General features: G+C 42.6%; 1 protein-coding gene across 2 annotated transcripts; it reads right to left on the reverse strand.

The window, feature by feature from the left end:
• Positions 1–18,294: 18,294 nt before the first annotated feature.
• LOC109868386 (hamartin) lies at positions 18,295–53,753 on the reverse strand. Of its 2 annotated transcripts, none has more exons than XM_020457907.2 (22): positions 53,526–53,753; positions 38,241–38,487; positions 37,980–38,083; positions 37,656–37,808; positions 37,322–37,466; positions 35,808–35,962; positions 35,584–35,657; positions 35,260–35,438; positions 34,835–34,953; positions 33,612–33,759; positions 32,102–32,217; positions 31,896–31,989; positions 31,638–31,745; positions 30,839–31,466; positions 30,151–30,194; positions 26,505–26,671; positions 25,972–26,154; positions 25,727–25,837; positions 25,402–25,524; positions 24,224–24,411; positions 23,828–24,001; positions 18,295–23,463 (listed from the first exon to the last, which is right to left on the reverse strand). In XM_020457907.2, the coding sequence occupies exons 2-22, from the start codon at positions 38,347–38,349 to the stop codon at positions 22,779–22,781; spliced, it is 3,807 nt and encodes a 1,268-aa protein (XP_020313496.1). In that variant the 5' UTR covers positions 38,350–38,487; positions 53,526–53,753; the 3' UTR covers positions 18,295–22,778. The 2 variants fall into 2 exon arrangements, with proteins under 2 accessions (XP_020313496.1, XP_031658126.1); XM_031802266.1 differs by lacking the exon at positions 53,526–53,753 and adding an exon at positions 52,516–52,808.
• Positions 53,754–59,241: the final 5,488 nt, after the last annotated feature.

Here is a 59,241-nt window from a genome sequence, read left to right on the forward strand (position 1 = left end):
GCCTTAGACTGCTGTGCCACTTGGGAGCTCATGATTTCCTAGAAAAAAAAATATGGTTCCCTAGAAACAAGGGGTGGCTCAACTAACCCTTCGGCACGACTTTCCCCACTCTCACCTAAGTAAAACATTTTTCTCAATAAAGCCGCTGTCGGACGTTAGGGGGAAACTTGTTTCACCATTTGGGGGCCAGGACAGAGAAAAGCTCTTACTGGGATGAGCAGGAGACGACCCCTCGTAGGGGGGTATTATTCTCAACAGCAGGGTTGGGAGTAACTGATAATCAATTATGTTATCAGCAAAAATATTGTAGTCAGATTACAGATACTTTTGAAAAACTAGATGATCACTTATTGGATTACTTTTAAATTCAGAAAGGATGTTTACAGTAAAAAATACATTATGACACACATACAGTATACAGTCTAAGTTTACTCTACCAGAGCGAGTCTGACCATGAGTCAGAGACCACTATGATAAAAAAACAAATGAGATTGATGGATCCTTTTTGTTGTCTTCTTAAGGGGAAAGTAATCCAAAACTAACGGAAAGTAATCAAATTACATTCATGAGTTTGGGATACCAAAAATTACGTTACCGATTACAATTGTGGACAGGTAACTAGTAACTGTAACCAATCACATTTAGAAAGTAACCTACCCAACGCTGCTCAAAAATAACCACAAGACTGGTCTGGAGTTCCCAACATGTACACCACTTTTGTAGCCTAAATCCAAACTAAATCATGCTACGTGATTCATTTAATATTTTGTGGCTACCATTTCTGGACTCATGATGGGAGTGCTTAGGCTCTGAACTCACTTGTTTACAGAGGAAAGTAGGCTACTGTATCTAATCCTGAAAGTTTGGGAAGGCCTGGTCAGGCTGCTCAATGGGCATGAAGGGCAAACCTGCTTGACTGACCTTTCCCCAAAGGTCCGAGCCAGAGAGACCAGCCAAATATCCCCCCTTCCCTTCTCTTCCCTCCACCCCTCCATCGCTCCTCCACAGACTCCTACTGCAGCAGAGAGCTGGATGAAATTACATAGCACATTCAGCTATGCCACAACACCGTCCTTCATCCTCCTTGCCTGTTTCCGTACGTTTTGTTTTCGGTACTTGTCTGGTGGAGTTGTGGCCCTCCGCGGTGCACGCAGAGACAGCCGTTGTGTTGTCCTCATTACCATTTATTTTGCCACACAATGGAGCCCTGACTCCGAACAGCTGTTTTCCATGACAGAATAAATAAGGGCTTGTTCTTCTGACACAGAGGAGAGGGATAGGAGGAGGACAGAGGTCTAGCATTTGCACAGATGAGGTAACATACCAACAAGAGGACAGAGCACAATGCTCATTAGTAAAGTCATGGTGGAAAGCATGGTGGTTGTCTGTCAAAAAACATTGTTTCAGAGGTGGTATAATTAGGAAAGCTTGACATACAGTAGGAGGCTATATGCGTACACATTTGTATATATATTACATTTCACCATGAACCATGAATAAAACATTCATACTTCATATGCAGTGATTCTTAACTATCAAGACAAGCATCAAACCCCAGAGAGAGAGAGAGAATTAGTCCCTTACTTTCTTTCTCCTCAATAACAAACCAGCACAAATGGTGCACAAGTGCCAGTGTATGTGTATTGTGGGCAGCAACCTTTATTAGATACAGCAACATACAGTATACAGTAGCTGGGGAAGGGGCTACAGCACATTATCACAGTGTGGGTAATGAGAGATAACTTTCGCACCACGGAGGTAGCAAGCGCAAAGCAAGTCAATCCATCACCCCATGCATTTTTTATCAGTCACAATTAGTCAGAGGCTGTTTCTATTTCCCATTCACTTCATTTGGAAAAATGGACATGAAATAACCAGAGGCCAGCTGTAGGGGCTAGCGGCAAGCAGCGCCACAATAAATAGCAGGTTTCTGACAACATCTTGGGGATTAACTAATGACTAGGCTGCTTGTCAGAAAGGAGGGCTAGTCAGTTACATTTAACGCAATGTAGGCTATTGTAAATTCTCCTCACTACTCATGTCTGTCTGAAGTTTCATGCCTTTACTCAATCAGTCAATTCTCTGAGCTGAACATCTCTTAGATTCCATAAGTACTGTAAGGTTGATTTAATGTGATAATGACAAAAAGCTAAACAATCAATGGTGTGTCCATCTCTCCTTCAATGTGTCTCTCCCTCCGTGTGTGATAAGAAAGGGAGGAGAGGTGGGGTCTGACAGACTGACCTCTGCTCTGATAGGGTGAGAACAGGGAAGATGTAGCCATTGCGCTGAGAGTTGCCTGTTGTGATTGCCAGGTACAAAGAGACATCAGAGAATCATTCTGTGGGAGCTCCATGTCGTTATGTAGATAAACATAAAGGATACCTCCTATCAAGTTCATATCCTGAGGCGATCATTACCAGACTAAACAAAATAAGTAAAAACAAAGCAATCTTCTTCAAAATTAGAAAAAGTCAAAAGACGCCAAGCTTAGGGGTCTTTGTCTTAATTATTTAACTCTGTGAGAACGATGCCCTGATTTCATTATGTAACCACAAAAATAAACATGGGTAAAATGAAATGACAGCTAATTCTCTAAACAGAGAGAGTTAAGACACCAGACGGATGATGATTATTCTTGACGACAGACGAGTGCTACTGACAGACCTTATATCCATCACATCTTTACTGTGGTTTCAGGTACAACATTGGGGGGGTGGACTACAAAACCTTCCTTACTCCCTGAGCAGTCTGCCATTGAAGAGACCAGAGGTAGTAGTCTGGAGGGAATACTTAAGGTCAGTCCACCGAAGAATGCAACAAAAAACTGACCATGAATAAATGGGCCCCATACAGTGTTTGCCAAATCAAATGTTATTTTGTCATATGCGCTGAATACAACAGTGAAATGCTTACTTACTAGCCCTTAACCAACAATGCAGTTTTAAGAAAAATAAACTAAAGTAAAACAAATTTAAGAGCAACAATAAAATAACAATAATGAGGTTATTGTCACAACTTGATCTGTCACCTGTCTTGTGCTTGTCTCCACCCACCACCAGGTGTCTCCTATTTCCCCATTATACCTGTGTATTTATATCTGTCTGTTGCCAGTTTGTCTTGTCAAGTCGTCCCACCGTGTTTTTCCTTCTCTCTAGTTTGTGTTCTAGTCTTTCCGGTTCCGACCTGTTTTTGCCTGCCCTGACCCCGAGTCTGCCTGCCTGACTTTTTTAAAGATCACTGTTCTTTCCCTGTCCTGGACCTGCCATTTGCCTGCCCCTTGTATATAATACATCTCTGAGACTCAAACCATCTGCATCTGGGTCTCATCATGTGTCTTTATAGTACCAACTGGCCCATCAGACTAGGACCATCTCCGCAATGCAGTCTGCCTGCAAGGAGCCACCATTGGAAGACACAAAGCGCTACTTCAGAACCTGATGGAAGGACTCTACACCTGGTGGAATGCCATGACCAGGGTGTCAACTTATTACTGGAGCAGTTCCACGGACTATCTATCGGGCAGCAAGCCACAACGGAAACCTCCCGGATGCTCAGTAACCCCGCAATCAGCGGTGCTTTTCCCCAGCTTCGCAAGAACCCAGCTTACCTTCTCCAAAGCGCTACGTTGGGGATCCTGGAACCTGCCTTGGCGTTTCTCTCCCAGTTCTCCCTCATCTTTGAGCTGCAGCCCTCTCCGTTTCCTTCAGATCGTTCGTAGACAGCTTATCTCATAACGATGATGTTCTGTTGGGCCCTGTCCGGGGGTGTCATTGGATGGGGCCACAGTGTCTCCTGACCCCTCTTGTCTCAGCCTCCAGTATTTATGCTGCAGTAGTTTGTGTCGGGGGGCAAGGGTCAGTTTGTTATATCTGGAGTACTTGTCCTGTCCTATCCGGTGTCCTGTGTGAATTTAAGTATGCTCTCTCTAATTCTCTCTTTCTTTCTCTCTCTCGGAGGACCTGAGCCCTAGGACCATGCCTCAGGACTACCTGACATGATGACTCCTTGCTGTCCCCAGTCCACCTGGCCGTGCTGCTGCTCCAGTTTCAACTGTTCTGCCTGTGATTATTATTATTTGACCATGCTGGTCATTTATGAACATTTGAACATCTTGGCCATGTTCTGTTATAATCTCCACCCGGCACAGCCAGAAGAGGACTGGCCACCCCACATAGCCTGGTTCCTCTCCAGGTTTCTTCCTAGGTTTTGGCCTTTCTAGGGAGTTTTTCCTAGCCACCGTGCTTCTACACCTGCATTGCTTGCTGTTTGGGGTTTTAGGCTGGGTTTCTGTACAGCACTTTGAGATATCAGCTGATGTACGAAGGGCTATATAAATAAATTTGATTTGATGTCTGGAAGGGCTCTCGCTTGGGCTACGGTGAAGTGGGAGCAACAATCCACCATTTGCCTTCGTCTGGAGGATTTCGTAGCGGAGGTGAGAAAGGTGTTCGATTCTCCGGTGTCCGGGAGAGGCGTGGCTCGGAAGCTACTTCAACTATGTCAATAATTCCATAGTGTGGCAGTCCACTAAACTTACCTGTCATCCCAGCTCCCATGCTACCCTGACTTTCATCCGACAACGCTTTTGGTGGCCCACCATGGTTCCTGATGTCTCTGAATTTGTCGCCACCTGCAGTGTGTGCACACAGAATAAGACTCAGCGGCAAGCTCCAGCTGGCCTCAACCACTCCCTGCTTCTCACCGCCCCAGTCCAATATATCCCTGGACTTTGTCACTGTCTCCCCACGTCAGACGGCAACACCACCATCCTTACGGTTAAGGATAGGTTTTCCAAAGCCTCACATTTCATTCCCCTTCCCAAGTTGCCGTCAGCCAAGGAGATGGCCCAGTTTATGGTGCAGCATGTCTTCCGGATCCATGATATTCCGATTGACATGGTCTCCGTTCGTGGTCCTCAGTTCTCGTTCAGGTTCTGGAAGGCATTCTGCACCCTGATTAGGTCATCGTCCAGTCTGTCCTCTGGGTTTGATCCCCAATCTAACGTCTAGTCGGAGTGAGCCAATCAAAACCTGGAGACGACTCGTCATTGCCTCGTCTCTGCCAACCCCACCACCTGGAGCCAGCAACTCGTGTAGGTGAAGTATGCCCGCAACACCCTTCCCTGCTCGGCCACTGGTCTCTAGCCCTTCAAGTGTTCCTTGAGTTACCAGCCTCCGCTCTTCCCAGAGCAAGATGAATAAGTCAGCACACCCTCGTCCCAGAAGTTTGTCCGCTGCTGTCGGTGTAGGTGGAAGAGAGCCCGGTCCGCTCTTCTTAAGACCACCTACAGGTATCGGTGACAGGCGGACCGCCACCGGACCCTGGCTCCCCGCGATTTTCTCGGGCAGAGGATATGGCTCTCCACTCGGGATCTGCCCATCAGGGTGGAGCCCTATAAACTGTCCCCCCGCTTTATCAGCCCTGTTCCCTATCTCTAAATCCTTAGCCACACTGCGATTTGCCTTTTGTTTCCCTGCACCCTGCATATACATCCCACTTTTCATGTGTGTCAAATTAAACCTCTCTCACGGCCCTTTGTCTCTTGTCTTGTCAAGTAGTCCCAGCGTGGTTTTCCTTCTCTCTAGTTTGTGTTCTAGTCTTCCCGGTTCTGACCTGTTTTTGCCTGCCCTGACCCCGAGCCTGCCTGCCATTCTATGCCTGCCTGACTCTTGTTAGGATTACTGATCTCTACCTGTCCTGGACCTGCCATTTGTCTACCCCTTGTATATAATTCATCTCTGAGACTCGAACCATCTGCCTCGTGTCTGCATCTGGGTCTCATCCTGTGTCGTTATAGCTACAGTACCAGTCAAAAGTTTGGACACACCTACTCATTCAAGGGTTTTTCTATATTTGTACTATTTACTACATTGTAGAATAATAGTGAAGACATCAAACTATGAAATATCACATATGGAATCATGTAGTAACCTAAAAAATGTTAAACAAATCAAAATACATTTGAGATTCTTCAAAGTAGCCACCTCGTGCCTTGATGACAGCTTTGCACACTCATGGAATTCTCTCAACCAGCTTCATGAGGTAGTCACCTGGAATGCCTTTCACTTAACAGGCGTGCCTTAAGTTAATTTGTGGAATTTCTTTCCTTCTTATTGCATTTGAGCCAATCAGTTGTGTTGTGACCAGGTAGGGGTGGTATACAAAATATAGCCCTACTTGGTGAAAGACCAAGTCCATATTATGGCAAGAAAAGCTCAAAAAGGCAAAGACAAATGACAGTCCATCATTACTTTAAGACATGGTCAGTCAATACGGAAAATTTCAAGAACTTTATGTTCAAGTGCAGTCGCAAAAACCACCAAGCGATATGATGACACTGGCTCTCATGAGGACCGCCACAGGAAAGGAAGACCCAGAGTTACCTCTGATGCAGAGGATAAGTTTGTTAGAGTTAGCCTCAGAAATTGCTGTCCAAATGCTTCAGAGTTCAAGTAACAGACACATCTCAACATTAACTGTTCAGAGGAGACTGCATGAATCAGGCCTTTGTGGTCGAATTGCTGCAAAGAAGCAACTACTAAAGGACACCAATAAGAAGAGGTTTGCTTGGGCCAAGAAACCGGACCAATGGACATTAGACCGGTGGAAATCTGTCCTTTGGTCTGATGAGTCCAAATGTTTGATTTTTGGTTCCAACCGACATGTCTTTGTGAGACACAGAGTAAGTGAATGGATTATCTCTGCATGTGTGGTTCCCATTGTGAAGCATGGAGGAGGAGGTGTGAGGGTGTGGGGGTGCTTTGCTGGTGACATTGTCTGTGATTTATTTATAATTCAAGGCAGACTTAACCAGCATGGCTACCACAGCATTCTGCAGCAATACGTCATCATATCTGGTTTGCACTTAGTGGGACTATCATTTGTTTTTCAACAGTACAATGGCCCAAAACACACCTTCAGGCTGTGAAAGGGCTATTTTACCAAGAAGGAGAGTGATGAAGTGCTGCATTAGATCACCTGGCCTCCACCATCACCTGACCTCAACCCAGTTTAGATGGTTTGGGATGAGCTGGACCGCAGAGTGGAGGAAAATCAGCCAGCAAGTGCTCAGCACGTGGGAATTCCTTCAAGACTGTTGGAAAAGCATTCCAGGTGAAGCTGGTTGAGAGAATGCCAAGAGTGTGCAAAGCTGTCATCAAGACAAAGGGTGGCTACTTTGAAAAATCATTTAGATTTTGTTTAACACTTATGGTTACTACATCATTCCATATGTGTTATTTCATAGTTTTGATGTCTTCACTATTATTCTACAATGTAGAAAATAATAAATAGAAAAACCCTTGAATGAGTGGGTTTGTCCAAACCTTTGACTGGTACTGTATATATTTTTTCTCAATGAACTTACCAATAAAGCTCCAACTCTTCCATAAGTTGAAGCTTCCCTTAAATTGGCCGTCAACTTACCCTGGGTCTCCAGCCCTCGCCACATGCCTCCGCCGTCCTCCCCCTTTGACCTTCACCCGTGCTGCGGCCCCAAACGTCATGTATTGATTCTGTTTACTCCTCGTCTGCCTCCACTCCATCCCAGTGCAGGAGAGGAGCATCATTTGCCCCGAGGCAATCAGCAGGGCCAGGCTTGTTCCAGCCTTTGATCAACGTTCAGCCAGAGGATTAACATATGCATGCTCTCTTCCTCCCTTTGTCACCACACTTGATCATAAGTCTATGGCCTCCCCTCATTCCCTCGGATATGGGCTGAGCCCAATGAATCAATGGCTGTGCTTTAGGTCTCTTGTTCAACATGGGTGCCAATGATGGATGGATGTCTGTGGGTAAAGCTCTGTTTATTAAAAAGCCATGGCTGATTTGTTAGGCCGCCTAACGTGAGATAATGACAGAGAACATGTGTTAAATGATACTGTAAATACTGTATACTATTTCTTATAACACAGCATACATTCCAAACAGACCATGCCAAAAGCTAATTAAGTCAATAGTTTCCTTAGTGTTCATGCTGGCTAAAATGGACCTAGTATAAAAGACACTGCAGCGCAGGGGTGCATCTGTCTCTGTCATGCCAGCCCTAGCTGTGCAGTAAGTGTACTAATTGCAATGATTTGGGCCTACTACAGTCTCCCCAGTTTGTTTGCAGTGCACTAGCTAGTGGACGAGCCGAGAATGCAGCCTGATAGGCTGAATGGCTGTGGAATTGGGACATCGAGTCCTTATCAGGTGGAGGTTCTCCATTAGCTGAGCTGATATTGCCACACGTATTACAACCCAATTAAACATAAGGTGTCTAAATGTCCAACATCCCTAACTACCGTACATGTTCTCATGGCCAACCTCGACTATTGATTCACATGAGCGCCATTTCCATTCAGCCTTTCAATGGAGCCTAAAAAAAGGTAAAATGAAATAAGAATTTCTAGGTAGCTGCGCCACATGCAGTGAATGAAAATACAGATTCCAGGCAACGAGGAGGGAGGCAGCCAAAACTGTACGAGCTCCCCCTCATCAACCCGCAGGTCTGAGCAAGAACCAAGGTGCTGGAGCCCAGGCCCTATTAAAACTGGAGCCCAGCTTGCCGTAAGGATGCATGTCTTCTCGTCGTGGAAAAACCAATCCACACGCCCCAACAGTGAGACAATCAGCCGTGCACTGCGCGGGGTGAGACAGGAGTGACCTGCTGTTTCCTTCACAGCAGAGGTGAGGCCCACTCTACACACTGATGAGCACTTCCACAAACATCAAACAGGCCGCGGCAGACCTCCCCGCGACCTCCCTCCACTGCCTTGTCTCCTGCTCTCTCCTTTTATTTGGGGTTGATGTGGGAGGACGGATCGTCAAATATCGATCATGGTGTGCTCCATAAAATTCTCCCTCCAGGTTTGAGAGGTGATTATAGGCCCAAGCCCAGCTGATGCAGAAAGTGGTGAGTGAGAGTGTGTGTGTGTGTGCGTGCAATGACAATCTGAAGTTCCTTGTGTCAGACAGAGAAGCCTAGGAGGGCAGTCCTTATTCTTTTATTCAATCTTAGATGCTGCTACCCAATATGTTCCAATCATCCAGAGGACACCCCAAAGAGAACAACTAAAGGCACAGTCATGTAAAATACTGTAGGCCATGGAAACACTGAGAATAATGCATACTCTATAGAATCCAATCATCAAAATTCTTATGGTTTGTATCCATCCCACAAACCATCCCCCATAAAATGCAGCTAGATTCCAAGTGTTTGCAATAGGAATGGACTGTTATTAATTAAGGTTGTGGGTAGTTTTTGACAGCGGCTCCCGAGTGGCAATCGGTGTGGATCTTGGCGCTGACCTGGCCCAGCGGGGGTACGCGCTGCGTCTTTGAGGAGAGGAGGGGATAGAGGGGGGCAGGAGGGAGTAAGGCGAAGGGTGGGGGCTGGCTCCATGCCGGCAGCAAGGCCTGCCACGTCTGTGTGCCTGCTTTGAAGTGTCACCTTGAGGGAAGAGCCGATGGCCGGGAAGCAGGAGCCGTGGAAAGGAGTGGCACTGTTGGCATTGCCAGACACGGCGTTTTAATATTACATGGGCTCCCATCCATCTCTCTACACACACACAGGACATTCCTTATGCTTGATTTAGTTTGAAAGTAGATCTTTGGGTTTTTTTCCTCTCCGTGCTGTGGCTCAACACCTGTGCTGGTTTTGTGTTCACTCTGGCAATAACAAATGTCAAGCTCTCAAAACAGAATATCTTTAGTAAGACCTAATATTATGCAGCATAACAGCAAATAGTTCATTTGACTAGATGTTTATGTTCTAATTACTAGATGAACAGTATGTCTACAAAACTTGGTTGTGGGCTTGAACCAAACATGTAACTTGGCTGCAGAGGCAACATTACAGCCTGGAAAACTTACTCATTAGTTTGGAGAGAACTTGAATGAAGGGGTGTACCCTCCATTTGATAATGCTGCTGTCATAAACGTAATATATTTCAGTGATGCTAATTGCTAAGCTAATATTACTCACTTGCCCATATAATTGCTTTTTTAAAATGAAAACTCAGTATCATTATGGGAAAAACTCAATCTTTCAGCAATCTTCCCATGTCCCTCCTGCCAAGACTCAGTGTTCTAGAGCACACCAGAATATCAAGCACTGTGTCAGTCAATACACTGGCAGTGTGCTGTGGGGAGAGTGAAGAGAGCTTCTCTGTTTGACTGAAGTTTTAACAGAGAATGAGGAAATAGGTGTTTTGAAGTGAAGGAAAAAAAACACTTTCTACCCACTTTAACAACCGTCCCAGTTCACAAATAGCAGTTTTAACTCCCCTGATTAGCTCTGACATCTGCAGCCTTTCATCTTCCCCTCCATCTTGTTTTTTTAATCACATTAACCCAAACGGGCATCCTTTAATGGCCTCTTTTTTTTTTTAGGAAAGCTGAAAGAAGAAAGATAATTAAAATAATTAAACCATAGGGATTGGCCTGTGCATGCTCCTCTTCTCTGTTCTTCTCTCCTTTTTTAAGTTTTGAATCTGCTTTGCTTACTGATTCGAGAGAGAGAGAGAGAAAGTGGGAGAGCCTCACCACCCTCATTTAATTGCATTAACTCTCCTCTCAGAGGTCCAATTTTTTCCACCAAAAACAGCAACCAATGTAGAGTCTGATGCAAAGGTGCATGTCAGCTGTCTAAATGTGATAGTGGAGGAAAGGCATGTGTAATAAAAAAAAGACTTTATAGTGCATATTTATTTAGTCTATTGTAGTGTGTTTTGCATAAGGCCTCGCTTAAAAAAAAATATATACAAAAAAGTATCCTCTTTAATGATGATTTATTCATGGCCTTTTAAGCTTTTAATGAGGACAAATGAAGCCGTTTTCCACAGTGTCAGAATGTAGTATGCTTACCAAAAATGGTCTTGTTTAGCATTTTTCATCCTGTGTGTGTCCATGTGGAATAAACACAAACATTTAAATATAACTACACTTTTGGAGGGAGACTTAAAACATTCATGATTTTAACTTGATCCTGCATAAATTCCTTATCTTCAAAATGTCCCTAGAAATTCTGATCCGGCTCTAATCATGATACTCACTGTATGTTCTGTCTTTCAATGACATTCTATGAATGTAGATTATTTCAATCATTTAAGAAAAAAGCTCAAATTAGTACAACGGAGTTTTGATGTCCAGTGCAATTGAGGGAATGAACCATCTCAAACTCATTACTATAATAAGATAGGACTTTGTCAAGTGCCTGTAGACTTTTCAAACAGTCTTACTTAAGGAAACCCTTCTCCTGGACTGCTTCAAATCATCTTTCCTGGTCATTAAATATGCCATTATGATATCATTAGGAAAAGGAGGAATTTAAGTATTGCTAAGTTGTAAACTTCACTGGCCACATGAATCTAACAGACTCACCAGTTCATTTGAAAATGTGAATATAATGCATGAGATAGTTGCTGTAAAAAGAGAGATGTCGTCCCGTATTTAAAGATTCATTGTCTGCCTGCAATTTTATACATCAATGTTTTCTGTTGCTCAAGCACCTGTGTTTGAACCTTTTAAGAAAGACCTGCAATTTTGTGTAAAATTGAGGTTTGAAAATCAACTGTGTGTTATAGGAAATGTAGCAAAGTCACAGAAATACAGTACACTGCATCACAGGTGTATATTTCTGAAAATTATGAAATCATTTCCAAATAATTATCTTAAAAGGAATGAAACCACAGGACTTTACTGTTGCCAAGAGATAGACATTCTCCTTGGAGCCCAATCTTTACTTTGCATAGCCTGCTGTTTATTTCTCTGCAACCCTTTTCCTCATTCAGATCATTTGTACAGGGCTCATTTCAAGTTGGCAAAAAGAGAAAAATCCCTTTGCTGGAAATACTTAAGATTTATATTTAAATTTTCATGAAATCTTTGAGAACATTGAGGAGCAATTTCACATTTGCACTGACATCTAATTTCTTGAGTACAGTCTGAAATCACAAATTGCCAAGGATTCCCTCTGTGCCCAATTATCCTGCATCAATTTGCCTGACCCCGCCGAGTACTGGTAAATTAATCATACCATTTTTTTTTATATTCACTCATGAAATACATAGGCACACGTTTGATAAACGAATTGTACTTGCTCAGTTATACCCACAATGATTCCTTTCCTTTCCCGAAATGATATACACATAGGACCGTAGCATTAACCCATAAAACTGAGCTTTGTCGACAACACACACACAGCTGAATATCTGCATACAACAACTGTCACCATTCAGTTAATCTCTTTGCCCAATATGTTAAAATATGGACTAGAAATGTACAAAATAAAAAACAAGTTTTGGGTAATAGGAAGGAGAGAAATGTAGAAATAGATAATAGGTTGAAAATAGGCAGCCATTAAACTATTTAGGCTGAAGTGTTATACAATTGAGCTAGTTTGATACATGGCTATTACGTTCTTTGCTGTCTTTTTGTACCACTAAACATCACCATAGATTAGACCAGGAATAATGCAACAGCTAAATAACAGAATCGAACATTTTAAATATATCCTGTAGCTACCACTGACAGTATTTTGAACTTGGCAATAATTGTCTAAGGACTTGTTAGCTCCAATCATCAACTATACATCACATCTACCAGCCTGGCTTACCTGTTGATTGAACCACTGCAGGAAAAGGCTAAGTGTTTGGAACAACAGTGCTCTCTAGTGGGGAATAAGATAGAGAATGATGTTTAGTGGTCACTTTTACCCTTGGTTGAAGTTAGGGACATATCTATATTTACTGGGGGTGGGGGGCTGGTCCAACATAAATATTTTCACATAACCCTCCCCTTGTACTGTAAAATAAATTGAACACTCTCCCCACTCATAGACTTAACTCCAAATAATGTTTACAACCACAAATAACAACTATAGCGACCCTGTGTTTATAAACATGGATATCCACTTTGCTTTGGTGGAACAGTTGATGCCACGTAGGGGTACGGGCCAGACGGTTGCCAGCCACCACAGAGGAGCTCACTCTCCCTGCCTGTTTCATTAATTGATGATTAGAGCCGGATGCCAACAATGGTTAGCAGGGGAAATCTGATTTTCAACATTTTGATGCTATATTTATAATTATATAAAATATATACAACACATTTTCCACCAACAGGTTTCTGTGCCAATGCATCACACCACCAATAAACAAAACATACCGACATGGTTTGCGTTTTCAACACCAAAATAAGTTCATCTTGACAAACAGAAAACACATCCCTCCCTACCTTGTAGGCTAACTCAGTATTGAAGGCTTGTCTTGAAATCTCAGAATGTCATTGAACTTTTGTAACAGATGTCTCTTTCCATTCATCAAAATGCCTCTGCAAAGTCTGGAATTATTCATTGTATTTGTCAGTAAAATTAAATACATACAGAAATAACTGGGATTGCACAATAAAGTCGGAGGCTTACACCACATGACCAAAAGTATGTGGACACGCGCTGGTCGAACATCTCATTCCAAAATCATGGTTATTAATATGGTGTTGGTCCCACTTTTACTGCTATAACATCCTCCAGCCTTCTGGGAAGGCTTTCCATTAGATGCTGGAACATTGCTGCTATAACAGCCTCCACTCTTCTGGGAAGGCTTTCCATTAGATGCTGGAACATTGCTGCTATAACAGCCTCCACTCTTCTGGGAAGGCTTTCCATTAGATGTTGGAACATTGCTGCTATAACAGCCTCCACTCTTCTGGGAAGGCTTTCCATTAGATGTTGGAACATTGCTGCGGGGACTTGCTTCCATTTAGCCACAAGAGCATTAGTGAGGTCGGCCACTGATGTTGGACGACTAGGTCCGACTCAATGTCGGCATTCCAATTCATCCCAAAGACGTTCGATGAGGTTGAGGTCAGGGCTCTGTGCAGGCCAGTCAGTCACATTCTTCCACACTGATCTAAAAAAAAACATTTCTGTATGGACCTCACTTTGTGCACAGGGGAATTGTCATGCTGAAACAGGAAAGGGCCTTCCCCAAACTGTTGCAACAAAGTTGGAAGCACAGAATAGTCTAGAATGTCATTGTATGCTGTAGTGTTAGTTCACTGGAACTAAGGGCCCTAGCCCAAACCATGAAAAACAGCCCCAGACCATTATTCCTCCTCCAGCAAAATTTACAGTTGGCACTATGCATCTGGGCAGGCATTCTCCTGGCATCCGCCAACCCAGATTCGTCCATCGGACTGCCAGATGGTGAAGTGTGATTTATCACTCCAGAAAATGCATTTCCACTGTTCCAGAGTCCAATGGTGGCAAGCTTTACACCACTCCAGCTGACGCTTCGCATTGTGCATGGAGATCTTAGGCTTGTGTGCGGCTACTCGGCCATGGAAACACATTTCATGAAGCTACCGATGAACAGTTCTTGTGCTGACATTGGGAACTAGGTAGTGAGTCTTGCAACCAAGGCCAGACCATTTTTATGCGCATCAGCACTCGGTGGTCCCATTCTGTGAGCTTATGTGGCCTACCGCTTTGCAGCTGAGCCGTTGTTGCTCCTAGATGTTTCCACTTGGCAATAACAGAACATACAGTTGACTGGGGGCAGCTCTTGCAGGGCAGAAATGTGACTTACTAGCTTGTTGGAAAGGTAGCATTCTATTACGGTGCCACATCAAAAGTCACTCTACTCTTCAGTAAGGCAATTCTACTGCCAATGTTTGTCTATGGGGATTGTATGGCTGTGTGCTCGATTTTATACACCAGTCAGCAATGGGTGTGGCTGAAATATCCGAATCCATTAATTTGAAGGGGTGTCCACATACAGTAAATACACAAAAGTATTTCCATTTCCAGTACTGAATGCATCTAATTTACACATCTCCATCTGGCTTTCACCTTCTTTATCAGATCTAAATCTATGGGCTATTATGTTTTTCTGTCATGAATAATGTGCGGTAGCCCAACCTGGTCTCAGAGCATTTCGTAAATCCGAGACACTCCATTTAGTATGATATGTTACGTTTGGTAAAGTTACATAAAACAGATGGTTACTTAAGGCAAAAACAAAAGTAGGTTTGTTGGTCGGGTAGGAAATACCGGGATACCCGGGAGAAAAGTGATTATTCTCGGGATGGAACATTTGTAAAATACCAGGAAAATATTCAACCCTAGTCTGTAGCTTATTCTTTAGATGTTTGGGGCTGCTGGTGAACAATGATGTGCAGGCATAATCAAGGTGACACTGGACTAGCACACTTGCCAGAATCTTTAGGGTGTCAATAGGTTTCCAACCAATGGGCAAAAGACTTGAATGCGAATATTCTAAAATCTGCATTAAAACAATATGCACATTTCAGGGTTTCCTTTAGGAACATTTAGTGCCGGACAACATGTCTGGGAAGATTTAAAATTGACCAGACATTTTTTAAATTGTTTTTAGGCTACGTTCCTAAAACAGTAGTTGTCCGGTTCAGCTGTCAGATATTTGAGCTCTAATGTATCAGGGCATTGCATGCATAGGCCTATAGGCTTAGCTGTCCACTGTATGATAAATATTTTTTTAAAGATAGTGCCTTCAGAAAGTATTCAAACCCCTTGACTTTCTCCACTTTATTACGTTACAGCCTTATTCTAAAATGATACGTTTTTTAAATCATCCTTAGCAAACACACCATACCCCATAATGACAAAGCAAAAACAGGCGAGATGCTTCTAAAACTTGTGGTAAATTAAATTTATTGGACATGATTTCAAAAGGCACACATCTGTCTATATAAAGGTCCCACAGTTGACAGTGCATGTCAGAGCAAAAATCAAGCCAAGAAATTGGCCGTAGAGGTCCGAGACAGGATTGTGTCAAGACACAGATCTGGGGAAGGGTACCAAAAATGTCTGCAGCATTGAAGGTCCCCAAGAACACAGTGGCCAATATCATTCTTAAATGGAAGAAGTGTGGAACCACCAGGCTCTTCCTAGAGCTGGCCGCCTGCCCAAACAGAGCAGTCGGGGGAGAGGGGCCTTGGTCAGGGAGGTGACCAAGAACCGGATGGTCACTCTGAAAGAGCTCTAGAGTTCCTCTGTGGAGATGGAAGAACCTTCAAGACGGACAACCATCTCTGCAGCACTTCATCAATCAGGCCTTTATGGTAGTGGCCAGACGTTAGCCACTCCTCAGTAAAAGGCACATGACATGGAGTTTGCCAAAAGGCACCTAAAGACTCTCAGACCATGAGAAACAAGATTCTCTGGTCTGATTAAATAAAGATCGAACTCTTTGGCCTGAATGCCAAGCATCACTTCTGGAGGAAATCTGGCACCATCCCTATGGTGAAGCATGGTGGTGGCAGCATCATGCTGTGGGGATGTTTTTTCAGCAGCAGGGACTGGGAGACTAGTCAGGATTGAGGCAGAGATGGACGGAGTACAGGAGATATTCTTGATGAAAACCTGCTCCAGAGCGCTCAGGACCTCAGACTGGGGTGAAGGTTCACCTTCCAACAGGACAAAGACCCTAAACACACAACCAAGACAATGCAGAAGTGGCTTCGGGACAAGTCTTTGAATGTCCTTGAAACGGCCCAGCCAGAGCCCGGACTTGAATCCGATCGAACATCTCTGGAGAGACCTGAAAATAGCTGTGCAGCGACGCTCCCCATCCAACCTTACAGAGCTTAAGAGGATCTGCGGAGAATGGGAGAAACTCCCCAAATACAGGTGTGCCATGCTTGTAGCGTTATCCCCAAGACGTGAGGCTGTAATTGCCAAAAGGTGCTTCAACAAAGCACTGAGTAAAGGGTCTGAATACTTATGTAAATGTAATTTTTACAAAATTATACATTTGCCAAAATGTCTACAACTTTTTTGCTTTGTCATTATGGGGTAGTGTGTGTAGATTGAGAAATACTATTTAATACATTTTAGAATAAGTATGTAACGTATGCTATAAATTCAAAGGGTCTGAATACTTTCCGAATGCACTGTAGTACATGTATAGCCTACTACATTCAATTATTTACAAAATAAGACAAAAGTGAGAGACTATGTCAATTGGCAGCCAAGCATTGATCATCATGTCACCAGAATAAGACCGTTGATATTTATTGAAAGGAGAATCAACATTATCACTGTGCACTTTCGCCACCCTGTGACGTTCATAACTTATTTCATCTGTAGCCTAATAAACTGCACGCTTTCCCAAGATGTGACATTTATCAGACATGTAGGTTACATAAAGGTTTGATTGAAACCTGGTTAATGTCAAGCCATTTTGAGGACGCCGGAATTACATTTTGGATGAACAGGTTCATGGCTACAGGAGACTTTTGAAGTAGCCTTATCAGATTCAAACATTGTGACTGGTTGAGTTTTTGCCACATATAAAAAAGGTAATGCATTAAAGTGAAATGTTAAATATGTAGGCTATGATGAAGCGTTACGAATAGCCGCTTTGATTGGAGAGGAGGCAGAGCAGGTGTTAAGCTTTCCTGATTAACTGGGCCTGCCGGGAGCATATGTGGCCACATTATTTTTGGACGACTTGGGAGAGTGATCTGCAAGACAGAACATTCGGTATCAGATGTAAAAATAGTCACTGGTCTGCTACTGTGCCTTTCTAGTCCTTATAAACATGTTGTGGAGTAGACCAACGAATGAATAAGGCAAATTGAATGAAATATTCAAATCACAGGGCCTTTGCGCCGTTATTCAAATGACATTTTCACTGGAGCCTAGAGTAGGATAGAATGTTGTACTCACTTGAAAGCAATAATGCAATTCTTCATTGCATTGTGGTATTGTAGGCTAGTCTAGATGTTTGAGCTGTGCGTCTCATGTCTTCACTGTTCTTTCATGCACAATGGTGAACCTGGCCTCTCCGCTGCCTAGCAGTTATTCCTATTGGTTCTTGTCGATTAATATAAAAAGAATTATGCAGTTTTGAATGTTGTGTAGTATGACTGCTAGGCAGCCTATTGCAGATATGGACAAACAATCCACCAACCACAATTGCCACTATGAATGGTGTAAAGAGGGCAGGATGGACTATTAGACTATATTGACCTTTACTGTGGTAAAAAAAAGTTAGCACATGGTAAAGCATAAGGGAAGTACCAAAACACCTTGATATAGGGGAGGCGCATGTAAGCAGATTAACAAATGTGGCTAGGATGGGAGAAATATGGTAAACCCTGCAAGAGCAAATGTAAACAATGGAAGAGAAAAAAAAAAGAAAAAAAACTCCTGTGCCCAATACATAAATAACAATAAAAACTACCCTCCCCCCAGTAAATTGCAATCTGTCCCTTAGTTTTATGATTATAGAACATTTAATGAAAAAGAAAAACATTAAGAGGATCTGTAGTGCAAAACATTGAAGATGATTTTATTTTATTATTCACAGTTAAAACACAAGCAACTGCTTTAAATAACTTTGTTTTTTGCCTTTTTTCAAAATCTCCAACTCCAAAAGGAGTCCCAACTCAAGCTTTCCATTCAGTTCACGCTTGATTGTACCATCCATCTTGGTTCGTTGTAGTTCCTACTACTATACTGTACTGTTGGCATTAAAGTGGATTGTTGAACATGCTTTAGATAGCAAGGCAGAGGGAATGACAGCTGAAGTTCAGTGGACAACAGGATTTATGACCATTTCAACACATGGAAGGACCCAACTTTCAATGTCCACATCAAAGTAAAATTCTTCCAATTTTTACTGAAAAAAATTATATATTATGATAGAGGCAAATCTGACTGCCAAAGGTCAGTAGGACCAATAAGAATCAATTGGCAGAGACTTCTGTTTTTGTTCTGTTCTCAGAAAACAGATGACACATGTAAACCTTTTATGCAGCATTCGAGGGATACCGAGACACAGGGTTGGGGAGTGACTTTTTAAAACTAACTGTAATCAGTTACGTTACCGGCAAAAATGTTGTAATCAGATTACAGATACTTAAAAAAAAAAACTTGATTACTTTGTGGATTACCTTAAAAAGGATGTTGTGTAAAACAAACATCTTTCTGTTTCTCAACGACATTCAATTCAGCATTGAAAAATGGCGCAATTTAAAGTTTGTTCTTCTGGAGCAAATCTGACCACAAGTCAGAGACCACTATGACACAAATGTGTTCAATGGATCCTTTTTGTCTTCTTCTTATGGGGAAAGTAATCAGATTACGGAGTTATCCAAAAATAACATTACTGATTACAAGTAATCAGAGTAGCGGCTTACATTTAGAAAGGAACCTACCCAGCCCTGCCCAGATACATGTATCAACTAGAATAGAAACACTTGAGGTGAACGTGTCATTCTGAAATGGTTGTATTTAGTATCTGATTAAAATGTTTGGCACGTTCAAAGTGTCTTTCTGGAAGTGAACTTGAACAGAATACACTTCTTTATACAGTGAGATGTTTTGCAAATAATTTGTTGAAACGAACATAGCATGAGTGTGACCTAAATTCAAGATGTGGATATCGTGAGCAACATAAGTTGCAGAACCTTGCAGGTATTTTTGAACTCTGTTAACAAAATGCTGTTGTAAATATCAATATTCCAGTTTGATAATAAATGTTTGAAAGTTTCAGTGACGTTCATCAACACTAACAGGAATATATCCCCCAAATCCTTCTCCTTACAGGGTGCAAAGCCCCTTGCAAGGCTAGGACAACTTGGGGATGGGAGTGATCATGAAATAATAAACCGTAAAAAAAAAACTACTTATAAATAAGCCTTTCTAAATGTTGCACATTTTTCTTATTGCAACTGGACTTAAACAGCATATACTTGCATACATACAAACTCAGTCTGTCTGTCTTCAACACATGGGTTGTTCTGCAAAGGGTGCCCTTTGATATTTTAAGTAGACATTCTTTTGCACCGATATTGAATTTCAAAAGCCTGTTATATTAAATGAAGTGCCCTTTATTATAGACCAAATGGAGAATTCAATAAATCCCATTTTTTATATGAATAAAGTCTTTTCAGCATTTTGACATGTCCCTCCGTGCACCTTGTGACTTCTAGGAAGATTTTAATCCACTAAATCCCAACATTTCTCAAAATGTTCACCATTGTAAAGCCCTAGTTATTTTGTTGCTTTGACAAAGTCATTTCTGAAGATCATTATTTACACTGCTCAAAAAAATAAAGGGAACACTTAAACAACACAATGTAACTCAAAGTCAATCACACTTCTGTGAAATCAAACTGTCCACTTAGGAAGCAACACTGATTGAAAATAAATTTCACATGCTGTTGTGCAAATGGAATAGACAACAGGTGGAAATTATAGGCAATTAGCAAGACACCCCCAATAAAGGAGTGGTTCTGCAGGTGGGGACCACAGACCACTTCTCAGTTCCTATGCTTCCTGGCTGATGTTTTGGTCACTTTTAAATGCTGGCGGTGCTTTTACTCTAGTGGTAGCATGAGACGGAGTCTACAACCCACACAAGTGGCTCAGGTAGCGCAGCTCATCCAGGATGGAACATCAATGCGAGCTGTGGCAATAAGGTTTGCTGTGTCTGTCAGCGTAGTGTCCAGAGCATGGAGGCGCTACCAGGAGACAGGCCAGTACATCAGGAGACGTGGAGGAGGCCAACAACCCAGCAGCAGGACCGCTACCTCCGCCTTTGTGCAAGGAGGAGCACTGCCAGAGCCCTGCAAAATGACCTCCAGCAGGCCACAAATGTGCATGTGTCTGCTCAAACGGTCAGAAACAGACTCCATGAGGGTGGTATGAGGGCCCGACGTCCACAGGTGGGGGTTGTGCTTACAGACCAACACCGTGCAGGACGTTTTTCATTTGCCAGAGAACACAAAGATTGGCAAATTCGCCACTGGCGCCCTGTGCTCTTCACAGATGAAAGCAGGTTCACACTGAGCACGTGACAGACGTGACAATCTGGAGACGCCGTGGAGAACGTTCTGCTGCATGCAACATCCTCCAGCATGACAGGTTTGGCGGTGGGTCAGTCATGGTGTGGGGTGGCATTTCTTTGGGGGGCCGCACAGCCCTCCATGTGCTCGCCAGAGGTAGCCTGACTGCCATTAGGTACCGAGATGAGATCCTCAGACCCCTTGTGAGACCATATGCTGGTGCGGTTGGCCCTGGGTTCCCCCTAATGCAAGACAATGCTAGACCTCATGTGGCTGGAGTGTGTCAGCAGTTCCTGCAAGAGGAAGGCATTGATGCTATGGACTGGCCCGCCCGTTCCCCAGACCTGAATCCAATTGAGCACATCTGGGACATAATGTCTCACTCCATCCACCAACGCCACATTGCACCACAGACTGTCCAGGAGTTGGCGGATGCTTTAGTCCTGGTCTGGGAGGAGATCCCTCAGGAGACCATCCGCCACCTCATCAGGAGCATGCCCAGGCTTTGTAGGGAGGTCATACAGGCACGTGGAGACCACACACACACACACACTACTGAGCCTCAGACTTGTTTTAAGGACATTACATCAAAGTTGGATCAGTCTGTAGTGTGGTTTTCCACTTTAATTTTGAGTGTGACTCCAAATCCAGACCTCCATGGGTTGATAAATTTGATTTCCATTGATAATTGTGTGATTTTGTTGTCAGCACATTCAACAATGTAAAGAAAAAAGTATTTAATAAGAATATTTCATTCATTCAGATCTAGAATGTGTTATGTTAGGGTTCCCTTAATTTTTTTGAGCAGTGTATTTAATGTGATTGGTGATTAATTTACATCTGTCCCGCATTTTAAGGTCAACCCTGTTACGTGAACTGAACTCTCGTTTTAATATGAAACTTTTCTTTTTTTTCAATAGAAACATTGAACATTTAAGTCAATACAGTGTAAAAGCAGTTGAATTGGTTCTACTCTTTTCTGTCATTCAGTTTTTTTGTGGTGGAAAATTGAGTGGGTCAAGCATAACACATCAACCCTGTCACCCTTAGATAGACAGGCTAGAATTTTTTTAACAAAAAGTACAAATGTGAAGCTTGTATTCAATTACTACTCTTGTTGCACACAACAAGCTTCCATTCCTCCTGTCACAAGGGGATTTATGGCTGACTTAAGATTAAATAGTCAACCCTTTTACTTTATTTGGCACTTACTATAGTAATTATTTTCTCTCTTTAATTTAACATGTGCTCTTTATGACATAATGTTAAAATGAGGTGAAATCCAACGTTTTTTTGGCATGGTGGAACGACCCACATACTAAAGGACATTTCTGTCAGGAATGCAGGCCTAATGAAATTAGCATGGAAAAGCAATCCTCTTGCATTGTATATAAACTATACTGTAGCAACAGTCAAAATCCCTGATTCCTCCCCAAGAACAGCAGAGGAGTTGGAATTACAGACAACAATCTCATGCTTGGTACATCTACTCTCCAAGCCTTGAGGATCACCCCACCCCCCTCCTCACACAACATAAGTACAGGTGCTCAAGAGGGACATTAGTTAACCAAAACCGGGCTTTCAGAAACATCCTTTCTGACACACCCTACAAGACTACTTTTTATAACGTCAAGTAACGGATTTGGAAATATGGTGTCTCTACATGAAAGTTTGAAAAACTCCCAAATGTATAAGTGAAATTTAAGCAGATAAAGATAGTGGTCTCTGCTGGTATATTGTAACATTACGTCCTTATTTAAACCTTCCTTCCCATCTTTAAATTTGATAAGGGAGTAAATCAAATCATTGGTTCAATTCCTGTTGTCCACTTGAGGGAATGGATAAATAACACTGAATTTTAAAAAGAGCTTCGTCTCAAACCTCTTACTGTTAGGAGCTCTTGCTCCGGCCAACCACTCGTTCTACTCTCCTCTCCATCCTCTCTCAGTTCTTGTATTTTAACTGTGCTTGTGATGCGTTTCGTTATAGTCCATGATCCTTAGTTGCTGTCTAGGTCGTGCTGAACTGGCCGCCACCACTCCCCCTCCCCTTGCTCCTCCCATCTTCCGTCTGGTACTCTCCTGCTTGGTAGCTCTCTGCTTGGTTTCAGGCAGGTGCTCCTTCACGGGCACAGTGAGAGGGGTACCCAGTATAGAGGCAAGGGCAGGGGAAAAGGTAAGGTTAAGGACAGGGTTAGAGACAGGACACGTCAGAGAATTCCCCAGTGGGGGAAATGAGGGCTCCACACACAGCTCAGTCTTCAGGCCCTGTGAAAGGCCGGCCAGGCGGGGGGGTGGCGGCTCCTCGTCACACTGGCTCTCGCTCTTGTTCCGGAACAGCTCTCGCGCCCGCATTCCCAGGAAGCTCTTGGCGCTGGGGTAGGAGCCAACAGTGAGGGGGGTGGCGTCGGGTGGCAGTGGGGGGGCCAGGGGGGTATGGGTACAGGAGGGCTCCACAAGGAGAGGCTTGGGGACTTCCTGGGTGCCGTTGACCGAGTTGACAGGGGGCTTCTTAGGGGGGTTGTTCGCCATAGGTTGCCCTGGAGATAAAGTGGTGCCGTTCCGTCGTGGGGACTGAGATGGTCTGCCGTTATCTGACCACTCATTGGTTCCTGATGTGACGGGTCCATCTGGCTCCATGATACTGCCATTACCATGGAGACAAGGGAGGAAAACATGGAAGAGGATTACTTTCAATTATAAAGTGGGTGGTTCAAGCCCTGAATACTGGTGGCATATCAGAAACGTATACTGCTCTAATTACATTGGTAACCAGTTTATAATAGCAATAAGGCACCTCAGGGTTTGAGGTATATGACCAATATACCAAGGCTAAGGGCTGTATCCAGGCACTTGCGGCATGCAAAACAGCCCTTAGTCGTGGTATATTGGCCACATACCACACCTCCTTGGGCCTTATTGCTTAAATATACATTTAGCTTCTAATGGCACATACACCATTCTGCATGTGCATTCCATAAACGTCAACAGTTCGACTGCCATCTCACCTAGAGTCTATAGGAGGGCCAGGATCGGTACTGCTGCCCCCTGCGAAGGGTGTGGTCAGGGTGGCATGACCCTCCATTTCCAGTCTACTGTAGAGCTGCAGCAGCTCTGTCTGCAGGAGCTGGGTCACTCTCCTCTGGGCCTGGTACCTGCTGTCTGATGCCTGCAGCTCGCCCCTGCACAGAGACAGATGGACATGATCATATTACACACTTAAGAGACAAAAACAGAGCTAGCTGCTGTGCAAACACACAGTTGTGCATAAAAACCCACAAACAACTGCGTTGATCCAAAGGTCGACACCTTAAAACAACACAATGAACCTAAATCACCATTCTAAAGGAGCTTCTAAATAAGTCTAGAGGCCTTTTCCACCTCTAAACCCGGAATTCTCATACTTGGCCCGGCCCTTGACGTCCTCCAGAAACTTCTTCTGCTCCACGATGAGGTGTTCCTTCTTGGTGAGCTGTGTCTCCAGCTCGCCCACCCTCTGCTGCGCTGCCTCCAGCTTCTGGCCCTGCTGCAGCAGGCTCTGCCTCAGCCTCTCCACCTCCTTCCCCCAGGACACCTGCACCATCTGGGCCTCCTACAGTGAGAAAGAGAGGGTGTTGGTGTGGGAACTGTTAAACTAGTCTGGCCAGTGGCCTCCATGAGAGGTATCATCTGGTATGCATAGAGTCATAGTACCCATAAAACCTAGCGGTCAAAAGGGGAAATAGTTCCAATTGTCCACCATTCATTTTTCCGTAGCGGATTTTATAAACACTTAAAATAAGGGCTGTGTTTCGTGTAGGCTTACCCTGGCGTGGCGATTTGATAACCGTGTAAATCTCTCTCCGACAAGGTGACTTATGTCAATATATTTGCCTGCATTTACACCCCCCAAAAATGTTTTAATGCTAATTAGCTGCTAATGTGGCCATCATACAGAACTACAAAAGCCATGTCTGGATGAGACTGCCAAATCGAGGCAAAGAGTTAACTATCTAATGTTTACTACATTTAGTTATGAATAAATTGGCAACATTTCTATAAAATGTACAATTCTGTGAACCGTCTTGGGTAGGTTTTAAAATTACACAATACCTGTTTAGCAAAGGTGTCAGCTAAAGATGACATGCAGGAGCTTAGGGATTTGTAGTCTTGCATGATGTCTACTTTGACGCTAATGAGCATTTTCAAACCCAAGAGTAAATACAGCCATATATATATATATATATATATAAGTCATCTTGTCTTAGAGAGATTTACACGGTTATCAAAAATCCAACGGATTTAAATTAAAGGTGGAAAAACTATTGGAACCATTTCCCTGTTTGCCTGCTAGGTTTTATTACCACACATACTATGACACATCCACTGTGGGGCTCTATAGGTTGTTGTTCCTCTCCAAATACATACGTCCCTGACAACTTTTACCAGAATGCAATGGAACACAATATGGAAGACAGGTGTTCTGTCATGGCGGAGACATCGATAGCAACTTTTATTAATACAGCTTTTACCCATGCAGTATTACTGATTCTGTTCCTCTTTTCACCCTAAGTTCCTCCTATCTGTTCTCAGTGGCCCTTACCATGGCATTGTCTGAGCCTGTGTGCTGCTGCCGCTGTTCAGCCAGCTTGTGGGCCTCCCCTAGGAGCAGCAGCTGCTTGTTCAGGAAGCTCATCTGCTGCTGGCTGCGCTCACTGGTGCTCAGCTGAAGGACACATGGGACAACCAATCAGAATGGAGACAAACCCCACAAAGCCCTCGGTTTGGTTTATTTATGGATACACTATGTTCTTAGTCCTTTTATCTTTGCACATACAGCATCTGATTTACTACAAGTGGCAAGCAGTTTATCCATGTTGATTGATTTTACAGCAGCAGAGCAAGTAGAACTAGAGGAGGTGCCTCACCTTGGTAGTCATCTGGTTGAGAAGGTGCCCCGTGTGACACACCTTGTTGTTGGACCTCTGCAGATCTGCCTCCAGCTCATTCATCTTCTTCTGATACTCATTCAACTGACTCTGGAAAGGATCATCAGAGGGGGTACAATACAGTGTATGGAAGATTTGATATACATTATTCTATGCGTTTGTGTGTGCGCGCGTGCGTGCATGCATGCATGCATGCATATGTGTAAATGTAGTCATGCGTCTACCTGTAGTTCCTGGTTCTTGGTGTAGTAGTCGTCCCGGCCCTGTTGTAGCTGGCGGACCTGGCTGTGTAGTCTGGTGACCACGGTCTCTCGGTCGTCCCACAGCTGTCTGCAGCGCTGCTGCTCCACCTGCAGACTCTCCTTCAGAGACACGATGTCCACACTCTGGAGATTCAGCTGGTCCTTCTGCAGGCAGATACAGTGAGAGAGGATGACAGACCGCTCACCGTTTGACGAAATCTACAACGGCATAGGATTCAATAAAACAGTTCATTTGGGAAACTTTTTTTCACCATATGCAACAGAGGAAAACCTACTCTACTGAGCCACTACAAGCAACAAAGTCGGTGAGTGAAATGGATCAAGAGCAGGCTTCTGTTTTGTGATACTTATCAAAACATCTACTTCGTGATACTTTCAAAGATAACCGTCTTAGAAAGCCACGATTCCAACACCACTACCTCCCAACCAATTCACACTAGTTCTGAGAAGCTACAGGTCAAATCCAGGAGGGGAGGATCTGGTGCATTTATTACCATGGCGTTGTTCTGTTCCTCCAGTGCGGTGGCGTTGATGACGCGTCGCAGTAGGCGTCGGTTGCGGACGGCGTGCTGCTCTCGCTTGTAGCGTTCGTACAGCAGCTGGCTGTGCAGCAGGAGCAGCTGGCTACGCAACGTGTGCAGCTCGTCCAGCGGAGCCGAGCCTGGGGGGGGGGCACAAAACAGATTAACAACAACCAGGAAAATGATGACAGTCATAAAATGATAATACTGAATTAATTTGGTTCTTCTCATGCAATGTCAACAAGGAACTTTGAGCACATTGTTTGCGGGAGTTAACTCCACATTGTACAAGTTGTAGTTTTTTTTCACTGGGTAGATGTGAAGTTTATGATGGATTGATTGTATTTCTCTCCTAATGCTATTCTGGGCTCAAACAGTAGTACTGTTCAAAACGTAGATATAGCTTTGTTTCTATGGTTCATTAGCTCTAATGTCATCAGGCCCACATACACAACACCTACATAAAGTCATATCTTGAACATGGATTATTCATAATCCTTTAGTTATGTATGAAAGTGGTATGACTAGTTCACTGTATGTAGTCACACTAACACAGAAAAAAGGGAACTGAGTAGGTGTATAGAAAATAAAACCGGCAGATCAAATCTGAAAACTTTACACAAAAGGCATCTCAGAGTCATGAGGGAACTTACATAAGTTAACCACAAGCTCTTTGTGGAGTTGGTTTCACACACACACACAATCAAAAATACATGACTTATATAAACTTATTCAATTCCAATGCTCTAACTTGGCAGGCAGAGGGAGGTTTGGCCCATACACAAGGCTGTTATACAGTGATCAGCAGCAGGAGATGGTTAAGACAGAGACTTTTGTTCCCGTCCAGGGAAGACGTCACATAGCAGCTAGGATTCTCTCAACTGCTTCTGTACCGTTTTAATACTATTCTACCTAGGAATACATGATATCGGAATCAGACGATATTAGCTAAAAATGCCAACATTCGTATCGGCCCGATGTCTAGTTTAACACCAATGTGCAAAGCCGATGTCAAAGTTACATGTGCAACACAGCATTCCTAACCTAGCCCACAATGTCTGCTGTGTGGATTGAGCAGTCAACAAGTCCAGCAGTCATTTGAAAGAGTAAGAACATTTCATTCAGACAACTCAAAAGGCAAAATCCATTAAAGCCAAGATAAAGGAATTCGTGGCCCTTGACAATCAACCGTTCTCTGTCGTGGGTGATGTTGGCTTTCGCCGACTGGTTGGGCACCAGTACACGTTGCCCTACTGGAGTTATACAGGAATAGCGTCACTGCTATTAGCTTCACAACATACACACTATGGAACGCCGTTTGGGTCTTTGCGTATCAAAAAAAGATTGGTCAAATAACACTATTTGAGGCATTAAATAAGCTTTTAATTTGACATGTCAAATTACAGTTTTATCATAGAATGTTGTGTGGGCTGAATTTGCACGTGCAAGCCAGGCGCCACCACTACTATAAGTAGCACTGTCAAAGCTGTACAGAAAGTCTGCAACACCGGCCACAAACTAAGCATTATTTGTTTGACCGCAACTTCTGCGGTAGCCATCTTTAGCTTGGTACCTAGCTAGCACCAATACAACCTGCCTGAAAACAATGCCCAGTAGAAACTGCAGTCATTATTAGCAACAATTTAGGAATCCTTGTGAGTAAGTGTTAGCTAGGTTGTCACTTGCTGTTCACCTATTGAAATTGAACTTCAGTTCATGAAAATAGCTAGCCAGCTACTTAACCCCGTTTCCCAAAGCTAATGTTATAAGCAGCCAGCTAGCTTCATCTGGCTAGTGAGGCTTGACCGGAACAAGTTGTGTTGTGCAGCTAGCCACAATATGGATTAGGCACTAGTGGAATTTGGAGTTTGTCTTCAAAATAAAAGTACCTCTTTGAAAGTGCTGCAGAAGGTTACAATTGGTGGAAACATGCCATATTTAGACTAGATAATGTTAAACAAGATTGGAATCTGTAGCAATGAAATGGGTATAAGTCTACTCGGTGACACCCACAGAACACAACTGTGAAAAATGTACGCAGATATTAGCGTTGTAGCTCTTATCGCGGGACTGTGACTGAAATCACGTCCCCAGTCAGCCTATTATGTGTAGTGACATTCATATTGCACTGTACAGCTTTAAGGATTGGGATCAAATGGGGTATCAGTCTACTCAACACCCAAGATATTTTTTCCCAATGTCCTCCTCAGAGTTATCAGTGTTCAGCACACATTGGTTGACAATAAATGTGGCTCAATTCACAATTGTTTCAGAGTCCTGCAATAAGACCTACAACGCTAATGTTCTCTGGGTGTCACTGAGTAGACTGATACCCAATGTTATTGATCCACAATCCATAGGTAAGGCTGTACAGTAAAATTAGAATTGCATTGGGGGCATACTTAAGTATGATTTCAACAGATGTCAAATTAACAAATTGTCTTTTGTTGATTTTATATTACATTCCAACCTCGTTTAGCATGATCTATTCAATTATAGCATAATTCTACTATTTGTATTCATTTGCATCACTGTCACACTTTTATTTTGAAGGCTAACTGCAAAGTCCACTATTGTGGCTAGCGTCACAGATGGGTTCGCCCACCATTAATCAAATAAGAACTGTCTTATAAATTAGGGTTTATTTTAGATGACACCAAGCTCTAACTATAGCTACTGAAAGATGTATTTTTGGGGAAGAACATTGTTTGCATCCATGAGCTAGCTAGCTTTCTTTTTTTTTTATGACCAGCACTGTAGGTTCGCGAGACAACTTTACCAGCATCACAGCATACGTATCGATGAATCGTTGTGACATACGAGTGATAGTGTAATCAATGTGTAATAACTACATCAAATTAATGAACGAGTTATATGACTGCACGTCACATAATTTTCAGGTCCTGATTGGTCAACAAGCTTATTTGACACGTCAAATAGTGTTATTGACACTCAAGACCCAAACGGCGTTCCATAGTAAAATAAATCCTGGTTGAGAATGAAACGACTGAACAACGAAACAGCACAGCAAGTAAGTGAAAGAAGGTTTTGATTATGTTTTACTGGTAATACGTAAATGCCAACAAAAAAAAGTTTTGGTCAGTGTGGTGTGTGTAACCTTTAATTTAACTAGGCAAGGCAGTTAAGAACAAATTTTTATTTACAATGACGGCCTAGCCCGGACGACGCTGGGCCAATTGTGCACCACCCTATGGGACTCCCAATCATGGCCCGATGTGATACAACCTGGATTCGAACCAGGGACTGTAGTGACGCCTCTTACACTGAGATGCAGTGCCTTAGACCGCTGCGTCCATGTGTGTGTTAACTGTACTAGAATGCTTAAAATGCTGCTAAAATTTAAAATATCGGTATTGGTTTTTTTTGGTTAGGAAAATATTCGATCAGTATCGACCAAAAATGTCATATTGGTGCATCACTAATTCTACCTCCAAAGGCACTTATGAGTGGGAGAACACTGTCAAATAGCCTCAGTTTATGCCTGATGTAGGGTAAACACATCATGAGGACTAAATGTCCTGAAAGTTTTATCAGTGTTCCACTGTTGCACTAGCTGAAAGTACAGTGCTGCTGCTGTACTCTGGTGGTGGTTGTTTACCTCCAAAATGCGTCCAGTCAGCTGACTTGCTTGGCAAAGGTAATCTGTAAGAGAGAGAGGGAGAGTCATGACTATTTAAAAAACTGGGTCAGTTCAACAGAGTCAGCATTGGGACAGTATATCAGACTCAGACACCCCCATAGAAAAATCTGAATGGTTTATCCCAGTCTTCTGGACCCATCTGGGCTTGTAGACACACCTTTCTGTGTACGGGACCAGTCAATTATATCCCTCAAGCAGGGTATGGCCTGCTATTGAGCTTTGGGGAAGATACTAAAGAGGTGGGGGCGGCAGGGGATGAAATGAGCAGAGCCAGATTGTTCTGTGCAGAGCTCCAACTCTGCTGACACTGGTCCCTTCTGTTGTTGTATTATTGGCTTAGGAGCGAGGACAGTGCGTGTGTGTGTGTGTGGGGGGGGGTCAGACAGTGCCTGTAGTTGTTCAACTGAGTTTTACCCGTGGGCCAGGGCAATGGAGTGGAAAGGACCCAGCCCAGTTCTACACAGTGAGCTCACATCACATACTCTGGCTTTCCTTTGCCTTCAACACTTACGGCACACTGACAGCCATGTTCTTGGACTAGGTACTAAGACGACCCATAATCAGATGGTTTTGATGGAGACTGATAAGCATAAAGTTGGTCAGACAGTTGTGACCTCACACAGATACTAAAAGCTGAACCCCTCACCTGTTGAGCACCTTGTCGTGGGCGTCGCTTCCCTGCTGAACGAGACGATCCAGCACCTCCAGGGGGGAAGCCGACACCCTCCCCTGACCCTCCTCCTCCCTGTCCTCCAGCCCCTCCTGCCGCTGGCACAGCCTCTCGAGAGCAGCCCTGCCCAGGGCCTCTGATGTCCTCCTCCCCACGAAGAGGGATGCGGCCCGGGGCAGAGCCAGATCAAACAGGGCCTCATAGGGCAGGGAGTGGTTCTTGATGGAGGGGCTGGGGGAGAACAGGCCACCGAACTTGGCCATCTCGTACTCCGGGGCAGAGGGGCTCCGGTGGAGTGGGTGTTCGATGGGGCTGAAGGGACACATGGGTTGGAAAGACCAGGACTGCTCTAGGGCCGAGCCCCTACTATTGTCCCCACCACCATTAGCGCCCTGGGCATTCTCCAGTGCCTTGTCTGGGGTGGACACCACTTGGTGGGGGTCCCGGGGTAGCATGAGGCCACCCAGTGGGTGGTTGGGCAGGGCCTTCTCCTGGGTACCTGTCAGGGTCTCAGTGGTGCGGTAGAACGGGGTGTCAAAGCCCCTCAGGGCAGCAAAGTCTCGCTTGTCCTCCGTGATCTCCAGGAGCTCCTCTGTGATGGCAGCTGGTGTGTTTTTGGAGAGGTAAAACAGGGGACATAAGGACACAGGCTTTTGAGTCATTGGTGCATTAAGACTATTGCTATGAAATGTATATGGTTCCCTCTCATTCAACTGACATTTTATGTCAGTCTCATTTAGACCAGCACACTCCTATTCTCAGACAGTGTACTCACCCTCTTCCCTCTCCTTCTCTGTCCTCAGCTGAAGCTCCAGCTCCTGCTCCTGCATAAAGACTGAAAGTTCTGTCAGCGTCATGGAAATGGTCCCACCACCACTTGCATCTAGTAAACAGAAGACAGCCAATAAACATACAGTTTTACATAAAACAATCTTCCACCAGAGAACATGGACCGACAAAGGTTAAGAACAAACGATTTGATAAAAAGCATACAAATGTAATATCCAACTCCACATTTTTGATGATGACTGACCTCTGTTGTTGATGACCTCTCCACCTTTCTCAGGATCTCGGATTGGTTCTTGCCTCACCAGGCTAGGTTTGGATGCTTCTACAGGGCAGCCATGCTGAAAGTGAACAGTTTGTCATTTGTATTTAACCTTTATTTAACCAAGTTCTCTTCTTACTACACTACAAAGGCCAATAATGCTCATCGTGGGCATGGATGTCATACTCTACCTTCCGTGGTGGACTAGCGGTGTTGGATGTCAGGGGGATGGTGGGGAACTCATCAGAGAGGGTGGGGGGCGGGGAGTTGGTGGCAGGAGTACTTGAGGCAGGTGTTCCTTTCCCTCCTGCTTACAGAAAACAGCAATTAGGAACAAATACCAACGGAAATGTCATGTAGGTTTAATCACATGGCAAAACCTCACCAATACATGTAGGGATCAGTTTCTAAAGCATGATCGTTATGAATAAATATTGTTTATCAAATCCATATTAAAAACACAAGATATTGTAATAGGCCTTTTTACACTACACCGGTTTGAAATCGGTTTCATGACACATATGCTACATATACACAGGCAGTCCAATTCTGACTTATGCCCAATTATTGGCAAAAGAGGTGATCTGATTTGTCAAAATACCAATTTGTTCAAAAAAGATTACACAGACAACCCACAGTTAAACACCGCCATATTTTTACAGTGTAAAGATCTGGTTTCCAATCTGACTTCCCCAAGCCACATCTGGACGTAGTTTGGGGGGACACACTTCTACACCACATAACCCCCTCTGAGTGGCATAGTGTAAAGACAATGGCTTTCCATCAACATTCTATTTCTATGGTGCAGACACACATGAAGCTATGTAAGGAGTGCAAAAAGTTCTGTTTAAAATCTGATGTTGAAGACAAATAGTGCTTAACATATTTTAAAGGTTTCTAAAGCATGTTGGTTATATCATAAAAGTCAATATTGTTTATGGAATCTATACTGAACAAAAACGTAACATGTTGGTCCCATGTTTCATGAGCTGAAATTAAAGATCCCAGAAATTTTCCAAACGCACAAAAAGCTTATTTCTCTCAAATGTTGTGCAAAAATTTGGTTACATTCTTGTTAGTGAGGATTTCTCCTTTGCCAAGGTAATCCATCCACCTGAAAGGTGTGGCATATCAAGAAGCTGATTAAACAGTATGATCATTACACAGGTGCACCTTGTGCTGGGGGCAATAAGGCTACTTTAAAATGTGAAGTTTTGTCACAAGACAATGCCACAGATGTCCAATTGGCATGATGACTGTAGGAATGTACACCAGAGCTGTTGCCAGAGAATTGAAGGTTCATTTCTCTACCATAAGCTGCCTCCAACGTAATTTTAGACAAGCCCCACAACCACAGACCACATGTAACCACGCCAGCTCAGGACCTCCACAACCGGCTTCTTCACCTGCGGGATCGTCAGACCAGTCACTCGGACAGCAGATGAAACTGAGTATTTCTGGCTGTAATAAAACCCTTTTGTGGGGAAACACTCATTTTTATTGGCTGGGCCTACTCCCTCCCAAGCCCACCCAGGGCTGTGCCCTTGCCCAGTCAAAAACCCATTAGATTAGAGCCTAATGAATTTATTTCAATTTACTGATTTCCTTATATGAACTGTAACTCTAAAATAGTTGAAATTATTGCATGTTGCGTTTATATTTTTCTTCAGTATGTTGTATAGATTAATTATCCCTTTTCACCTGATGTGCTGTGGACGCGGTGGCCTGAGAGGTAAGAGGCACTATGGGAGAGCTCTGGGTTAGGTGACATGCCCCTGGAGGAAGGGGGTGTGGCCATTCCACACTGGGAGGAGGGGCTCCACAGTTCTTTTCCCCCACAGCTAGAGTTCTGAAGGAAGACATTCACAATGTTACCAGTTAAAGTTCCAATGCAGCCATTTTTATCCCAATATCAAATCATGTCTGGGTAACAATTAAGCACCTTACTGGGATTGCTTTCAATTAAAATTGTAAAAAATAACAGTCCCAATAGCTTCTTAGCAAAGAGCATTTTCTCATGCAAGAATTTTACTAGGAATGTCAAAGTGGTCTGAGTGAAAACTGAAAACTAGCTGTTATTGGCATAGAGGTTTGGAACTCTTTCTATTGGTCTGTTTAACTAATTTGGTAATGCCACCAGGCAGGCCAAAACTCCATCCCACCAAAACAGGCGGTCTTTTCAAACAGTTCTTACACTAAAATGGCATTATGAAAATGTAATTTCACAGTATTATTCCAACCTCATAAAAACGCAAGAAAATCTGACTGCACAGGACTTTAAGAATTAATTCCACAAATTGTTGATGATGTGATATACTATTAATTGTAACTGGAAATTAGGCTACATTATTTTTTACAGGATTTCAGGTTTCTACAGACAAATCCTCAGCCAGACAGACAGACTCAGAGTGCTGAACAACACCAGGACCCCCTGCGTGGGCCGCACACAAATAGAGAGGGACAGACAGCGTCGCCAGGGCAACCAGCCCATGTGACAGACCATATTGGGATGGCAGGACGGGGGCGTAAGGGCATGTTTTCTGTTTTCTAAGGCCTGACACCACCGCCCGCCAGTCTTGCCCACTCTGATGACTCAAAGCCTCTCCTCCCTCAGCTCTCCTTGCTAAAGCACACCCTCTCCAAAAACAAGGGGGCGATTCATAGGCTCGGAGGGGAGAGGGGGAGGCCAGTGGGTTCAGGGACAAGCGATTGACTAAGAACATCTGACACAGCCAATATATCAAGTGTTAACACCCTCTGCAAAATAACAAGAAATGCATAGAGAAGAAGCAGCAGCAGCAATCAGCGGCTCACTCTGGCTGACACTGGCCTCCAAACACTTTCTATCTAGGAACTAATCTGGACACATTTGCTATGGGTCAGTGCCGTGAAAATATGTGCAACAGAAATGCTGTGTGTGTTACCTGACGTCTGGAGGTCTGGGGGCTGCGATAGGAGGACTGAGTCCCTGACAGAGGGGGCAGGGACAGGGGTGGTGGTTGGGGCTGGCGTGGGGTAGAGAAGGGGGTCAAAGAGGAGCTTCCTGTGGGGAGAAGAGGAACAGTCTGACTCACTCTTACATTGATGTGTTAAATAAATCTCCATTCATTCTCCACTTATCAACAAGACCATAATCTCCTCATTACAAAACAACTATGCCGTCCGGCAGCCAAACAACGCTAGAAACACATTTTTTCAGATGACTGATAGTTAGAATTCACACGACTAAGTGAAAAGAAATTGAAACAAATGATGAACATGAACAATACTCAGTGAGAACACCAAACGAATGTATGTCATTCCTATCCACCAAAGGGAGGTGAGAGGTGGGGGGGGCGGGTGATCTCACCGAAGCTGCTGTGGAAGTCTGTGTAGGGGCTAGAGGCTGAGTCTTGTGAACAAAGCTGCATCTGGGGGTAGAGGTTCTCGGGCATGGTCGCATAGCCCTCCTCACACGACGCTTCCTTGGGATCCAGAGACACTTTGGCGCATTCAATGACGATGTCATGGATCTCAAATCTCTTCCATCTGCAGAGGGACAGAACCGTCAATCCAATTGAGAAAATGTAATAATAATTTCTCATTTGTTCATACAGCAGATAATCTCTTGATTTGGTTGACAAAAAAATTGTATATAAACAAGAGTGAAGCTTGAGAGCTGTGATTGACTGACCTGGTGGGATCAAGCTCATGGTCCTTAGTTCCAGTCACTAGTTCCGGGTGTATACGGACGTGTTCCAGCATTGGCTGCAAAGAAAATGGGAAAGAACAAAAAATAATTACAGAACCATGTAGATACACATTCGTATTATATTTCTATGGGTATAATCTTTTCCTGAAGACAAATCATCATAATAAATGGAAGATTGATCAATTGAAACAGCTGTGATCTGTCACCTTCACCACTTCCTCAAAGGTGTCCATGTTCTCCTTCATGCTGTAGTGGGAGCGCAGGTAGGACACAAAGTTGCAGGGGTACATGCCGTAGAGGCGGTGGAAGAGCGAGTAGACGCTGGCGTGCAGGTGGATGAGGTATACCTCGGAGACGTGGCCTGGTGTAGGCAAGAAGAACAGGAGAGAACATGATATCAGGTCAGGGTCAGCAACGTGAACAAAAACAGTCCATCCAAAACCACACCTGGCTCTTGTCAGGTTCACCTAGGGGTCATGAAAAGGGTTGTACCAAAATTTTTGATGTATTAGAAAAAATGTATTATGCTTATGTTTTATTAATAGAAGGGGAGGGGTTAAAAGACCCCTCCCTCCTTACATTTATAGGGTTTTAGACTACTGATTAACAATAGATATATTCATTGTAGAAGTTTAGTATTGTTCTACATTTGTATTTTAGTTCTTTCTTTTTCTGCCTCATTATAAAGAGGCCCTTAGAACTCTGCAGGGGAGTGAAGGAGATAAGACTAGGTAAACATTCCACAATAAATTAACTTTGGGGGAAGGGGACATTTACTGCTAAGTGTTTAAAAGTAAAGGCCCTGTTTATACAGCTTTCTAGGCATGGTTTTGGTCCCAGGAGTAGAGGATGATGATATAGGCAGTGACATCACCAGGGTGTGACTCAGGGTTTAATAAAACCACTGGAGACCTTTTGTTGGATGCAGAACTTACTCGGCAACATTTGTGCTATGTTCCTGTTTGTCAACTTCTGTCTGCAATTGCATTAATAAAGGTTTTGAACGATTTAATTAAAGATAATGTCATAATGCTAATTTCACCAATGATTGACAAGGAAGGACGTAAGGAATGAAACACCAACACTCTACCATTTCCAATATTCTCATAGTGAGAGAATTTATTCACATAATACAAAAATCAGCCGCTTTAAGCTAGAGGTGTTGTTTTTTTGGCATTGGAGGCGTCTCAAACCACTACATCTGTCAATGTAACATTTCTGCATCTGCGGTGAAAGGTGTCAGAGATAGTCTGACATACGCCGCTCTGAGACATCCCGAAAATCTGTCCTCACAAAATCGTCGGTAGCCTCCGAACAGTTTGACCTACAAACTATTATGACCCCTTTATGGAAATATGACTTGTCTGAAGGTCCCCCGGAACAAGTTGAAAACATTTATGGAAGTACAGTATATATGGTGACCGTTTAGTGAAAAATACAAGGGGTTAAATACACAAAAAAAGGTTCCCCCATCTGTCTTATATCGCTCAGATATAGGATAGACACTTCAGAACAAACTTCTGGGGGGGGGGGGCCTATCTGTTGTTCCATATAGTGAATCTGTTATTCAATGAGTTTGTATGGTCCAATAGCAGTCAGGTCAAACTATTTATCAAATAACTTTAAAATCAAATAGCAAAATTATCCCTGGTATGATCTTCTTAAAACAATTCCATATAGCTTAGTACTGCCCTCAGCTCCTCAGTCTTTTTTAGATTACCTGGGTTCTTCAGGTTCCAGGAAGCCAGGCGTCCAAAGATGTCAAAGTACTCATACAGGTGTTGTTTGCCAGCCTGGGGGATCATGGGTAGCAGAGTGATCAACACCAGGACTCCAGTTATGAGGACCACAACGTCTGAATCCGTCTGGACACCAAGGAAAGAGAAACAGCTAACATGATACAAATTAAAGAGGTCCAAGACACTTGATATAATACGCCTGTGCTTCTTTGTATTCCTAGAACAAAAAAACATCTATTAAAAGAGACCTCTGTGGCTATATCTTTCCCTCCTACCTACAATAAAACATTCATTATTTTTTATTTATTTTTATACCTTGAGGCATTTGAGCAGCGAGAGCAGCAGCGGGTAGCGGGCGATCTTATGGATCCAGGACGGCTGCTTGCGGACTACGTGGCCAAGCAGAGTGAGGGTGGGCAGCCGGCAGGCCTGTTTGGTCATACACTCGTTCATCTTGTCCAGCAGGTGCTGTGGTGGGCAAATTAGAAACAGCATTGGGCTTTAAGACTCATTCTATTCATTGTTACTTAATGTTTTATGATTTGTTTTGATCAATTATGGAGAGTTAAAGTTATTTAATTAACAACAGGTGGAAAATGGGAGTACATTAAGGTGATGGGGGTGTAAGGCAGGTCTCACCTTATCATGTGGCTCTCTGACTGACGAGAGGATATGCATGGCCTGGGCCGAGTTAGTCTCCAAGAAGTAGTCCACCAGTCCATTCAGCAGCATTGACCCTCGCTCTGCACAGAGAGGAGAATGAACATAGTTCCAACATCCACATTAAGGCCCACAATATGGCTGCAAAATAGCATTTGCCATAGCCCTCTATTACAGAGTACAGGATAAAAGGATGACTGTTCAAGTCCAAAAACACCATATTAAAAGCAGAGTTCTCACCAGTGCTGAGGTGCTCATTGATAAGGCCTTTGATCTCCTCCAGTTGGCGTATGTCAGAGGACTCCAGGAGAGGGAGGAGGTCCCCAACGTTGGGCTGCTCTCTGGCCATGTTGACAGCGGAGGGTGAGGTGGTGGCAGACAGTCTCCGTCAAGGCCTGGAGGGCAGGGGGTGTCCCAGTCGTCTCTCTCACAGCGTCCTGCCTGGAGGGCTCCCTGGGCCTCCGGCCAATACAGTCTCCAGGCACCACTACAGGACAGGGCAAGCAACAGGACAGTAAAGGGTCAAACCTGACTCAGGACAAGTTAGAGAACTTCAGTGATACTTTTGGTAGTGTATGTGGACAGCTGCTAGTCGAACATCTCATTCCAAAATCATGGGCATTACTATGGAGTTGGTCCTCCCTTTGATGCTAAAACAGCCTCCACTCTTCTGGGAAGGCTTTCCACTAGATGTTGGAACATTGCTGCGGGGACTTGCTTCTATTCAGCCACAAGCACATTAGCAAGATCGGCACTGATGTTGAGCGATTAGGCCTGGCTCGTAGTCAACGTTCCAACTCATCCCAAAGGTGTTTGATGGGGTTAAGGTCAAGCCTCTGTGCAGGCAAGTCAAGTTCTTTCACACCGATCTCGACAAACCATTTCTGTATGGACCTCGCTTTGTGCACAGGGGCATTGTCATGCTGAAAGAGGAAAGGGCCTTCCCCAAACTTTTGCCACAAAGTTAGAAGCACAGAATTTTCTAGCACGTCATTGTATGCTGTAGCGTTAAGATGTCCCTTCTAGAGGTCGACCGATTAATCGTAATGGCCGATTATTTAGGGCCGGTTTCAAGTTTTCATACCTATCGGAAATCAGTATTTTAGGGCACCGATTAAAAAATTATATATTTTTACACCTTTATTTAATCTTTATTCAAATAAGTGTTCAGTCAGTATTGTTGTAATTGTCAGTATTACAAATCATTTTTATTTTATTTTTATTTAAATCTCCAATAAATCGGTATCGGCGTTGAAAAATCAGAAACGGTCAACCTCTAGTACCGTCACTGGAACTAAGGGGCCTAGACCGTACTATGAAAAACAGCCCCAGACCATTATTCCACCTCCACCAAACTTTAATTGGCACTATGAATTCTGGCAGGTAGCGTTCTCCTGGCATCCACCAAACCCAGATTTGTCTGTTGGACTGCCAGTTGGTGAAGTGTGATTCATCACTCCAGAGAATGCATTTCCAATAGCGGCGAGCTTTACACCACTCCAGCCGACACTTGGCATTGCACATGGAGATCTTAAGTTTGTGTGCGGCTGCTCAGCCATGGAAACCCATTTCATGTAGCATCCAACGAACAGTCCTTGTGCCGACGTTGCTTCCAGAGGCAGTATGGAACAACACATACTATTAGTATGTGTTGCAACCAAGGACTGAAGATTTTTACATCGATACACGCTTCAGCGTCCCGTTCTGTGAGCTTGTGTGGCCTACAATTCACGGCTGAGCCACTATTGCTCGTAGACATTTCCATTTCATAATAACAGCACTTACAGTTGACTGGGGCAGCTCTAGCTGGGCAGAAATTTGACTGACTTGTTGGGTGGCATCCTATGACAGTGATGCGTTGAAAGTCACTGAGCTCTTCAGTTAGGCCATTGTACTGCCAATGTCCAACTATGGAGATTGCATGGCTTGTGTGCTCTATTTTATACACCTGTCTGCAACGGGTATGGCTGAAATAGCCAAATCCACTTATTTGAAGGGGTGTCCACATCCTCTTGGCCATGTAGTGTATGTAGGCTATTAGATAAAACATTCTAGAAAAGCATCAATTGCAGCCCAATACCACATGATTATGACCCTCACATAGCCTAATCTAAAAAGTCATAGTGTACTGACAAAATGTAGGACATGTTCTAAGTGGCCTTTAGACTAGCTACATACATATTGGTATTATTAGGCTTGTTACAATGCAGTTCCTGTGCAAAGGGTATAAATAAGTTAACCGGTAGGTACCAATGGTAGTTTTGATAACGCCATGTGAAATCTACCACACTAGTTCTAAAGCAGTGACAAATTCAAAGAAATTTGCTCTGACCACATTTGGCCCACTGGAACAGACAAAAACATAATATGAATAATCTCTATGATATCTGCACCCACCATCTACCACAACGGTTTGCCATAATATTCTGTGAGTGTTATCACAGAACTTCTCCTCCCAGTGACTCAACCTTCCAAAGGAAAAGAGGCCATAAATAATCATAATAGACAGGTCATTATCCCCAGGGGAGGTCTTAACACCGCTCTCCCCTCAACATCTAGCCTCCACAGTCTAATGAAGGCAAGCCACAACACAACCAACCAGAGCAGAAAGAACCTAAAAATCAGTAGGTCATACTACGTTCATTGAAGCTTTATTCTCAAATCAGGCCACACCCCTGGTCTCAATATTTTGGACAAAACGGCAAGCATTATTATTAACTCGTATTCCCACTCCAGTGACATTATTACATTAAGCCTATGTCTTACCCTCCATCCTGTAACTAGGCTACTCTCCTGAGTCAGTGTGTGCACCTGCTGAGAAGGTTGACAGGCAGCCACAACTGTTAGACATCACTGTTCTGAGGCACTCACCCACTAGTCTCCAAGGGGTCAATTAGCTCCTTAGTCTTAGTGTTAGGCTGGGTGTGTTGAATTAAATTAAAGTGTTTTCAATGTTTAATGTCTTGCAGGACCAGGGCCACAATCAGTGGCACAAACAGGAACAACCCTCAGTGACTTCAAGCAGCAGCAGTGGCTCCGGGACACTCAGGAAGAGCCTTTTTGCAGCCCCATGAACTTCCATATAAACACCGGAAATTACATTTAGCTGTGTACAAGCTGTTAAAAGGGTAGGTAGCACAAACAACCACATGTAACATATGGATTTTTCAAGTTGTCTATTTTTCAAGTTACTACATAAAACTGATCTGAACGCCAAAGTCATGTCGGAAAATGTCAGAAGCTTATTCCCTATAATATAAACTCCAATAGACATAACTTCAAATATGTAACTTCACTCATGACTACTGGTTTCAATAAATTAAATTCTGAATGTATTGTTACAACTTGCAAAGTTGCTAGCCAACTAACGATATGTTAGCAGTGCATAAGTCAGACAGTCGCTATCAACCCCTAGCTTACAGCTACATTAAAGTAAACCAGTGTTTTGGAAATGCATAACTCCATCATACCAGTTATCAAAGAGTGTTATCTATATGCAGTTATCTTAGCCAGCATCTTAGCCTAGCCAACCACCACAGTTATGGTCAGCAATCTAGAGCCCAACTACAGGAGACCAGCTAGAACACAACAAAAACATAACCGCAGATTCAAAGCAAAGAGAGAACAGAGACTTACAGATTAATGGCTGGGGCCTATCCCATGGCAAAACGTTTAACTTCTTGGTGACAGGGGGACAGTATTGAGTAACTTGGATGAATAAGGTGCCCAGAGTGAACTGCCTGCTACTCTGTCCCAGATGCGAATACATGCATATTATTAGTAGTATTGGATAGAAAACTCTGAAGTTTCTAAAACTGTTTGAATGATGTCTGTGAGTATAACAGAACTCATATGGCAGGTAAAACCTGAGAAAAATCCAACCAGGAAGTGGGAAATCTGAGGTTTGTAGTTTCTCAACTCTTTGCCATTCCAATGTAAATGGGGTCATATTGCACTTCCTAAGGCTTCCACTAGATGTCAACAGTCTTTAGAACTTTGTTTCAGGCTTCTACTATGAAGTGGGGGCGAATGAGCTAGGTGTCTGGCAGAGTGCCACAGGCTCGTGAGGCGTGGTCACAAGAGAGTTTAGCTCTCGTTCCATTGCTTTTCTACAGACAATGGAATTCTCCGGTTGGAACATTATTGAAGATTTATGATAAACATCCTAAAGATTGATTCTATACTTAGTTTGACAAGTTTCTACGACCTGTAATAACTTTTTGTCCAACGTTCGTCTGGACCTGAGCGCGCATTTGAATTTGTTTAACAAACGCCCTAACAAAAGAAGCAGTTGCATTATGGAGAAGTATAACACTTGTATTTTCATCAACATTTATGAGTATTTCTGTAAATTGATGTGGCTCTCTGCACAGTCACCGCATGTTTTATAACTACTGAACGTAATGCGCCAACATTCATGTGTAACATGAAGTCCTACGAGTGTCATCTGATGAAGATCAAAGGTTAGTGATTCATTTTCTCTATTTGTGCTTTATTTTGACTCCTCTCTTTGGCTGGAAAAATGGCTGTGTTTTTCTGTGACTTGGTGGTGACCTAACAATCGTTTGTGGTGCTTTCGCTGTAAAGCCTTTTTGAAATCAGACACTGTGGCTGGATAAACAAGAATTGTATCTTTTAAATGGTGTAAAATACTTGTATGCTTGAGGAATTTTAATTATGAGATGTTTGTTGTTTTGAATTTGGCGCCCTTCACTTTCACTGGCTGTTGGCGAGGTGGGACGTTACCATCCCACATATCCCAGAGAGGTTAAAGGAGCACAGGTTGATTTAGCTACCACTGCAGGGGGGTGGGCACCCCACCGGGCTGAAAGAGTAAGGGAAATCCAAAATAGATAGATTCCAGATGTCCAAGGTGGAAAAAATTACAAAACTCCCATAGCCTACTTCACAGAGAACATGTCAAAAAGCAGACAAAACAAAAAAGGAGACAGACAAGGTACTACACATTTAAAGCAAGCAGGTATGATTTTCTCCGTTGTGAGCCCATGGCAAAAAGCCATCATAGCCTGACCTAACGGGTCCCCACTAGACAACACAACCACAAGGTCTGTGAAGAGCATGCTGCATGGCTGCACGTACACAAGGAGCAGATGGGGCACATCACACTTCCTCGTGATTGGTGGATTGTAACTCAAACACACTTGGTCTGAAATGCAATTACATGCTAGCATGGCTAGTGGCTAACATTTGCCAGCTTGAGCTAGCTACCGAGCTAGCGTCTGAACTCTGTAGCACTAAGTACTTCACTGTCACCGTGGGGAAATGTTGCAGTATCATGTACACATTTAAAGTGGCGTTTAAATAGAGTAAACAAATAAATGACAATACAAAATAGCTACATAAAAAAAATATATATGTGATGGCGGCGACAGAGATGGTCACCTCGCTTCAGGTCCTTAAAAAACAAACAAATGAATGCATAGTTTCTTATGTATTATTTCTTACATTGTTAGCCCAGAAAATCTCAAGTGCTATAACATACAGCCTGGAAGAACCATTGGATATAAAAGCGACATCAATTTGCCAAAATTACAACCAGGAATACGACTTTCCCCGAAGCAGATCCTTTGTTCGGACCTCCACCCTGGACATGGGACCTTATCCCTGAGGCCGACCCAAAACAGCGCGGTCGCCGCAGGAGAGGCAGACGGAGCGGCATACTGGTCAGACTTAGAAGGCGAGCACACCATCCACCGTTTTTACGAACATATTACTCGCCAATGTCCAATCTCTAGACAACAAGGTGGACGAAATTAGGGCACAAGTTGCCTTCCAGAGAGACAGAGATTGTAACATTCTCTGTTTCACAGAAACATGGCTCACTAGGGATATGTTGTCAGAGTCAGTACAGCCACCCGGTTTCTTCATGCATTGCGCCAACAGAAAGAAACATCTCTCTGGTAAAAGGAAGGGCGGGGGTGAATGCCTTGTGATTAACGACTCATGGTGTAATCATAACATACAGGAACTCAAGTCCTTTTGTTCACCTGACCTAGAATTCCTTACAATCAAATGCCGACCGCATTATCTACCAAGAGAATTCTCTTCGATTCGTCACAGCCATGTATATTCCCCCCCAAGCAGACACCTTGACGGCCCTAAAGAACTTCACTGGACTCTATGTAAACTGGAAACCATATATCCTGAGGCTGCATTTATTGTAGCTGGGGATTTTAACAAAGCTAATCTGAGAACAAGGCTTCCTAAATTCTATCAGCATATCAAATGCGTGACATGAGCTGGTAGAATTGTGGACCATTGCTACTCAAAATTCCACGATGCACACAAAGCACTCCCTTCGGCAAATCTGACCATAACTACATTTGGTTGCTACCAGCCTATAGACAGAAACTAAAACAGGAAACACCCGTGCTCAGGTCTATCCAACGCTGGTCTGACCAATTGGATTCCACGCTTCAAGATTGTTTCGATCACGTGGACTGGGATATGTTCCGGGTAACCTCAGACAATAACATTGACGTATAAGCTGACTCGGTAAGAGAGTTTATTAGCAAGTGCATCGGTGTTGTACCAACTGTGACTATTAAAACCTGCCCTAACCAGAAACCGTAGATTGATGGCAGCATTCACGCAAACCACTGCTTTTAATCATGGCAAGGCGACTGGAAACATGACCGAATACAAACAGTGTAGCTATTCCCTCCGTAAGGCAATCAAACAAGCAGTGTCACAAAGTAGAGTCACAATTCAGCGGCTCAAACACGAGACGTATGTGGCAGGGTCTACAGTCAATCACATTACAAAAAGAAAACCAGCCCCGTCGGACATCGACACCTTGCTCCCAGACAAATTAAACAAATTCTTTGGTCCCAAATGGGTCTTCCAAATGGACAATGACCCCAAGCGTACTTCCTAAGTTGTGGCAAAATGGCTTAAGGACAACAAAAGTCAAGCTATTGGAGCGGCCATCACAAAGCCCTGACCTCAAGCCCATAGAAAATGTGTTGCAGAACTGAAAAACCGTGTGCGAGCAAGGAGGCATACAAACCTGACTCAGTTACACCAGCTCTATCACGAGGAATGGGCCAACATTCACCCAACTTATTGTGGGAAGCTTGTGGAAGGCTACCCGAAACTTAACCCAAGTTAAACAATTTAAAGGCGATGCTACCAAATACTCATTGAGTGTATGTAAACTTCTGACCCGCTGGGAATATGTTGAAAAAAATAAAAGCTGAAATAAATCACTCTCCTATTATTCTGACATTTCACATTCTTAAAAAAAGTGGTGATCGTAACTGACCTAAAACAGGGAATTTTTTACTAGGATTAAATGTCAGGAATTGTGAAAAACTGTGTTTAAATGTACTTGGCTAAGGTGTATGTAAACTTCTGACTTCAACTGTATATTGGTCATGGCTCCTGAGCGGCGCACAGCAGGATTGCCTTGCAGTTCTCCAGCTGTATCCACTGAAAGCGAGCAAGGTTCAAGGCATGAGGACAGGGGACATGGGATGTGCCGATGAGCAGCGCACAGAATACAGACCTAACCCGTCGGGAAGGGAGGAGGGAGGGGGTCCAGATTTCTAAGGGACCTTCTTGCAGTTCCTACCGCTTCCACTGGATGTCAACAGTCTTTAGAAATTGGTTGAGGTTTTTCCTTTGTGTAATGAAGAAGTACGGCCATCCGAGGGTAACTTGAAGTGTACTGTTAGATAGAGGAACGTGACCAGAAAGCTAGCTAGTTTGTTTTCCTCCTATATTTAACACAGATCATCCCGTCTTCAATTTGATCGATTATTTACGTTAAAAAATACCTAAAGTTGTATTACAAAAGTAGTTTGAAATGTTTTGGCAAAGTTACAGGTAACTTGAGATATTTTGTAGTCACGTTGCGCAAGTTGGAAACTGTGTTTTTCTGGATTAAACGCGCCAAATAAATGGACATTTTGGATATAGACGGAATTAATCAAACAAAAAAGGACAATGTGATGTTTATGGGACATATTGGAGTGCCAACAAAAGAAGCTCGTCAAAAGGTAAGGCGATATATATATTTTTATTTCTGCATTTTGTGTCGCGCCTGCAGAGTTCAAATATGCTTCTTCGTTTACTATTGTGCTATCCTCAGATAATAGCATCGTTTCCTTTCGCCGAAAAGCCTATTTGCAATCTGACATGTTGGCTGGATTCACAACAAGTGTAGCTTTAATTTGGTATCTTGCATGTGTGATTTCAAGAAAGTTTGATTTTTATAGTAATTTATTTGAATTTGGCGCTCTGCATTTTCACTGGCTTTTGGCCAGGTATCCCAGAGAGGTTTTAACAAAATACTGATAAAAAAATACTTTCAAAATGCCAATGTTTATTTAGTTACGGATCCATAACGAATTACTATGGGAATAAATATCACTGAATTACAGAAATATTGGAACAAAGTTGTCTATTGAAGGTAAACAAATGGTTTCTTACTGAAAAATACTATTTCAAACACACACAGTCACGTTGTACAGCACCATTATGGCTATTAGCAGGTAGCTGGACAATAAACATGCTTAGGAGGAGGGTAGGGGGAGAATTATATCGTCAAATGTATTTCTTAGGTTGGCTGTATCACAACCGGCCATGATTTGTTGCAATTTCAGTTTAATCCACCAGAAAAGCCTAAACAAATAATACAACAAAAAGTATTAGTATTATTATCACAGCCGACCATGATTGGGAGTCCCATAGGGCGGCGCACAATTGGCCCAGCGTTTCTCCCTCTAAAAACATAAATATATTATTTGGCCCTTCATTCAAATTACAATCACTCACTTTAATTTAAAAAACAAAACAAATGAACCTCCAAAATATCATAATATCTTATCAAGTTGATGGCACAGTCATATAGCCGGAAATTACATCAAGCTGAGTGACTCATTCATAGCTTTGGATCAAAATAAATAAGTACCAACAATCTTTCTGATAGTATTTAATAAATACATGTTTTGGTTATCCTGACCTGGACACCATGTACAGTATTAAAATAGCCCATTATGGCCCATTAGCAGGACAATATACCTTTATCAACATCTCTCTATACTTTGTGGATGGGGCCTCCCCAGTGGCGCAGCTGTCTAAGTCACCGCATCACAGTGCAAAATGCGTTGCTGCAGGTACCCGTGCCGGCCGCCACCGGGAGACCCATGAGCCGGCACGACACAGGGATTCTTTAGCTAAATAGCCCAGTACCGTAGCCTACTCTCGACCAACTTGTTGTACAGCACCATATTTTCCATTCCATCCTAACAGAAACCCAGTTTTTTTTTTTTTGAATAGAACACCATAATATTAAGCAAAATTTCTTAAAATCAGTTCCATATATTATGTTCTTACAAAAAAAGGTTTTAAATTCTCTAGTACAGCCACTATTGAAGGCTATCAAATGCTTCTCAAAAAAGGCCTCTGGTGGTCAAATTAGCATTAATGGTACCAGTGGTTGGCACTTAAATAATGTGCCATAGAATTCTGCGGCACCATGCATGCTGTGCCGCAGTACGCTGCCACTTTTAAAAGGACAAACCACTGTACAGGGTGTGGCTTAGGTTTTATATTTTTTTAGTCTTGAGGGCAAGACTCAAAACTACAACCTTAAAATCTCATCCAAGCATGTATATTTGACTCCAAGTACCTTGTGTGCTGTGGTGAATCCTTCTTCGCATATTTTCCTGGCTGACAGTGGAATTGCCAAACCAACAAACAATACAAAAAAATTAAATACTATAGCCGAAAGATTTGTAAAAGTCAGTATAGTAGTCAACATTAAAAGACCCCAGCTTTTTGAGTAGAGAAGATCCTCCATATGGTGTTGACAAATAGTGCATTGTAGGTAGTTTAGATGATATCCGTAAATACATTCATAAATGTAATATCTCAAAAACACACTTGTTTGTACTACCAGATTGTGACGATAACTAAGTTACTAAGTATTTGACCACACTATGTTGTTAAATTGGTGTGGTAAAAACTCATGCTTCCTCCCGTTTAAGCACCACCCTCACTCTCATAAATAACCAGAAACAAAATCTATTATAATTTTTATTTAACTAGGCAAATCAGTTAAGAACAAATTTTTATTACAATCACGGCCTACCCTGGCCAAACCCGGACAATGCTGGGCCAATTGAGCGCCGCCATATGGGTCTCCCAATCACGGACGGATGTGATACAGCCTGGATTCAAATCAGGGACTGTAGTGATGTCTCTTGCACCGAGATGCAGTGCCTTAGGCAAGAGGTGTCACTACAGTGCAAGAGGCATCACTGAAGCATTATAGTTAGCTCAATTCATTTGAAGCAGCCATTGGGTATGTTCTATGGACTCAACTGGACTAGAATGTTATAATAATTCTGTCATTTCCTAGTTGTGCTCTCCACAATCTGAGACAATGGACCTAGTTGTAAGGGAGGGAGGATGAGTTAGCTAGGCTAATTAGTGCAATAGACTACTTGCGCAAAGGGAGACCCTATCTAGCCTACTACAATTTGCATCAACTTATTTCAGAGTAGCTAGCTGCAGTGCTTTCTGAAATTATTTACACCCAATTGGCTTTTTCCACATTTTCTTGTTAAAGACTGAATTTAAAATAGTTTAAACTGAGTTATGTTGTCACTGGCCTACACTGCATAGCCCATAATGTCAAAGTGGAATGATGTTTTTTAATAAAATTTAAAAAAGCTGAAATGTCTTGAGTCAATAAGTATTCAACTTCTATGTTATGGCAAGCCTAAATAAGTTCAGGAGTAAACATGTCACAATTTGCATGGGCTCACTCGGTGCAATAGTGTTTAACATGATTTTTTAACAACTACCTCATCTCTGTACCCCACACATACATTTAATTGTAAAGGTCCCTCAGGTAAGGCAGTGAATTTCAAACAGATTCAACCACAAAGACCAGGGAGGTTTTCTAATTCCTCGCAACGAAGGGCACCTATCGGTAGATGGGTAAAATAAAAACAGACATTGAATATCCCTTTCAGGTATATCCCCAATTACACTTTGGATGGTGTATAAATACACTTAGTCACTACAACGATACAGGTGTCCTTCATAACTCAGTTGCTAGAGAGGAAGAAAACAGCTCAAGGATTTACAGTTTAATAATGGCTGTGATAGTAACACATCCGCCACACTGATCCTCAAACGGGGGCCCCGCAGGGGTGCGTGATCAATCCCCTCCTGTACTCCCTGTTCACTCATGACTGAATGGTCAGGCACGACTCCAACACCATCATTAAATTTGCAGATGACAACCCTGATCACCGACGAGACAGCCGATAGGGATGAGGTCAGAGACTTGGCTGTGTGGTGTCAGGACAACAACCCCACCATCAACATGATAAAGACAAAGGAGATGATTGTGGACTACAGGAAAAGGAGGTCCTAGCACACCCCCATTCTCATCAACAGGGCTGTAGTGGAGCAGGTCGAGAGCGTCAAGTTCCTTGGTGTCCACATCACCAACAAACTAACATGGTCCAAGCACACCAAGACAGTCGTGAAGATGGCACGACAAAACATATTCCCCCTCAGGGGACTGAAAAGATTTGGCATGTGTCCTCAGATCCTCAAAAGGTTCTACAGTTGCACCATCAAGAGCAACTGGTTGCATCACTGCCTGGTATGGCAACTGCTCGGCCTCCGACCGCAATGCACTACAGAGGGTAGTGCATACGGCCCTGTACATCAGTGGGGCCACGCTTCCTGCCTTCCAGCACCTCAAAACCAGGCAGTTTCAGAGGAAGGCCCTAAAAATGGTCAAAGACTCCAGTCTATGACTAGGGTGGCTGTTCTCTCAGTCTACCGCATGGCAAATGGTACCGGAGCACCAAGTCTAGGTCCAAGAGGTTTCTAGACAGTTTCTACCCCCAAGCCATAAGACTCTTGAACATCTAATCAAATGGCTACCCAGACTATTTGCATTGCCTCATCCCCCCTCGACTAACCAGTGCCCCCGCACATTGACACTGTACCGGTACCCCCTGTATATAGCCTCGCTATTGTTATTTACTGCTGCTCTTTAATTATTTGCTACTGTTATTTTTTTTACTTAACACTTATTTTTTTTGTAAAACTGCATTGTTGGTTAAGGGCTTGTAAGCATTTCACTGTAAGGTCTGTTTTTGATGCTTCGATGTCGGCTCTTCCTATCATTGTGAAGCAGAATTCACCAAGCGTTGGATGGTTCACCCACTAATAGGGAACGTGAGCTGGGTTTAGACCGTCGTGAGACGGTGTGTGTCTGTGTCAAAGGACAGCTGTGGTGGCATAAGGCATGAGTACAGTGATGTCAGTGATGTCAACTGATAAACAAATGGAAAAAAAAATAACAAATAAAATCCAGCACTGTGAGTCACTGTTCATCAGCTGGCATTGTATTTGGCGCATGTGACAAATAACAAATTTGATTGGAGAAAACTGAGCATGAATCAACATTGTAGTTACTCCACAATACTAACCTAATTGACAGAGTGAAAAGAAAGCCTACATAGAATAAAATTATTCCAAAACATGCATCCTGTTTGCAACAAGGCACTAAAGTAATACTGTAAAAAAAAAAATCTGGCAAAGCAATTCCCTTTTTGTCCTGAATACAAAGTATTATGTTTGGGGCAAATCCAATGACACACATTACCATTACACACATCTACTTAAATCTATGGCAAGACCTGAAAATAGTTGTCTAGCAATGATCAACAATCGATTTGACAGAGTTGGAAGAATTTTCTCAAGAATAATGGGAAAATATTGCACAATCCACCACAATGACTCAGTGGTGTTAATACTTATGTAAATTACATCGGTAAATTAGATTTCTTTCAATAAATTCACTAGAATTTCTATTAAAATGTTTTCATTATACGGTATTTTGTGAGTAGATGGGTGAAAAAAAATGTATTTATCCATTTTGAAATTGAGGCTGTAACAACAAAATGTGGAATAAGTCAAGGGTTATGAATACTTTCTGAAGGCACTGTCAATCCCAAATACACAAAGAAAATAAATAATAATTATGTTATGTAGCTAGCTAAGCCTTTTTTATTTACAGTTAATAAGCTATAGTATGGTCATCTACTGTAGTTAGTATTGCACAGTATGCTGACATTTCGGTACTTTTTCAATACTAGAACATGAAAAACTGTTTGGTACTAGAATGTCACTTTACAATGCAAGAATCCAGCCTACAAAGCTGGAAGCTACTGGTAACTTTCCTTGCTAGCTCACAGCTGAAGCTAAAAAAAAATCTATTCACTATCCTAGTACTTTGTGATACCATAACGCAAAATGCCACCAAAACCATATTAATTTTCAGTTTCTCGCTCACGTCTCTTCCAAAGATGATCCATTGTCTCAGCGAACTGACAGAGAATCTCAATTGCATTCAACTCCTCTCCCCTCCTCAAAACCCATTGTTTGAAAAAGTCAGAGGTCCCTCTCCTCTGACCTCCTCCAATGGGTTTTAAGGAGGCGAGAAGAGAGGAGTATGCAATATGATTGCTGCGTGTGTGGACGTGTTTAACTATTCTTGTGGGGACCAGAAGTCCTCACAAGAAAAGTAAACAAACTAAAATTGTATCAACTGGGGACATTTTGTGTCCCCACAAGGTCAAATGCTATTTCTAAAGGGTTAAGGTTAGAATTAGGGTTAGGTTTTGGGGTTAGGAGCTAGGGTTAGTTTTAGGGTTAGGAGCTAGAGTAAGAGTACGGCTTAGGTTTATGGTTAGGGAAAATAGGATTTTAAATGAGACGGAATTGTGTGTCCCCACAAGTTTAGCTGTACAAGACTGTGTGTGTGTGAGAGAGAGTGAAAAGAGAATAGGTCTCAGATGGGCCACCCCCTCTTACCTCGTGAATGACGACATTACTGGTTAAAGAGACAGGATACACTTTTATATAAATCTATGCAAAGGTTGTTGATCAGTACAATAAAAGACCCAAAAGGAAGGGAAACAGATTGTCATCTGTAGCCCCATGAAATAAGCCAAAACAAGCTCAATAACTCAATACATGCACACACTTCTTGAAAGATTTACCATTCAATTAAATTATTACCATTGGGTGTTCTGTAGTTAGATTGTTTTTACTAAAGTCAAATTGGTTGTTGAATTGATTCATTAACGCATACATGCCTCTGAAATGTTGACATAATTTTTTTTGAATGTAATGATATTGAACTAATAGTGTGACTTCAGCTAATATGCCTTCTTTTTTTGCTGTGGTATCAAGTATCCTAGTGCTAAACCTGGTATCGAAGTCAGAATTTTGGTATGGTAACAACAGAAGATGCTTAGTAAAATTAGGATTGCAGTAGCTTTAGCCTAATAATGGACTAAAGGAGCCTAACATTACTGTTTATAGTCCAAGGACCTTACATGTTCTGTTTAGAGGTGAATTGGCTGACAGCTAAACGTGAATCGACTGTCAATTGCGGTACTGTCCTAAAAACAAAGCACTCTACTTCCATATTACATACAAAATATACACTTACTGTACAACCAAGGTTGGCGACACCTTAATTGGGGAATACGGGCTCATAGTAATGGCCGGAATAATGGAACGGTATGCAATACATTAACATGGTTTCCATTTGGTTGATACAATTCCATTCCAGCCACGAATATGAGCAATCCTCCCCTCAGCAAAACACCGTTTTAACACAGTATTTTTCAGGGACAAGTCGGCATCAGTCCTCGTTAACACACAGGTGTTCGAAGACGCAGATAGCCAATTAGCACAGTTACGAGATAAAAAAGTATAGCTGATGATGAAAAATAGGCTCCTTATGTTTCCAAAACTGTACCAATTCAATGCGTTTTGACGTTCAGAACGAACATCGGGCTCTTAAAGTATCTTCTGGCCGGAGAAGTTATCTTCAATGGGCGCTGAAGGTAGTTAGCTAGCGTCTATGAATGGGTTAGCTTTAGCCTAGCTAGCTAGCTTGACGTGAGATGTAGCTACGTTACGCCTCAATATTTGCTCAGGAGGTGACGCAGAAAGCAGCTGCAACATTTCAAGAAGTTGCAGCTGAATACAAAATGGTTAGTAACATCATTCACTGTAACTAAGCTCGCTATGACAGTCAAATGCTAGCTAGCTGGCTGTGTCGCCAGCTATCTGGAATGACCACTGAATGTCGTAAACAACTCAGGGGAACAATGGCCAGGGTTTTTGTTGTTTTAGCCGATTGTTTTACAGGAATTATTATTGGTAAGCTGAAAACGATTTCAACATATGCATATTCATGAAAGTAGCGATGACTCAAACCATTATTGTCAGTGTCTGTAGAAATATAATACGTCATTTGGCTAACGGTAGCTGTCATTCAGAAAAACTAGTCATTACCGACAACTACCTAGAGAAAAAAAAATAGATATTTGACAGTCATGAAAGAGCATCAGAAATTCCTAATAATGCACACACCTTACACGAACACGATTTTTTCCCGTTTGAAATTCACCAGTATATATTTCTATAAATCAATAAAATGGACCTGTTTACCTGTTAGAGTCTCTACACTCCACAGGGCGCCGCCATCTTGAACACATCACAGCCCATCCCTCTTTAATCAACCTCCGCTGACTCGCACGCAAAGTAATCCCTTATTAGCGAGCCATTCAGAATCTGACACTGACTAGTCTATTTACCTAAATAATGCTACAGCTAGGCTCATTTAAATACTTCCATTCTGCTTCAATCATATTTCAGTGCACCGCACTCGTGTCCTCAATCCACGAGAAACTTGGCATTGTTTTTCTCATAGGTGGAGGGATGAATTTATCTGTACTGCGGTTTTCGCGTGACGGGCATGAGTCAGGTAGTGAGCGCATGCGCAGAATATAACGGCAACTTTCTAACAATGGCCGGATTCGATTATGCTAAAACACAGTGTCATTTAAAAATCTTCCCATTTTGAAATAGTTCCCAATCCTTTAATTTTTTTATTAACAACAAATCAATACAAAAACTACATGGGGAACACACGTATGTATAAAGAATATGCAAAGGACATCTGCTAGGGGGTACAATATCCCAATACACAAGGACCTTAAGGGACATACACACATTTATAATTCTAACAGTATTTAATCGTCTTAAAATATAGTTCAATTTATTTTTGCAAGATAACATTGTGTTTTGTTTCTAAATGTACATAAGTGAATATGAAATTTGGTGAATTACATAAGATTCTTTACTATTTATTTTACCTTTTATTTAACTAGGCAAGTCAGTTAAGTACAAATTCTTATTTTCAATGACGGCCTAGGAGCAGTGGGTTAACTGCCTGTTCAGGGGCAGAACGACATTTGTAGCTTGTCAGCTCGGGGGTTTGAACTTGCAACCTACCCGTTACTAGTCCAACACTCTAACCACTAGGCTACTCTGCCACCTACTTATGATATAAATAAATTGAAACAATCAGTACATCTCTCCATAAGTGTAAAATTTTCATAAATGTAATAAATTATAAATCTACTGATGTCATGCCACAGATTCCTTACATGAATACAATGCTAAAAAAAGATGCAACTGTTTCTGTGTGGTCATTACAAAGGGTACAATTTCAATGTATGTGTTTTTAGTGGTTGGCAGGATAATATTTATGAATAATTTTAAAGGAAACCTCCTTCAGTTGTTTAAAAAAAGTAGGTATGTGTGTGGCAACATCCACACCTTTTCCCAACATATATTATCAATAAAACCATTCCAATAAGGCATAACATATGGTATAGATAGATACAACACCCTGTTGAAACAAGGCTCGTATATCTCTATTGTTGTTGAATGGGCTTAAAGAAAAACACATTTTTCCTACTGATGAGTCAACAGGGTTGCACCTGAGGGAATGGTATCTAAAACAATTGCAAAATCTTTAGGTGTTGCAAGGATCTTGTAAAGTGATAAGAATGCCTTATAATGAAGTAAAATACCCTCTGCATTTACAAGTTGGCTCACCAATAGGATATTATTTCGGAACCAATATTCTAAAAACGAAGAAGTATTTTTATACAATATGTCCCCATTATTCCATACACAACATCAAAACCCAATCCTTCGTGGCCCCGTTCAATGGCCCGTGACGTGTACAGGCAAAGCGGTGAAGGAGGAGCACCGATCTCAAATCTAACCGTTGCCTAATCTGCATATCTCCGTCAAAAAGGCAGCATGCGGCATCGTCCTGAAACATCTCTTTTCCATAAAATACATCTTTGAATTTTCAACTTAATTTTCGTTAGGAAGGCAGATAACGCGTTTTTATAAAAAGCAATCACATGCATGTGAAAACACAGAATCCTACTAATTCGGCTACTCCAGGTTCTTAACTACGCCACTTTTGTTTGAGTCAATTTCGCCATGGGATTTGAACGGGGCACCTGGTTCACGCCCGGGAGGCAGCCCGGTTTCAAAATAAATACAATCAACGTTCACCCGTTGCAAAACACTCCCGGGCTAGATTAAAAGAATCCCCTCAGTAATGCCGGGTTCACGAGCTAGTCGAAACTCGGAAATTCCAGACTTGATAACTGATTGAACGCCACACGTGTATAATTACAAGCAGTTAGCAAGTCGGAAATGTACGATTTTCCTAGTTCCGACTCCCATTGAAGTAGAAATGTAAAATGGTTAAAGTTATGGTTAGGGTATGGTGCTATCCCAAGGATGCCGGAAAGACCATAATCATAATAGTAGGCAGGGCAAACTTTCTTTTTAAAACATATCCATATCCAATCAATGAATCATAGCCGATTCTTGTGCTCACAAATTGAAATGTGCAACAGAAATATTTTCTAAATGTTAGCTGATGGTGTTATTACATTATACAAACCAAGCATCTCTTAAACTGCTTTGAGTGGTAAATAAGTTATCAATATGATTTCCTTGACCACAGCTATTAGTTTAGATACAGATTTGTGAACATAAATCCAATGTGGGAGATCCCAGGTTTTGCTGGAGGGGAGACATGGTTTTATGGGAGGCATTGTTGAACTGTTCCATCAGATGTTGCCTCCCTATAAAACCATGCCTCCCTTCTTTCTAGCCTATTAGTAGCTTTCTATGGACATTACATTTGATTAACTAAATGTTGTCGTGAAAAGTGCACAGTAGGCAAGGGCTACATGTATTAGTGAACAATGGCAGCATAATGTTGTTAATATTGTTTATGAATTTGTATATTTAAAAAGAAGCTTAAAATAATACAGAAGATACCAAAACCCAATAGTACATTATTGGCTTGCACATAAGACGCTACTGCCCCAAAATGCCCCTTGATAAACCAAATCAAACCATTCAATATGCTTGCACTGCCCTCTTCTGGGACCAGAAAATATCCCGAGATGATCAAGATATTGTCAATAAAAACATTGACTCTGTGACAGAGGCGCTCTAGGCGGTGGAGGTTTCAGTGGAGGCATACAAATGTCCAGTGAAATGCCCAATGTGAAGGCTTTTATTAGTGAAGAATTAAAGGCGACAAACTACACACTTAAAACAAAAATAACAAACAGGACTATGAAAGTACACTCAAGATAAACTAAAAAACAAGTTCACCAGTCAATAAATCAAACAGGCTTCAATCATGCCTGAAACATACCCTGAGTGTGGCAACGTTACCCCTGTCTCATCAGAAAGGGAATGACCTGGGGTTAATAGCATAGCTGGAACACTCAATCAATAGGACCATACCATTATTAACCAATCAATAATTCTGGTTTAAGCATGGAATTTTAATTTTAAAAAGGTTACACATCCACAATTACCCTATGCTTCAATTAAGTAGAACCCTGCATTAAGCAGTAATATACTGTGATAGCGTACACTTCCCCTTGGGACTTGGTCACCTTTACAATCAACCACCCAGGATAATTGGTGCTCTCAGGACATGTCCTAACTGAGCATGGCAATAGAAATAAAAAAGGCACATAAGACATCATGTAGGCTGGGCTTATATCTCTTGATGAAGGCCTAATCTCACAATCCTTCCTTCCAACATTCTTCAGACATTGTGTCAGTCAAACCATTCTGCAACTAACTCAGAATTGTAGGCTACTAGTCATCAAGCCTCTTAAACCTATGAGTTCACTTTATCTACTGCTCTGTAACCAATTCAATAGTCTATACACAGAGCAATAAAGCAGACTCAAATGCAAGCAAATTTTTTATTTTTTTACACTCAATAGCCAACAGCGGTCAACCAATCCTACAAATGAAAATGATCTATCAAGCCATCCGCACTGTAGAATTAGTGTGCACATGCACTGCACATTATGGTATCACGGGGAATAAGCTTGACAGGAGTCATTTATAATTGACAGCAGTGAATTGTGGGATGATGTGATGTTTATACTCAGTAACTTCATTCAAAAAGTGAGGCAAATTGTATTGACTTAATTCAAACTCTTTTGGTTTCAGTTTGGTAGTATCATGCATCATCCCTGGAAGCACATGCCTCCAGTGTCGGAGTTAAGAGCGGGCTTTAGGGTGCCTGGCCCGCCCTACCGTACCTCCTTGCCCATCCAAATAAAATGTTGATAATTTATTTGACCGAGACGTGCGCAGACAGAAAGACTCATCAATCTCAGTTCAATCATCCGAACAAGCGAAACAGTGCCCCTCTGTCTCAGTATATGTAGACCTTGTATCTGATAGTCTTGATCAAAATATCATGGCATGTCATACCATTTCTGACCAGACAGCATCAGATACATGGGCTACATATAGAGGGGCGCTGTTTCGGTCGCTGGGATGCTTTCTCCGGTGATATAGTTTCAGCAGAGACAAAGAGGCTCTCGCTAAAATCTGTCCAGTATAAGCCCAATGCATTTTTATAGGACTAATATGCAGACTTAAGCGGGTCGCCTGCCTTCCCACCTTTGGGACAACGACTCCCATTGTTAGGGCGGAGACATGAGCATCTCTTCATTATATACAAAAATCTCTGGTTTCAGCCTCTTGCGAATTAGAAAGGAAAGTTGCCAGGTGCACAGTGTGCCCTGTTAGGATGCTGGAATGCCCTAAAGTAAATTGTTTCACCAAAATTATAGGAATACTCGTCTAAATAAAATCATTCAAAATACTTCACCAGGGAGCATGACTTAGCCACAGAGGTTCATTAGCCTATTTCCCCCCCAAAAATAGCTGTGGATTGTTTCAAATCACAAGTGTTTGGGAAGCCCGCAAATTGGGTAGTATTGAGTTGCGTCTGTCAGTGAAAAACATCTAATGTGTGAAGATCATGTGGCTTGAGTATAATTTAAAATGTTGCATCAAGAAGAAGGGGGGGGGGCAAAGATATGGTGCATCTCTCTCCAGAATGTATATGACGGAAGATGCCCATTTTGCAATGTCTCATTTCTGATAGTCTTAACTCACCACGTTCACCACTCATTGGAAACAAAAATAGCTTTCTGTCCCGAGCTCACTGGTGCAGGAAACTTTGAGAGCCCGGAATAGGCTAGTTGATACAATGTTGCAAGTTCATTAGCAACAGCTTCTGGCTGGACCCTGTGATGATTTGATGCAATGTTGAACTACACTAGCAATAGCTCAAGTCAAGACAGATAGAAAGGGAGGCGGAGAAGAGAGATGCATGTGATTGAAAATTCGGGTTCTTTCATCAGGATATTTTCTACTGTTTTTATTTGTCAACTTTAGACCTATGTATTTTAGTTAGTTGATGGAAGTTACGAGCCTACTGCTGCATTGGCCTATAGGCTCTCTGAGTTCTATGCTCTCATTTCTTTAGCCGCCAATGGATCACAGAGGATTAATGCATCCATATGGCAGGGTCTAGTGCTCTCACCATAGTTGCATTTTTACTTTAGATTTTACTTCAGATCTGTAAGATTAACCACGTGACAATGATTTTGAGAAACAAAAATGTTAGGCCCTATTATTGAAATGAAACTGTTCCACAAAAATGTGCATATAAAAATAATCATACCTGGCATGCATGGTAGAAATGGTAGGATAAATCAAATCCCAAAACTCATGAGCTGCCTATTGTCTTGTACTTGTCACGGTCATTGTATGGAGGAGACCAAGGCGCAGCGTGGTAAGTGTACATTCTATTTATTTAACGAATGACCACAGGACAAACAAAACCGAATGACCACAGGACAAACAAAACCAAACGACCCGTGACACTATCTAAACGAGTGCCGACAGGCAACTACACATAGACAAGAACCCATAAAACCAAAAGGAAAAATGGCAA

The sequence above is a fragment of the Oncorhynchus kisutch genome, linkage group LG23 (assembly GCF_002021735.2).
Source record: "Oncorhynchus kisutch isolate 150728-3 linkage group LG23, Okis_V2, whole genome shotgun sequence".
Taxonomy (NCBI): domain Eukaryota; kingdom Metazoa; phylum Chordata; class Actinopteri; order Salmoniformes; family Salmonidae; genus Oncorhynchus; species Oncorhynchus kisutch.

Excerpts from the sequence above, each read along its gene's own strand:
- LOC109868386 (XM_020457907.2), bottom strand. The coding sequence starts at position 38,349 with ATGGCCAGAGAGCAGCCCAACGTTGGGGACCTCCTCCCTCTCCTGGAG. Across the intron at positions 31,990-32,101 it reads CCGCTAGTCCACCACGGAAG|CATGGCTGCCCTGTAGAAGC; the intron begins GTAGAGTATGAC and ends GTTCACTTTCAG. Across the intron at positions 24,412-25,401 it reads CAGGCTCAGACAATGCCATG|GAGGCCCAGATGGTGCAGGT; the intron begins GTAAGGGCCACT and ends TTCTCACTGTAG.